At 42.7% G+C, this 72,089-nt stretch overlaps 1 protein-coding gene across 1 annotated transcript; it reads left to right on the top strand.

Moving 5' to 3' along the window:
• Positions 1 to 29,591: 29,591 nt before the first annotated feature.
• Positions 29,592 to 59,152, top strand: SLC30A8 (solute carrier family 30 member 8). The gene is made up of 8 exons (XM_054019850.1): positions 29,592 to 29,671; positions 39,613 to 39,809; positions 49,021 to 49,167; positions 50,358 to 50,511; positions 50,705 to 50,894; positions 51,336 to 51,441; positions 58,471 to 58,608; positions 59,007 to 59,152. Exons 1-8 carry the CDS (start codon positions 29,592 to 29,594, stop codon positions 59,150 to 59,152), a joined length of 1,158 nt encoding a protein of 385 aa, XP_053875825.1.
• Positions 59,153 to 72,089: the final 12,937 nt, after the last annotated feature.

Raw genomic sequence — 72,089 nt, 5'->3', positions numbered from 1 at the left:
ATGCTACCTATACCTGCCTAATCAATTTTGGGAAACAATTCCAAAGGCACAAAGGGCAGTTAAGCATCTAGGTTTCATTGGAAGCTGTTGAGAGTTGGGTGTTTAACTCCTACTTGAATATCTCCCCCTCTACTTCTAAAGCGCCAGTCACTTCAGTATCTCCTCACTGCTGGCCACGCTCTCATAAGAAAAGGTTTATATTTGTTACGATGAAGGTGGACGTTAAAGATGTTGTGCCAAACAAGACCTGTTAGATCATACGGGCTGGAATGAGCATCCTATCCGCATTCTCTTTTTAAATCCCAGGAGATCCTTCACAATTAAGCTGAAATGGTATGCAAAGCAGCATTCATGGAGAAACCCACAATTAGAGACTCAACATCCCCTTGCCACTCAGGTGGGAGGAAGGAAAGCAGCAGCTCAGATTCTAATCTTGTGTGACACACTGTTAAGATACTCCAAAAGTCTTGGCAAAGTCCCCTCCCAGAAGGAAAGAGGTAAAGACCTACCACTCTTGATTTTGCAATTATAACTTACTGAGTAGCAATGAAAGGCAAAACCAAGCATGATGATGTTTTTACTTTGCCTATAACTCAAGCTTATATGGGTAATTGGGCATTGGCCAAACATAGTGAAGGGATGTCTGATATTTTTTCCTAATGCATTTATCCCATCTAAGCAGATCTGGGGTATAGCTTCTGGTGGGATATAACTACTGCTGCAAAAGTTTATTTCAAAAAAGCTATTTTAATGAAAGGCAATGGAAAATGGTAAAAATCATTCTTAATGCACAGTTCTCCCTTTTGTTCTATTATGCATTGATGAGGGAAGTTGCATGATCATTAGGGATGTTTGAAATTTGGAATCTTTTTAATGAATTTTACATTTCCATCAATTAATGGGAGAAATGACAGTAGACTCCTCTTGTACCCAATTTCTGCCATCTGTGTAACTTTTTTCCTGGAGGGTTTCTAAGAATTAAGTCAAGAGGGGTTCCTACACAGTGCCCAGGAAACAATCTGAATGTGCAGGGAAATTAAGATTTAGCCCACTTCCCACATGGTCGGTTACCTTGCCTTTCTTCCTCCATTTGCTTTCTCGCTTCTCATTTTGCAAATTGCCTGCGTCTCTAGCAGCTTAATTGCCCTTCCTTCATATTCCTTTCTTCTTTTTGTCCCTTGCTTACTAAAATATCTTTCATCTTCTTTCATAGCTTTCCTAGCAATATGGCTGAGAGAAATTATGGCCTGGGTCAGCGGTTCAGAATATTACCAACCCTTCTAGGGCTTCTGTTTCTTCTGAGGCCCCACTAAAAACAAGTTTTTTATTATGTTCATAGGTTAATAGCCTTTAAGGCCACACAAGACCTTCTAGTCCGACCTCTTGGATAGTCCAGATCATAGTTTCATCGTGATTCCTGAATCCAGCCCAACAACTTGTGGCTGAACTAGAGCAAATCTTTTACAAAGATATCCAGTCTTGACTAAAAAACTAAATGATAGAGAATTTATCATATCTCTTGGTAGTCTGTTCCAGTTAGGAAGCCTGGCCAGAAAATGTTTTTTTCCCCATGGAAAAGTCAACTTTTTGGTTAAAAAATTGAAATGCAAGATATTTTGGCTGAAAAATGAAATAGTTTGATTCAGAGATGTTGCTGTGAGGCCTTATGGGGGTTGTAGTTCAGGCGCCTCATTTTCCAATTCTTTTCTATAGGCTGGGTTACCTAGTCAGCCTACATCTCCCACGATGCATCAGTCTCCCATCTGCTGAGAGGTGATGCATCATAGGAGCCCCTGGCCATGGTGCATCTGTGGAAATAGGAGTGTGGCTGCATAGCCTGGCCCATAGAGGACCATGAGGACATAAGGCAACTAAATTAGAGCTACCATGAGGAGCTGCAGTAGTAGCATATCTGAACTGTAATACTTCTTGGGTTTGGGATGTTCATTTGTTTGATGAAAACTTGATAACTTCCATGGAAAACAAACATTTTTTTGAAAACATTTTGTGTATTCAAAAACCCATTTTTTGGTCAAAATACAGTAGCATGGAAAACTTTTGACCAGACCCAGTTCCAATGGTTGATTCACCTCTCTGTTAAAAAATTTGCATCTTATTTGCAGTTTGAACTTGGCTTTCAGTAAACTTCCAGCTGTTGGATATTATTCTGCAATTGTCTGGTATTAAATTAAAGGTTGAAAAGCTCTCTGGTATCAGAAATCTTCTCTTGTAGATCACAGTTAATAGTTTCTTTGGCTTTCGTCAGCTACATACATTGGGACTCCTTAGTTTCTCATTATTGGGTGTGGCCTCTAGACCACAAATCCCTTTTAAAATGTTTTATATTTTAAAAATGTTCATCTGTCTTTCATACACATTTCTCAAGTGCCTTTCACTCTAGTATCTAGGTGCTGTGTGAGGCATGTAGATGCCACTGATAGATGCAACTGACTGTTTACCTAAGTTTCAGTAGACTGAGTAGACACTGGACCCAGGATCAATTTTTCACTTAATTGCTTATTTAAAAAATACATTTCAAATGAATTAAATAACTGAGATATGGGACCCTATGTTTGACTATGCTATGGCCACTTTCAGCTGCTCCACCAGACAAAAGCAGATGTAAAGCTACCACAGCTGGCTATGGGAGTATCACTCTGGTGTGGGAGGATCCCTCCATTGTCATGGAGCTCAGGAATTGGTATAACAGCTCCTACTCAATCCCCTCAAGTCGGAGGTATGGCTATGGCTTATCCTATGCTGTGGTGATCCCCAGTTGCTATACTGGCCCTTTGAGGTTACTGGCAGCTGTCACATGTTAGAGCAGCCTTCAGGCTCCTTTAACAACTTGTGCTGGGGACACAGCCCAGTGCATTGTCAGCTAGGATTGCATGAGTGCGAATGTCACGAAAGCCATCCTGTCTATCCTAGGTACTTGTATGTCCCCAACTATCATCGCATCGGAGCACTTTGCAGTCTTAATGTGTTTACCTGAACAACATCCCAGGGAGGTAGGGCAGTGCGATTATCCCCATTTTACACATAAGGAACTGAGTCACAGATAGACTAAGTGACTTGCCCAAGGTCACACAGGAAGTCTGTGTTGGAGCAGAGACTTGAACCCAGGTCTCTGGCTAGCACCCTAACCACTAGGCCACCCTAGCACCCTCTCCTGAATTGCCCTATGTGCTTCTATGCTGCAGCCATGTTTTAGGGCCATCAGCTCTTAAGCTTGCAAGACAAAATTCCCTTTCAATAACTTTATTCCATGTGCTCCTCTGTGCAAAAATGGGTGGAGGGGAAGAAATGCATGCAAAAGTTTTACTGCACCAATGGAGACTGCACATTCTGGGCCCGAATCTGCAGGGCAGGAGAGCAGACTAGGCAGGGATGGGGCTTGAGAAAATGGGAGTCCGGAATCTATGGGAATCCTGGCCGCTAACCCTATGGCCCTGAGGGAGCTGTGTGGAGGGATTACCATCCATACAGCTGCTGTCTCCCTACCACACATGGCAGCACAGCAAGACTAATAGCCATGTTGCCATTGCCTGTTGTCCCCCAGCTTGCATTCTGCTTCTGCCAGAGTGTGCAATGGGAGATAACTGCATTGACTCTCTGTGAATGTTACCTCGGATCTGCCACACTCTTCAGGGGAAACTTGCCACTAAGAGTTGGTCTACACTGCAAACCAAGATGTGATTGCAGCACATGTAAACGTCCCTGAGCTAGCTATAATCTAGCAGTAGCAGTGAAGCCATGGCAGCACAGGCTGAAGCAGCCCATGTTGCCTTGGCTTAATGGCTATTGGTACCTGAGATTGCTAGATGAATTCCTGTGGATAAACATGTACATACAGTGTTTAGATTTTGATCAGTCACTTGACATCTTCACTAGGCTCACTCTAAAAGGCCTTTATTTACTACGAATAAAGATGCATTTTTTACATTAGCTAATGTGTTAAAATCCTTGTGCGGGCAACGTAAATTGTAGATTTAACACATTAGATGATTAAAGGGAACCCAAGGCTCCTACCAGTTAACATGTTAAAACTACAACTTGTTCTGCCTTCACTAGAGTTTAAAATAAGCTAGCTAGCACAATTAAAAAAAACACCCACATTCTTTTTATCCTAGTGGGGACAAGGCTTAGGAATAATGGTGTATTTTTAAAGCAAGATGTTTCAATATCTTTCTGACATGTGTTAAAATCCTACCCTACAGGGCGGATTGTATTGTAAATCATTGTTCACCAGCCAAGGTGAATCCTAGTGGGGAGTCTCTACTACAACAAAACCAGCTAGCACATATTAAAGTCCAACTTGTCTCAAACCATGTTAAAATACATCATTATTCCTTGTGTGGACAGACCCTTGTAGTGTTTGTGTTCTTTGCTCTAGTCCAAATATTGATGGCCTGGAAAAAATGGTTGAAGAGTGCCCCCCCACTAGCCTTCACAGATGTGTTAACTACCTCAAGTTAATTGACAATCAATTAATTCAGAAGTTAAAAAGTCTAGTGTTCAACTCTAGAGACCTGGATTCTATTCCTGGCTCTGGCCCTGGCCTGCTGGGTGATCTTGGGAACATCCCTTCACATCTGTGTGCCTCAGAGATAATTATCTCTTATTTATAAAGCATGTTGAGACCTACCGATGAAAAGTGCTATGTGAGAACTAAGTACACCTCTACCCCGATATAACGCGACCTGATATAACATGAATTCTGATATAACGGGGTAAAGCAGTGCTCGGGGGGGTGGGGGGGGGAGTTTCAACACTCCGGCGGATCAAAGCAAGTTCAATATAACGCGGTTTCACCTATAACATGGTAAAATTTTTTGGCTCCCAAGGACAGCGTTATCAGAGATCTGTCTGAAACTGTTTCACCCAATGTCTAGCTTACAACACTCCTGCTAATATATCCCAGAATGATGCTTGCTTTTTTTTTTTTTTGCATCAGTATTGTCTTATTGACTGATATTTCCAGTCCTCCATGAGTTTGGTCCTACTTACTACCTGAATGGAAGGTATTCTTCTGTCGCTGTAGTAAATCCACCTTTCCCAGAGTTGGTAGGTAGGTCAATGGAAGACTTGTTACATTGCGCTAGCAGCGTCTACGCTGGGGCTTAGACTGGTTTAATTACATTGCACGGGGAGGTGAACATTTTCACTGCCCTGAGCAATGTAGTTAAGCTGACCTAACTTTATAGCGTAGACCAGCCCTAGGTCAGTAACCTCACCAGGAACAGATTTAGCTATGGCTGACTCAATTCTGCCCTCACTTACACCCATGCAACACCCGTACAGGCAGGGAAACTGCACAGACGTAACTGAAGGTGTAAGCGGTTATGACACTGGGTCACAGTTTGGTAAGGTGCCTTTTTATAAAGGATTAATAAATAATTAATAGATGTTATAAGCATATTACAGACATGAGTGGCATTTGCTAGTGGTGATGATCCGTAAATCAACGGAAGGTGTTATAGATGGCTGTTGCTTATTACTAAAGTTTACCTGTTGGACTTGACAACAATCTAGAACAATTGGTTAATCCCTTATAACACATCTACTGACTTCATTAACCCTTTATAAACTATTTATGCAAAACAGTGCTTCACTTTCCACTGTGTAAGATGGGGCAGAAGATATTGCCCTGGCCTGATGTTCATCTCTAAAGATGATACAGGCACACTGATACCCACATTGCCGCTTGTCCTTGGTGACTTCCTGAACAACCAGCACAGACCAGTTCTGACCCAAATAAGCATTTTAATCCCAGTTCCCTGCTCACACCTGCCACCATGCTAGAACTTCAAAAAAAGCAGAGTGGTCCAATTTCACTATGACTGTAGAGAATACAATCTCCTGCATTCCCCCAATGCTGAAGGCTTTTGACTGTTTTCCTGAACTCTTAATCTCCACTGCAAAGAATAACATCCCCCGGGGACAGAGGTCATTGTACACACACTGCTGTAATGCAGAGAGCCAAGAGCTCCTCCACAAATATGACAAATGTAGAGACCCAGAAATTGGAAAAGCCCTCGTGGAGGCACTGGATGCAGCAAAGCAGAAAAGGTGGCTTGAATGCATAGAAGATCTAAACTTCACACACTCAAGCAGATGCACCTGGAACCTGCTGAGACACCTGGGAGCTGCAAACCCCACACATGAGGCTGCAGGTGAAAGCCAATGCCATTGCTTTTAAACTTTTGTGGACATCAAAACAGCCAGAGGATAAAGTATTGGAGATAAGTCCGGCATCAACGCTGGTAGGTGATGTCCTCATGTGTGCCATCATCCCAATGGTCTGGACCATTTGCAAGTCAGAAGATCATTGCAGCTACAAAACTGGGAAAAGCAGCAGGGAAAAATGGCACCAATCCTGAGTTCCTATATAACCTGGGTCCACTGGCATGGAAGTGGATGATGCAGCTTTTCACCAACACCCTGGAGACCCTGCATGTGGAGAGAAGCCAAGGTCATTGCACTCCTAAAACCTGGAAAACCAGCAGATGACCCTTCTAGCTATAGCTCAAGCTCCCTCCCGAGTACCACCTATCAGGTGATAGGGGAATGTCTGATTCTGAACCAAAACTGGGCCCGCTGTGGATGCTAGGCTACCTAAGGAGCAAGCTGGTTCCTGAGTGTACAGAAGTTGCTGCGACCAGGTCCTGGCCCTCACTATAAACATTGAGGCCGGATTCCAATGAAAACTCAAGATCGGTATTGCTTTTATCAATCTGTCAGTGGCATATGACAACTTGGAAGGATGGGCTGCTACTGAAACTGGCAAAAGTGATTCCCCTGCATGTGGATTCCCCAGCTGCTAAACACCATGCTTAGCAACCTCATCCACCATTCCAAAGAAGTCCATTATCACTGGGACAACAAGTTACCCTCCAAGTTTCGACCTGACTTGGGACGCACTGAGCTACATCTGAACGAACCATGGAAGATGAGCCTACCGGTTTATCTCATGCAGTAAACTGTATATGTATATTATGGAAGTGAAAGCTTATTGGAAAATTATCTCTCCTGTTTGTACTCTGGCATTTTACATTTGAATTTGCTATATATTTGTCAATCCCATTGATTTCAATGAAAGTTAGGCACCTAGGTGCTTTTGAAAATCCTACTCGCTGTCTGTCTGCACCTTTCATGCACCTAAAAAAAATCTGACCCTAGCGCTTGATTCAGGGTCAGTTGTAAGTCAGTTAATAGAGTTGTACTGATGTAAAACTGTTATAAAATAAAATTAGAATCTGTCCCCAAGTAAGAATATATTTCACGTACAGCTGTATGTGTGAGACCTATATGGAAGTGACTTCTAAAAGGAAAAAAAACCCTATTGATATAAAAAGACATAGCAGTAATTAGGACAAAATAAAATGGACACCTTGGGATTTAAGATAACGATAAGTAACAAATATAAAACAAACATGTTGTATAATGTAAAACAAAGATATTACCTCACCCAGTTTGTCTCGATAAACAACAAGGCAGAAGATATGCATAATTGTAAAAACGAAGGTAGTGTAAAAGAGACATTGGAAATCCATAGGTCAGTACGCTGATGTGGTCAGCTTGAGTACAGGTAATAAAAATCAGTAAAATGTGGAAAAGCTCTCTCTGAGCAGTACATAACTCCTCTGAAAGCAATTAAAGCTGTCTAGTCTGTAAGTTAATCACTGATAATAACTTTTCTTTCCCAAGTTTCTTTAAGGTCTTCAATGACTCCATCATAGAAGGAGTGGAGATAGACAGAGCCAAATTCTTCTCTCACATCTGTGCAACCCCAGTGATTTCAGTCAAGTTGAACTTTTGTAAGCGAGATTATAATATGGTCCATAATGTGGAAGCAGTGCGTAGAGAGAGCTCCACTCAACATTATACAGCACAGCAACTAACAGTATTTCTGCAGTAAATGTTTCATAAAGACAAGCAGGTGGAAGCTGCAGGGGAGCAGCGCAGACTGTTATGTTGAAATAAGCCTTATAAGGAGTTTGAATCACCTCCCAATAGGACCCATTGGAAATGGAGCAAGATGACTCAGAAATTCAACCTGATACTACTGGTCAATTGCTTGTACTATGGAAAAGAACATGTTTTTCATAGGTGAAGTAGTTATAATCCTCCTTAAATCTGGAAACTACGATATTAGCTCAAAAGCTTGTCTCTTTCACCAACAGAAGTTGGTCCAATAAAAGATATTACCTCACCCACTTTATCTCTCTAATATCCTGGGACCAACATGGCTACAACAACTCTGCAAGCACCAGTGACTTTTTCGGTCAGGTAAATATTAACACTATTGTTTTTACCCTTATCCTTACAAAATTATAACCCTTTTTTTGTGTGTGTGCACAAAAGATGCTGGATTCACCACCCTGGAGCCTAATATACTCTGAGCCACAAAAGAGACAGTAGAATGTTTATCCATATGAATCAGCAGGGACCACCTTGTGTGTTTCAGTCTCCATGCCCATTCAATCCTCCGTCTCTCTGCTGAGACTGCCAGTTATAATGATGGCTTTGGAATCTGGAAGCCTGCCTGTTGACTAGGCACTTCTCTATGGCCATCAACCTATTTCATACAGACTACTGACATCAGATTATCAGTAGTTACCAAAACTCATTGCTGTCTTATTGGAACTTTATGCACTTACTAAGTCCCAGAGGCCATGCAGTATCACTGTAGTATTACAATATTACTGTAGTGAGATGGCAATATTATGGAGTAAGGGCCCAAAACAGTTTCTGCTCTTTCTTTGTGCATTTTATGTCTCTAATATATTCTTAAAAAGTGCTGAGTAAAACTGGGCAAATTTTTTTGGACAAATAGATTTTTTTTTTTAAAATTAAAAACGCAGTTTTAGTCGACCTGAAACTGTTTGTGAATTTGACACTAATAGTTTTGGCTATTTTAAAAAAAAATGGGTAGAGGGAGAGAGAAGGAGGAGGAGGAGGGTGGTGGTAGTAGAGGAGTCAGTGAAAAAGTAGATGCTGCTGTCTCCCCACCCCCAACCTCCCCGGGTAAACTTTAGCTCACTCTCAGGAACATGAGAGACCCCGATTCAACATCCCTCCCCAGCCCCGGAACAGACCCAGAATAGACTCTCAATTCTTTGGTCACCCAAAATTCTAAATTTTCAAGTTCAATCTGAATCGATGTGTTTTCAATTTTTTTGGAATTGCCACCCAACCAAAAAAAGCAGTTATTCACCCACCTCTATTGCTGAACACCATCAGCTTCCATTGTTTTCCATGATTAAATAAGAGGTCCTAATACTGCAACAGCTGAAGAAGATTCGCTTTTAGTTCAAATGGCCTCTGTTGTTGAGGCAGATCCAAACCTCACTGAAGTCATTGGAAAGACTCAGGACACAAGCTCTGTCCCTGCTGTTGCTGTTGCCATGATGTCTTGAATGGACATAGTTTGCAGGATGGTAACACATGGGAAGTTCTTTGTAGTCATGCAGCTACAGACTAAATTCTCGATTCAGGTACCATGATGTTGAGTACAGCATGAATACCTTGATAGCTAAATAGTAGAGCTATTTAGGAAAAGTGGAAAAATAACAAAAGATATTGCACAAAATTTATCCTGTGTTTTTAATTTACAAACATTTTGAAATTTGAACTTTTTCAACCAGCTATTATAAGTAGTCAGATGACAGTCAATGAGTAGATATTTAGATAGATTGACAAATAGGCGTTGCCAATCTGTACCATACTAAGTTTCCTGTATTTTTTTTAATAATAAAGTAATAAATAATAATATAATATCTGGCTGTTATAGCATTTTTCATCAGCAGATTCTGAGCACTTTAGAAAGGAGGGAACAGATGGGGAAACAAAATCTTTCAAAGCTTTATTACAGATATTTTCTCCTGACCAATAAAATTTAAATTTGAAAAGAGTTCTCGGTCCTCACACCCCTGTCTCATTAAGTTTCCAACAAGCAGGATCTAAAATAAGACTACTTGAGGAATTTTGTCATTCCAGATGAGCAGTTGCTGATAGCCATAGGATATGAGTTGTCAGGTAAACAGATTACATGTATTCATTGAGTTGGTTCACACTAGGGCCAATGGGCGTTTCATCAATGTAAGTGAAATCAGAACGCCCTCCAGTAAAGTTAATGTTTTTTAGTTTGGTCTCTGGTTAGGAAATGTGAGTGAGAAGACTGGCACCAGTCTATTCTCCTTTCAAAGCGTAGCATTGCCTAGATCTCTGATTCTTAACCTTTTACACATTGCAACCCCCTTTTTCATACTTAGACCTCCCCTCCCATCTCGCCAGGACCCTCCTTCCATTCAGAAATGTGGAAGGGCAGAATGGGCAGGATGTCCTGAAACTTTTTACATCCCCCAATGTTGAGACCCCTTGGCATAGACATTAGCCTCACCTAGTTACATAGATAAAGATAAAAGGTAGAATTGAAGGTCTTCTAAAGGCTGGTGGAAGGGGATATAAAGTAGGATCCAAAAATATTGTGAACACCATATGTTTTTCCATTAAATGTAACATTAAATATGCTAATAGGTCTTGGAGAAAGTCTTGAGAGACCATCAGCAGCATGAATAGCATCCTCAGAGGTGGTGGGGGAGATATACGATCTGTCCTAGGAGTCTGAGAGTTGCATATAAAAGAATTATTAGTAAAATACAGACAGGCCTTTATATTTGCAATAACCAGCACTCTACTTAGGTTAGGAAGTTTAGTTTACATCCTTGTGTGAGATGAGCAGCCCTTTATCTCCCAGCCCTGAAATACTCATTTTAAACTAGAACATCTCTATTACTGTCTGGTGCAGGCATGCTATAATTAAGTGGGAAAATTGCTATCTCATCAGGCTTATATGCTTCTTAGTTTTGTCTAGCAAGCTAAGCCCTTAACAAAGAGCCTCAGTTCCATGATGACAAATACTGAAAGCACAAAGGAATTCTTGGGAGGAAGAAATTTAATAGTAAAAGCACCATCACAAAAACTAATAAGAGAAATAGACTCATAGTCAGCTCTTTTGAGGCTCCATTTTGTAAGTATAGGTGTGTGGTTTGGATCACCCCAGAATCGGGTACAATGCATCTGGGAGCACTAAGAGAATATGCACGGTAGCAGCCACTGATAAACCCTCTAACAAAGTAAAATCTCTGGTTCCCCCTGCCCAGGATCAGCTCTTCTGTTTAATGCAAAAGGGGAACAAAGCCCTGGGCTCATCAATGTTCCCCTTTGCAATTCCTTTGGGGTTTCTAGTGCCAGCAGCATTCTAGCCTCTCCCTGTTCTTGGATGTTCCAAGCATCAAGAGTAGGATTGTGATTGGCCTTGGTACAGGGTACAAAGAAGAGAATGATCTTTGTAGCCTTTCCCCCCATGTATATTCGCATAGGGTAATCCAGCATCTAACCCTCAGAATCCAAGACAAGTATTACACACACTCCTTACTCAGGCAAAACTCCCAGTATCATGCAAAAGAAAAAGCACTGGAGAGAAAGCTACACGCAGTGAGCCAAGTTCTGTTGTCGTGCACACCCACACAATCCCAAGAGGGGAGAATTCTCCTCTGACACCCAGTGTGTCAGGGGGATCTCACAGGGGCAAATGAAAGCAGAGTTTGGTCCCATATGCTCAAAGGCCAGGCTGACAGGAAAGCCCTGTACAGGATAGTACCAGGAATGCCAGTATGCAATTGCACTCACAGTTCTTTTGCAAAATGTCACCTTTTCCACTGAGCACAACATATGTGGCTGGAATGACATAATGGAAACTGAGTGACTCCAGATATATTGTTGTCTGAGAATGCAGTTTATCTTTACACCTTCATGTGGGCAATCTGCACATTCACTTCAAACCTGGGACTGTCCATTTCCAAGCTAATAACATGGATGGGTGAAATTCTGCTCTGTTACCCTTGAGTAACTCCAATGAAGTTAGTGGAATTATTCCAGAGTAACACTGCAGTAATTAAGAGCAGAAATTGATTTCTCTTTATATCTTTGTTTTATCATTGCTAAACTCTTTAGTGGCAATTGAACACTTCTCCTTCTTTGGCAGATTCAAGAAAGGAATCATTCAGGAATTTTTCAGTCAGGGTGGTTTTGGATTCTCATTTCCTCCTGGAATTACACATAGCAGTGGTAGTGGTAAGTTCCTTTAAGTTTATCTCTCTCTGCTGAGACATCTGTAGCCTTTCCTCTTGGACATCATGCTACTATTATCCACGTTTTTGTAGCTTCTGCATTGGATCAATGTAATATGCTCCACATAGGGACACACTTGAAAATGAGATGAAAGTTACAGCTGGTGCAGAATGTGTCTGCCTGACTGCATAGCACTGTTCACAGTTTAAGTGACATATTGGGCCTATTCTGTGACAGCTGCTCTGGTTTTCTATTTGCTTCCAGGTGCAATTCAAGTGTCGACTTTGAAGTATGTTATAATTGGTTTGGACCCTAGCTGTGTGAGTATCATCTCCCTGTGAATAGCATGGCAGCTGAGTTCAGCTGGGATTAGTGTTCCCTTGATTTTCATCATTGTGGGCCTGGTAGCCAAAGGTTCTCAGTGGAGATCTCTTGAATTTGGAATTCACTGCCTCTGCTAGTCCAACAACTCCTGAGTTGTTTGAACATTGGAACTGCCATGCTGGATCAGCCATCATATCCATCTAGTCCAGTATCCTGTCTCTGACAGTACAGATGCTGCAGAGGGAAGGTGTAAGAACCCCATAATAGGCAGATGTGGGATAATCTGCCCTCCCCCACCTAGTGTTAGATTTCATTCTGGTTTCCAATTGGCTTATGCCCAGAAGCATGTGATTTAATAACTCTTCCAAAAGGTTTCTTATAATTAATTATGATAATTCTGGATATTCTTGGTATTCACAGGAATGTCCAAACCTTTTTTGACTCTTGCAAAGTTCTTGGCCTCAATGACTTCCTATGGCAGTGAGTTCCACAGTCCTTCACTGTGTGAAGGAATTTCTTTTATCAGTTTTGAATTTTCCCACCTTTTAATTTTATTGAATGCCCCCTTAGTCTTGTGTTCAGGGAAACCAGAAGTTCTGATCTCCTTTACTGTGGCTATTCCTTATATTATATATTTTACTCCAGTATGATTAGTCCACTTCCATAGATCAACAATTACCCTAAAGCAGATTAATTATACTGAGATGAAGTCACATTTATGCTAGAATAGAGTGTTGACATGGGGTATTTTATCAGTTTAGCTTTAGTGGTATAATTATTCTGCTATAGCTATGCCAGTCAGTCCTTAGGCACTTGCTCATATGTCTTAAAAATGATTTAGGCTCATCAATGTTTATGAACATTTTACCGTAGAGGTCTCGCTCCGTTTATCTTTGTGACATGGAAGCTTGTGCCCTTTGTTGATATAATGTAATAATCTATATGATTTTATGGACATTTCACTTACACGTTAGACTGATCATTTACTTTTACTGTTTTTAATAATAATTGGAGGTAGGGAGGAAAGAAAGTTCCTCATTTTCCTTTTCTTACAGCATTTGGTCAGCTACTGTGTAGCCTTTTGCTGCTACCTCTGAAGAGGGCAAAGGAAGCTATAAAGGACCTTTCCAGCAAGAACGTAACAAATATGTTCAATTTAAAATGAAGAACTGTGCAATAGGCAGGTAGGAGTTTAGAACTGATCTGTGGGCAGGAAATTGACTGCCATAGCTACTTTGCTGTTCAGATTTTTAACAATAAAACTAATTACTCAAGATTAATTTTTTTCCACTAAACCTCCCCACATCTTTGACAAAACCTAGAGTTTCAGCTCTTCCAATCATTTATCCTCTGGAGATTCAGCAACAGCTCTTTCTTTGAATATATCTGGCTCACAATGTTAAGCCAGGATAGCAAAGATGATGTTAACATACCAGGCTGTGGAGTCTAAAGAAACCCATGGTAAATTCAGTGCAAATCCTCCCATGTTAATTCATTGTTAACGTGGTAAATGAAACATACAAAAGAGAAGAGATCTGGAATTCAAGCTCCTGTTCTGTTCTTACTTGTTCTGGTGTAAATCCGGAGTAACTCTACTGAAGTCTGTTCCTCAGCTGGTATAAATCAGTTGTACCAGCTGAAGATGTGGCCCATAATGCCAAAACTGGTGTGAGTGAGAAGAGAATCAGGACCAAAGCACCTACGGCAACTGTACTCCTCCGCCTTTTATGGGATGCATTACTTTTGCATAGGGTTTTCATGACAGTCACATAACATGGGAATGTGACATGGCATATGGATGATGTTGAAGAGGTCATGTTCAGTAGTGTCCCCCACCAGGCCAGGACCCTGTTGTGGTAGGCACTGTACAGATATAGATAGATAGATAGTCCTTGCCCCAAGTAGCTATTTAGACTGTAAGTTAATAGCTGCAGTAGGCTGCCATCTGCATAGAAGGATTTAGTTGGTTGGATCTATGAAGTCACAGATCCACTGACCACACCACTTCCTCTCCTCTACTCCCCCCACAAAACCCCTGCTCTTCTGGTGCAAATGCAGTCCCTACAGAACACAGCTCCATGAACTATGAGGTTGCATGGTCCTCCTCTGGTTCCCTCTCAGATCCCAGCCTCCACTTGTGCACACCAGAACTCCGCTGGTTCTGCTATCTTTTGTGCTTGCTCACCAAGGGCTAACAGGAGACAGGATTTATTCCTTCATGCTTAGTTAACCACAGCTATAGACAAACATCTTGTACCAGTAGGAAGATTTGGGGTCCTTCAGTTTGTAAATGTTTATCACTGCATGCTACTGACAGAAAAAATGTTCTGTCTTCTAACTTTACTGTGCATCTTTGATGCAACATTCCAAACTACGATCGTTCAAAGCTACCATTACAATTTGATTCTGAGCTCTTCAGAAGTATTGGGAGCATAAGCTTTCGTGGGTAAGAACCTCACTTCTTCAGATGCAAGTGATGGAAATCTCCAGAGGCAGGTATAAATCAGTATGGAGATAACGAGGTTAGTTCAATCAGGGAGGGTGAGGTGCTCTGCTAGCAGCTGAGGTGTGAACACCAAGGGAGGAGAAACTGCTTCTGTAGTTGGATAGAGTTAACACCACCCTCTACCGAAAACCCACCGACCGCTACGCCTACCTTCATGCCTCCAGCTTCCACCCCGGTCACACCACACGATCCATCGTCTACAGCCAAGCACTGAGGTACAATCACATATGCTCCAACCCCTCAGACAGAGACCAACACCTACAAGATCTTCACCAAGCATTCTCAAAACTACGATACCCACACAAGGAAATAAAGAAACAAATCAACAGAGCCAGACGTGTACCCAGAAGCCTCCTGCTACAAGACAGGCCCAAAAGAGAAACCAACAGAACTCCACTGGCCATCACCTACAGTCCTCTGCTTAAACCTCTCCAGCGCATCATCAGTGATCTACAACCCATCCTGGACAATGATCCCTCACTTTCACAGACCTTGGGAGGCAGGCCAGTCCTCTCCCACAGACAACCTGCCAACCTTAAGCATATCCTCATCAGCAACCACACACCGCACCGTAACAACTCTAACTCAGGAACCAACCCATGCAACAAACCTCGATGCTAACTCTGCCCACATATCTACACCAGCAACACCATCACAGGACCTAACCAGATCAGCTACAACAACACCGGCTTATTCACCTGCACGTCCACCAATGTTATATATGCCATCATATGCCAGCAATGCCCCTCTGCTATGTACATTGGCCAAACTGGACAGTCACTACGCAAGAGGATAAATGGACACAAGTCAGATATCAGGAATGGCAATATACAAAAACCTGTAGGAGAACACTTCAACCTCCCTGGCCACACAATAGCAGATGTAAAGGTAGCCATCTTACAGCAAAAAAACTTCAGGACCAGACTCCAAAAGAGAAACTGCTGAGCTCCAGTTCATTTGCAAATTTGACACCATCAGATCAGGATTAAACAAAGACTGTGAATGGCTATCCAACTCCAGAAGCAGTTTCTCCTCCCTTGGTGTTCACACCTCAACTGCTAGCAGAGCACCTCACCCTCCCTGATTGAACTAACCTCGTTATCTCCATACTAATTTATACCTGCCTCTGGAGATTTCCATTACTTGCATCTGAAGAAGTGAGGTTCTTACCCACGAAAGCTTATGCTCCCAGTACTTCTGTTAGTCTTAAAGGTGCCACAGGACCCTCTGTTGCTTTTTACAGATTCAGACTAACACGGCTACCCCTCTGATACTTGAGCTCTTCAGACTCTCTTCTATTATGTGTCTGTGTTAGGATTGGACCCCATTGTAGTGTTCCTATCTGGTATCTCTGGGTGCTACTATAATACAAATAATAAATAAAAATAGTTGTTAAATACTTGCCTGAATTATTTGTGAAAGCCCTGCCCAGCAAAAATATGGGACTTCGGCTACTACTACAGTTAGTTATTGCTGGCAAAGGTGGCTGGCTTTTTTTTTAAACTCCCTTATAAGTCATTCAAAATATGAGCTCTGCAGAGTGTTTTAGTTCATTACGCTTTTAAGTGAGCTAACCTAAATTAGAATCTCCTGAAATCAATAGTTCATTTTTATCACCGAATTTTCTAACTGTCTCATATAGATCATATAAATTATCTCTCACGGCACTTAAAAGTTTATAACAACATAAAACTACTGCAAATTTGGTGTTAGGAAAATCGATATTTTATGGCTGTTCCTTATATAACTGCCATATTAAAGGACAACAACTATTCCAATTGCAGGTTTAGTCGTAGAATTCACTATATGCTGCCCTTTAATATAGCAGGCTTGAACCATTATTATTTGCAATGTCACAGGATGAAATGGTGCACTGCTTAGCCATACTGACATTATTACAACAAAAAATAAAGATAAATTCTTTGTGATGCAGAACAATGCAGACTACGAAATTCAAAGTGGAAGTTAAAAGCACTGTCCTGGTCTATTGTATTTGACATAAGAACATTTTGCTTTCCAAAAATTGCTACTGTCTGAGTTTGATACTGCTTCAGTTCCCATCTTAAACTAAATGTTTCTGTGGCTGTTCCAAAGCTGTCACACCAGAGGTGATTACATTTCATTGGTGGATGATGTAATCAGAACAGGATGCAATTTTTTCATCAAAACATTGATTTTCCAATGAAAAATGGCTTCTTGTCCACAACAAAACTTTTCACAGAAAATTTTCATTTTAGTTATAATTTTCCATTTTTTTGACCAACACTGGAAAATGAAAGCTTTTTGGGAAAACAAAAAACAATTCCTGGGTTTGGGTTTCATGAATGTCAAAAAATTAAAAAAGAATTACAGGACATGATTAATTTATTTTTAATTTCCCATGAAAAATAATTGGAATCTTTTGACCTTTTACAGATATGTCCTTTGGCATCAGATAAATCCCTCTGCAGGAAAACCCCACAGAGGGGATTGGGAACTCTGTGATGGCATATATGGAATTCACCTCCCACTCGAAATGCGGAAAGGGTAAGGTTTCAGAAGGCAATTGGATGGAAGCATTCTGAAAATTCTCCCATGTTTTCATACATAGATGTGGAGGAAAAAGCTGAGGGCTACTTCCTGCATGTCTTCCCTTATACCAATCAGAATATGGCTCCCTGAGGAAAAGTAGTCTCATGGGACCCTACCTGCAACTGCCTTTAGCCTGTGAGAGGAGCTGGGGGTTAATTGGTAGAGGGAATTTCCAAAGTTTTTCACCTGCTAGGCACTTAAATCTGTACTTTGGCACCTACTTCAACTGGGTAGCATTAAGTGGAAGGCCAGCCTAAGGGTCATGCAGCATTTAAAGCCCTACTTCTAGTGTTTAAGTGGATTTATGTGGTGCACAGGCTCTGGGCTGCAGGGTGCATCTGACTATTGTAATAACACATGTGTTGCTACCCTGAGACCTTTCTGCCCAATGTCAGCATGCAATGACTTTTTTTAAATCTAGGTTTGAAAACTCCTGGGTGTGGTGGGGAGTTATTTTTATCATGGAGACTGTAGGAGTGTGTGGCCATCCTTCCCTGTCAATCTAGGATGGAGGCCATGCCCCCTTGCTGTCCCGTTCCTAGAAAGGCAATCTGAAAAGGGGGAAATTAGCTGTCTCTGGCATCCAGGGCCTCTGAGCTGGGCTGGGCGGTAATCAGGCTCTTAGGCTCAAGCCCTCAGGCAGTGTGAACCCCCAGACTGTCTAGGGATCTGGCCCTCAAGCAGGGCAGAGCAGTAAATAGTTTAGGAGCCAAGCCCTCAGGCAGCGGAACACCAACAGTCTAGGGGGCTCTGACCCTCAGGCAGGGCAGAGCAGTAATTTGTCTACGGGCCCAGGCTCTCAGGTAGGGTGGGGTGCCAAACAGTCTAGGGGGCAATGGCCCTCTGGCAGGGCCAAGCAGTAAAAAGTCTAATGTACTAGCTCTGGCAGACTGTAGACCAACACAGGCCTCCTGGCCTTAGGTGGTATAGCCTATAGAGCTAGTTTGCTTGCTTGCTTCCATATAGATCTTTTCTTATGAGTTTAATCATTTGTTACATTATAGGTTTGTTGTTTATTATAATAGGTTTATCAATTTGTATTAGAATATTTTAGCTATAATGCAAAGAACCTACAAGCAACATCCAGTATGTTAAGCTAAGGCAAGTTAACATATATCTGTTTGAGACCTTTATCTTAGATAGGTTGCGATGAGCTAAAACATACAGTGTATATATGTTTCTGAATTTCAATAGATAAGTGTGCAGGTTAAAGCAAGTTGGTAGGTAAGACCACCCAAGTTCATGGCCTTTTTCAGACTTAACAGGTACACCACAAAGAAAATGGAAATAACCGGTTAGGACAGAAATAACAGAAGTGAGGATGAGCTGATGGTTTCTAATAGTTACGAATATGTCATTAATATGCATGACCATGACAGCCTATAGAGTAAGTGTACCCTAACATTTTGTGAGTGAGGAAGTTAAGATTGGACATGGAAGAAGGGCACTTAGAGCTCAGACCCTATCATAGGGCAACCCACCATGTTGGGCAGGTTCAGCTTGTTTATTGTTAGTTCGTCATTGTTAGTTCTTAATTGTTAGTTTTAAGTAAATTCTAAGTTAGCATTTCTAGTCTTTCTATAGCTTTTAGCTCTAGCTTCTTCTAAGGTCTTCACCTCCCACTCAAGACTTGAAGAACCTTGACCATCAAACTCACTTGACATGCCAGAGACAAGGCTAGTCCTTTGTCGCTTATCAAGGAAGGGTGCAAGTATATTAATCGAGAATCTTTTATAGCATATAATACTACATGTACTGCTAGAACAATATCATTGCTTTTGTAATTGGTTGATTATTTGATTACTAGTCCATTACTATTCTATTTATCTCAATAAAAGGCTTAGAGCTGCCTTTTCTTCTCAGTGTAAGTTTCCTTGTCATACATCCCAAGGGTCTCTGCAAATTCTTTTATCAGATTAATTGGCGAGCCTATAACCCATATTATCTAAACAATATTATTAATCTCCCATAAAATCAGGCAACCGTGAGGAGGCTGCCACCTCAGGGGTGGGGCTGGCAGCAGAGGGTAAGGCCCAGGGCCCTGACGGGGGCAGAGGGTTCCACCATTGTGTCAGTGGGGAATCCAGCTGCAACATGATGACCTGGATTCAGGCAGCAATGCAGCCGGACTAGAATCATTTGTCCCTGGGCTACTTCCTCCCTCCCCTCATGGTGTACCTGGATCCTGGGGTACATCTCCCTCGGGTACACCCCCAGTGACAGTCCCAGTAGCTCCTCGGTGTCTGGCAGCTCTCGTAGGTCTGGTGAGTCCTCGGTGCAGCAGAGGTCCTCTTTGGGTTCCCATTCCAGCAGCAGGTGGGGACATCTGTCTCCCTTGGCAGCTCCAGCCCAACTAAGCTGCACAGCCTTCCTTTTGTACTTCCTGTCCCACCCTTGCGCTTCCCGTGTGGCAGGCCTTGCCTTCCTGGTTTCACCCACCAGGGGGCTGGTGGTGGTGCCTCCCTGTCAATATCAGAGGGAGGCCACAAACCCTTGCTATAGAGACACTAACTCTTATTTTACTATATCCACTCAAATGATAATGCTATAACGATAAGTCCAGAACCTTAATACATTGAAAACAGGAAGCTGGTGCCAAATTTATCAACAGACTTTTAATAGACTCTTCAAATGTCATATTAAATAGAAAAATATCAGTATTTACCAGTTTCATACTATCCATGGTATCATCAGATAGCTGAGGGACTTGATTACAGTCATCATGACAATGCTATAATAAAGGATTATGAATTGTTTGTTGCTGGCTTGGGACCAATCTTAAAAGATTGTATCGTAAGACCAGAATTCAGTCTCTTTTAACTTTATTGTATTAAAAAGTTACAAAAACTCACTGTATGATTTTTACTATGCCCCAGCCATGAGAGACCCATTATTTAATTCTTCGTTTATTTTCCAGATGCTGTATATGCACAATGTAAAGGGTGCCCAGAGAATGCAAGCAGGAAACAGGCATATGGTAGGCATCTATAACTTATATGCATGTGGAAAACGCCATTAAAATTAGAACTTGTACTGTGTGTGTGTGGTGGCCTCTCCAAACTAGAATTCATTAACCATTGTCACAACCGGATAGCTCCAGTTTACAGTGCACCATTTCTTTCATGCTGGCAGGGTACCAAGGAATCTCACTATCTACCATGGGCCTCCAGAACCAGCCACAGCAGCAGCAAGAAAGGCAGGGTGATCTAGGCCTATTGCTTGTAGTGTGCAACATATCATGGAGGTGTCCTCCTGGACTGCTCCTTGATGATAGACACCCAATAGCAGCAGCAAAATTCACCACTGTTCCTTTGTCTGGCTAGGAGATTGCAGCCCATCCTATGGAATGCAGACCTAGCTACATCAGTGCATGCATGTGTTGCCAATTCTCATGATATTTGGTGGTTTTCATAAAGCCCCAGCTCCTGAAGTCATCTGAACATGTGAGACCCTCAGCTTTCATTTAAACACCCTTCCTCTACATTTCTAGCCCTCATGGTTGCAGAGAAAAGCTTGTGAATGTGACCCAAGCGCTCTGTGAAAGGTTTAGAAATCAGAAACCAAAAAGAAACCAAAAATGTATTTTATAAAACTTCCTGATTTTAAACAAATATCATGATTATTGAATGCTTGGGGTTGGCAATGCTGTATCCATGACTTCCAAGCTTTGATTATTAAAACACCCTACACCTGGAGGTGAATCCATAGTCATCAAAATTCCATCTGGTACAGAACAAGCACATTATTTCAGTTCTGCCATCATTGCACGGTTACCTATTGAATCTTGGAGCAAGTGTAAAATTCTCCTCTTGCTTTTCAGTGCTCTCCACCCTGCCTGAGACCACCTCTCCCACTGCTAGCAAGACTTCCCGATGAAGTGATGACCTTTCAGGGGTAATGACATTCCCAGATGATAGGTTAGAATAGTAAGCCGGAAACCCAGCCTGTTTGGCTGCTGGCCTATGGCTAAGGGTCCCCACCAATCATAAAATCATAAAGTATCAGGGTTAGAAGGGACCTCAGGAGGTCATCTAGTCCAACCCCCTACTCAAAGCAGGACCAATTCCTAACTTTATCAAGAGGATCATCAGAAAACCTGACCAGGGCACAATACAACACCCCCATCTCCTGTAGCTTGTCTTCCCATAACACTGATGAGAATGACATCATAGTCTTACTCTGCCTGCCGTCAGGATAGGGCCAGAACATAACTAGGAACAAAAGATTAGTGAGGTGCATATGTGAAGACATGCACAGGCAATCTTTAAGGGACTATATTGAGAGGGCGCCTCTCTCATTCAGTGCACAAAGTGTGCACTCAGTGACGCAAGGCTCTGTTTGTATGACAGCCTAACCCAAAGCTCATTGGAGTCCATCTGGAACACATGGAGGTCAGTGAGCGCTGGATCAGGACCAGTATGTGCATTTCATGTAGGGCAGAGCGTTCTAGTGCTGTCTGGCAAATAGTTCCACAGAATGAAATTTATTTTGTCTATTAGTTTCCTTTTTGAAAAACCTAAGAAATTCCCTTTGAAAAAACTGATAAAAGCATGTTAATTTTGGAAAGTGAAGCACTCAAAAATCAGAAAAGGCCAAGGTGAAAGTTGCCTCTTTAGGCACGACTCTGCCCCCTTGTGCAGATGCATTATAGTCTTTCATTGTGTAAACTTATGCTGTTATTGCTATGGGACCACTGCTTCACTCACTTTAGCTTGTAGCTGTTTTGTTGGAATTTTATAGCATTTGCTGATGAAATCATTAGAGGAAGAGGCAAGTGAAGGTAGCCACCCTGAGGAGGGTGAAACCACCAATGCCTAAAGCTAGCATGGAGTAGTCTCTCTGAGCCCCAGCGCAATTTAGGCTGGCTCCTTTAGTTTTGCTTCCGGCCAGTCATAATCTGGCTCTAACTTCCCCAGTGAATCTTGGGCCATTCAAGTATATGTATTAGGAGCCGAATTCTGCTCTGTTATGCTATAGCAAATGTCATTGATTTCAATGGAGATACTCCTCAACTTACACTGGTTTTAACCAAGAGCAGTCTTGGGCCCTAGGCATTAGGTGTTACTGAAAAGGGAAGTTTACAAGTTTAATGTGAATAGAAACATGCTTTGGAAAATGGATAGTGTGAATGGTATGGACAAGTGTGAAATGGACACAGTTTAAACATCAACAGCAGCCTGACTGGCTTGAGGAACCCTGGTTGCTGAGAAGCCTTAAAGTACAATGCCACCTGTGTAGGCTTTTGCCAGGTTGCCGTGTCCTTTCCTAATTCAAATTGCAACTATAAGGATGATAAAATGGAAAATAAATATTTGTGCAATGGCTGGGAAAAGCCAATTAGTTTTGCACCAGTGAGAAATAATGCACAGCTCCCTGTGTCTTTAACAAGCTGGCTCTCAACATCTAGTGTAAAATATATCTTCACTACCCAAATGTACTTACAAATTTAAGTAGCATGAGAACAAAATGTATTCTGCAAGTGGTAATAAAAGAAATAATGCAATAAAGTTTCCGTATTTTATTGGAAGAAGAAAACAATTAAAACAAGATCCAGGTAATAACTTATCTACCAAATGTCATAATTATCTCTTTTGCAGCCAAAACATGTATATTCTTTTCCTAACAGTCCCTTTCCCCAAGGAAAAATAAATGTATCTAAGAAATACTTGTTAGCAATGCAATTACAGACTTAATTCCCCAATCAACTCCACACACAATAAAAACAAAAACAAGCAAAAAAACCCCCATTGCAATAACAATGCAAAGTGAAGGGGGAGAGGGAAAGAGAGCAAGGGGGAGAGAGAGACTGACTGATTAAGTGTTTAGAAAAAAATATATTTTTAATAAGAAATGCTGACACACACTATTGCAATAGCATTTGAAAGAACCATTATCATTTACTTTTCAGCCACACCTCTGTCCCTTTCTTCTAGCCAACAGGTTGGAATACATGGCTGGGGGTGACAACACCCCTGTGTACTGACCAGATCTTCAAAACTGCTCAGCTTCCATTTAGGCACTAAAAGAACTGGCCAGATTGTCAAAAGAGCTGAGCACATTGAAGCTAATCTGGGTGTCAGCATCACAGTGAGAACAGCTGGTGTTGAGCACTTCTGAAAATCTGGTGTTTATTTAGCTGCCTAAATGGAAGCTGATCTCTGGAAAATCTGGGGACAATGGTGGGTGTTGAGACCCTGGATGCCTGGCTCTGAGGCACTTTGAAAATTTGACCCTAAGTGTCCAGCTCAATATGCTAAACCACTTCCCTTCAGCAATCCTGAAAAACACAGCTGATGTCCACTAGAGCTGGAAGCAGGTGTCTGAGGTCACTCCCAAATGCAAGTCTCCAGCATCTGTGTATGGGATTGTATCTCCTGATATTCACTGGCCCCATCAGGCATAAGAGCCTGCTACTTACAAACTGCCAGCAAAGTTGCTTCTTTAGGAGCATGTGCTCTTGCTGCTTAAGGTGTCAGGTCACTGACTACCATGATATCTAAATGTGGCCATAGTTTGTTTTGGTAACATACCATCCTGGTGCCAGATTGTGGTTACAAAGAAGAATGCCATGTTCTCAGCCCACAATCTGAAAGGTAAAAGAGTGCTGTTCGCTATAACTAATCTGTAGAACCTGAAATCCAGCCATGGCTTTGGTATGTGTCCCAACTTTGTGCTTCAAGCTGATCTCTAGTTTTAATTAAAATAGGTACTTCATAGCTTGCTGCTGATGGCAGTCACCTTTGTGGAAGTGAGGGGTCATTGGTGGCCCTGGCAATGCGGGAGCTCAGTGGAAGAGTCTGTCAAAAGTTTTCATCCTCTGAGCACTGACTACAAAAAAAAAAAAAAAAAATCAGAAGAAAAATGTTAATGTTTAAAAATTCAGTACTTTAAAATATTAAACATTAGCATCCTATTAATGATTTTTAAATTGGCACTAAGTCAGGATGGAGACATTCTCTCTGCTAGTCTCATACTTTGGGCCCCTATATTTTCAATGCCACACAAAAATGTCACCCCTATTTCTACTGATTTGTCCTAAGACCCCAGTCCTAAATGACACCTACATGGAGAGACAGGTGAAGTCACTAGAGCTCCACATAGGTTAACAGGTAGTTCCATACTTACAGTAGGTGAAGAGAATCACAGTAATCAAGCTGGAAAATGCCTGGATCACCACATTAAAGGGAATCCTGAATAGAGCCATATGAATTGCTGATACACAATGGCAAAGAAAAACTTGCAGATGATCTGTAAGATGTCTCATGTCGAGTAAAATTGACTGACTTTCCTGGCATTTTCTATTAATAGATGCACTAAATTTCGCACTGTACATTTAAGCTGTCAATATCTCCCCGCATCATGACAGGATGAAAGTTTTGTATTTTAAAGCATGCTTGATTGGAGTTGAAATCGGATCAAGAATATGCTTCTTTTACTGGCTGAGATTTTGGATGATAATAATGATAAGGGACTTTCATTTGCGAAAGCCAATGTGATGTCTCACTTATCTCCGTTGGATGCAAATTTGGAGAAATGTCCTTGACTTGGGTCATTAGAATTGCTATGATTGGATTTGCGACACTTTTAATATAGACTCAGAAAAACAAAATGCATTATTACTGAAAGAGGGAGATGAATTTATTGAGATGGTCTGAATAATTTCTCTGAAGCAGAAATTCCACAGGCAGCTGTCTGTGTCTTGATGAGCTTTGGATTCTGTATAAAGAGGAACACCCCTGCCTTTGTGAAAAAAATCTGAAAAGATTTCTTTATAACATGCTTCTCAACCCACTTCCTAAGAGGTATGACCATCAGCACAAACAACAGTAGACATAAAACAAAGGTCTAGATTAAATAGAGTGAATAATCTATGGCTGTTTTCCTAGCATCCAGCTGAGGCCTGAGACCCCTTTGCAAAATGATGGAAACAAAAGTTACAGGCGCCCAGTGCTTTTAAACAGAAATGGGCATGAGTTGTAGCACTGCAAAATGGATTTTAAATTTGCTTTAATTGTAGGGTCTTGATCTGACATTTTGATTCAGCCCTTTACAGATATAAGGGATGGTTGTGGGGTCCAGATCCAGACTTATATGCCCAACACCCCTGATCTTTGAGGGTATTTTGCTCTGTGGTCCTTTCTACTTAAAGGAAAACATACTTATGAGAAGCAGACAATAGCATAGCAACAGCTGGACACCTTCAAATGTCACCCTTCCATCTAGGAGACAATAAACTCTTCCTTTCATATGCTTTAGACCCGTCCTAGCTCAGCTATGAGGATAAAACTGGTATTTCACTGTCATTCCCGGGTGGTGAGAAACTTGGCATTTTCATTTTGTAGGACTCCTGCAGAGATGCCTGATTCGTAGCCTCTAGCGGCGCCCACCACCTGTAACGGCATGTGAGCTCTCATTGCACATGGTGGTCATGAAATAAAATGTCACACACAGCCAGCTGCATTGATCCAGTTATCGCAGGACATTATTCTAATAGTGTCTTCTTCTAATAATAATAATAATAATTAATAATTTTCTTTTAAAATATTTAAATTAAATGCGACTCTCCGCTCTTGGTGTTATCAAGGGCTAGGCCTAGTGTGGAGGAAGCACACCAAGTTCAGAATGAAAGACTTGTGTGTTTCTCTTGATGTGATTACGCACTGACCAGTGAATTACACAAGCACTTAGCTTTCATGCTTGATCTGATCCAGGGAAGAGCTAAATGGGGGCACTGAAAGGTGCAAGGTTCCAAGAGGAACGTTTTCCCATAGATAAGAAGATGTAGTTTAGAAGATTTATCATCTGAAGGACCAAATAAAGAGGGGAAAACACTGATCGCTCGCGGCATCTGGTTTGTGATATATGTGGGGTAGATTAAGACCATATCCTTAACATCTGGGGATGGCTGCTTGAGGCGGTAGGGTGACCAGATGAGAATTCCAAAATATTGGGACCGCCGCAGGGGTAGCGCCTTTTCAATTGTTACACTCACGCGTCCGAGTCTTCGGCGGCACTTCAGCGGCAGGTAATAAACCTTGCCACCAAAGAAGGAAGTACCCGCTGCCGAAATGCGGCCGAGACCCGGACGTGCCAGGTGAGTGTAACAATTGAAAAGGCGCTACCCTGCCTGTCACCGCCGCCTAAAATGTCCAAAACAAAATATTGGGACAAATGGCGTCCCGACCGTAATTCGGTCGGGACGCGGGACAAACTGCTCGATATCGGGACAGTCCCAATTTTATTGGGATGTCTGGTCACCCTATGAGAAGGCCACAGCAGTCAATCAGCATCGAAAGTCTCTGTGTGTGTGTGTGTGTGTAGTGTTGGAGTGGACCACACAGTGAGAGTTTGTCTGGGGAAAGGGACTTAGAGGAAGAGTACATTTGCAGATGGGAGCTGGCATGGTGCATTGTTCACTTATTCACTCTATTTGCCAGCAGGTGTAAAGAAACATGGCCAAGCCATTATTAACGAGATCTCCTTGTTCTCAGGCTCAAGTGCTGTCTTATTTATTGGGGATACACGGGGACAGCTGACAGTACAATATATTTGTAGGTAATTTGTGGATCTCTGGCTCTGTAAAAATCAATTGAGGCTTGTAGAGCATGCACGACACCACCATCCCACAGAGCGTGTGCTGGGTTCTGGGGGAAATCCCAGTGTGAGGCATGACAGTTAGGCTGGAAATGATGAGTTGTGCTGCTCTTTATCTGAAAGAGCATCTGGCAGGCGCTCGTTTTCTCTCTCTAGATGTTGTGTGGGATTTGAGTGCATGGGTAAAAATGTAGACTGCCAACCCCAGAGGCAAAGTTTCTTCCTTTCTCTGCCGAACAGTGGCGCAAACGTTCCCACTCTCCACCAATGTGCATCAGCCCTGACCTGTGGGTATCACTAGGGCCCTACCAAATTCACAGTCATGAAAAATGCATCACGGACCGTGAAATCTGGTCTCCCACCGTGAAATCTGGTCTTTTGCGTGCTTTTACCCTATCCTATACAGTTTTCATGGGGGAGACCAGCATTTCTCAAATTGGGGGTTCTGATGCAAAAGGGAGTTGCAGGGGGTCACAAGGTTATTTTAGGGGGGCTGCAGTTGCCACCTTTACTTCTGCACTGCCTTGAGAGCTGAGTGGTTGAAGAGCGGCGGCTGCTGATTGAGGGCCCAGCTCTGCAGGCAGCAGCACAGAAGTAAGGGTGGCAATACCATACCATGCCATCCTTACCTCTGCAATGTTGCTGGTGGCAACTCTGACTTCAGAGCTGGGGTCCCGGCCAGCAGCCACCACTCTCCAGATGTCCAGCTCTTAAGGCACTGCCAGCAGCAGTGCAGAAGTAAGGGTAGCAATATCACAACCCCCCCTACAATAACCTTTGCGACCCCTGCCCAACTCACTTTTGAGTCAGGACCCCGACAATTACAACACCATGAAATTTCAGATTTTTAACAGCTGAAATCATGAAATTTATGATTTTTTAAAATCCTATGACCGTGAAATTGACTAAAATGGACCGTGAATTTGGTAAGATCCTAGGTATCACTTTTAGGTTGAGGATATAAGTGATCCCCCTTCAGGTCAGCAGCCCGCATGCTGAATAATGCACCAATCCTGTGGGGATAATAACCAGAGATTTTATAAATGAAAAGTAGGACGTAATACATATGCATGAGAGGCAGAGTGAAGGTTGCCCCTTTCTTGCTTCTGAGTGCTTCACTTTGCATCCTTCATGTACTTTTTTGATTGATTTAATATTTATTATCATGATGTCTCCACCCATTTAATTGTACTGGGGGGAAAAACACATTTGTTAACAGCGATGAATGATGGGAGAGTGATAGTGAAGCTGAAATACTTGTTATTTAGACTCTCAGTTCTTTGGGGCAGGGACTGTCTTTTTGTTTTGTGTTTGTACAGCATCTCGCACAAGGGGTCCTGTCCTTGATTTAAGTCTCCTAGGAGCTATGGTAATGCAAATAATAAATAATGATGATATTCATCTTCTGTCAATAGACAGCAATGATGCTAATGGAATGGGAAAAAATACCTCCTTAAAGGTTTATTGCTTTCCAGAACATTTTCTCCTGATCCGGGCACTGTTTTGCAGACACAGAAGGGGGAATTTATTATTGCTGAGTTTGTCTCATGACAGGCTGTGGGATCATATATCTATCTATCTATCTAAATTATAAAAATCTTGCCTATTTTTAAAGGAAAATCTTCTGTGACTGGATATGCTGACTCTTGATGATACCTAAATACAGCATTGATAGCTGCATTCTAGCTATGGAAGCTAAGGAAAGAGGCAATGTTTTAGGGGTAGAGGACTGTGTACAGTGTCTAGTAAAAGGGGCCCCAGTCCCTGGTTGAGGCCTGTTGGCACTACTGAAATAGAAATGATAAATCCTAAGGAGAAAGGGAATGCAGCTGTGTCCTATTCACATACAGATCTCAGTAACCTGTTTCAGGTTGTTAACTGCAATAATGAATCGTTCTTCTTGTCCCCTAATTTTTTTTAAACATTTGTAGAGAAATTCCAGTGGTGGAGAAGGAGGGGAGAAAGGGATCTTTACAGCAATCACTTAGATTAAGGAGGCTTGCGCCAACCTGGGCAAAAGGAGGGTTTTTTTTTTTCTTTCAAGGCTGAGCAGGCAGGGTGGGAAACAGTGCTTTGACTGTTGCAGGCAAATCAGGCTGTTTTAATCACTTTTCTTCTGTGCGTGTGTGTGTTTGCGTGCTCCAGGCTGAGTCAGCAATCTGGGGCAAAGTAGTAGGCTTCTCATCATGTGTGCAACAAGGATTGCATCATATCATCAGGGGGGAAAAAAGTGCCACAAAACCTCCAATATCAGAAACCCAGCAAGTCACTGTTGGGTGAATTGGTGACGCCACTAGCCGTAAGACAGCAGCTCCCCTTGTAGTGGATTTATTGACAAGATTATTCAAACGTGTTGTTTTTAAACCTTTGGCGGAGATTTCTCCTTCATTGTGAGAGCATTTTTACCCCTGTCTGCTTCCAAAAAGGGAAGGAGCATTTGAGGAAAAAAGTTTTCATCATGGCCACCGCAAAGGGTCTTGAAAGAACTTGTCTTGTGGCTGACAGAGGCACCAAGAAGTACTCCTTAGCTCTAGACAGGTAACACAGCTGTCTGTGTCTATTTCACTTTATATTGCTTTGCCCTTGAAAGTACAATGAGCCAGTTAATCTGCAGACATTACTACTGAATTTGAAGCACTCACTTCTCTGAGTCTCGGACTCTATATAGGGATGCACATTGCACTATGGTATTGTTTGGGGTTTGGTGGGGGGTTTTCCCCTTCCAAACTTTCTTATTAAATGTTGGTTTAAGATACTAGAGATTAGTCTAATGCATCTGTGATGGATTGACCCAATCTACCGTTGAAGCCAATATCTCCTACAATGTATTTTATATGCTTAGTAGATTTATGGTAGTATGCAAAAATCCCACTGATTATAATGTGCTTTTAGGCTGAATCATAATAGTGCTATTGACATTGTGTTTGAGTCCAGGCTCCTTCATGCCTGGATGTCTAAATAATCTATTAGGTGTTAAAGAAATGTGATGGCATTAAGGGCTTGATCCTGCAAAACCTTACTCACATGACTAGCCAACTGGACTTGAAGTCAATGCATGTACTCAGGTGATTGAGGATTACTCATGGGAGTAAGGGTTTATGTGAGCAAGCCTTTACTTGGTAATCCTTGTAAATGGATTTAGGGCCACATCCTGTATTCCCTGCCTTCCTCAAGCTCTGATGGGCAAGGAATGAAGGACTGGGCTATATATTAGTTGAGAATTGAAGGGTATTTATTCTTAAATGTATTTGATTGTGTGAATTAAATGGTAATATTTTTTTGTTTGGAATTTTAAAAAAATGAGTACAAATGTCTAGTAGGAAATACCTTTATCTTGAAATGTATTTTCATTCTTCCTCATGCTTAGGAGCAGCAAATATTTTAAATAAAATAGCAGCACTACTACAGTTTAGCACCTCTTGACATTTTCATTATCTCACTGCTTTTCAGGTTATTTGTTGCTTGGCTCTCTTAAAATGTGTGGGGCAGAAACTTGGTAGGAAACCTGTCCACTCTAATGAAAATCTAGCTCTGTGTTTTTCCACTGTGCCCACCACCACAGTATCTTAGTGCTTTAAATATTTGATTATTGCTTTAATATTATTTACCTGGCTGCATAAATATAAATGACGCTGTCCAAAAGAACATATACCTTAGCAATAATATTTCTATTAAATCACACTCCCCACATGTTATGGGACTCATTATCAGTTACCAAGGAATCTCAGTGGTGGTTTACAATTCAGCTGAAACAGCTTGGGGGAAGATCTTCACCCTCCCTCTGGCTGCTTTGCATTGGGGCTCTAAAATTGATTGAGGGAATAGTTTTCTGGCAAAGGAACTGCTGAAGACAGCCATAATGCTGCTTTCTGATCACCCTCTCTCAAGCCCTGGTGTTAGGGGGTGTGCCAGGACAGGGCTGGGGGATGGATGGGGGTGGGATTAAAGCACATGGTCTTGGGAGATTGACGTAGGTCCTCAGGGCTGTTTAAATTGTGCTACAGTTGCAGAACAGCCCAGGATTAGGACAACATAGAGGTGGTTTAAAGCAAAGCTCCCCTCTCTGGGCTGCAAATTCTGTGCTGCGCCTGTTTTTTAATCTGTAAAATTCTTCATGGACAAGTGGTTATTACTTATATTACAGCAGTAACTAGAAACCTCCACCAGCTTGGGACCCCATTGTGTTAGACACTGTATTAACCCATAAGAACAGCCATACCGAGTCAGACCAACAGTCCATCTAGCCCAGTATCCTTACTCTGAGGGTAGCCAGTACCAGATGCTTTAGAGGGAATGAACAGAACACGGCAATTTTGAGTGATCCATCCCATGTCATCTAGTCCCAGATTCTGGCAGTTGGAGGTTTAGAGATACCCATCCTCTGGGTATCCATGACCACCTTGGCTAATAGCCATTGATAGACCTATTCTCCCTGAATTTATCAAATTCTTTTTTGAACCCAGTTATACTTTTGGCCTTCACAACATCACATGGCAACGAGTTCCACAGGTTGACTGTGAATTGTGTGAAGTACTTCCTTATATTTGTTTTAAACCTGCGGCCTATTAATTTTGTTGGGTGACCCCTAACTCTTGTGTGATGTGAAGGGGTAAATAACACTTCCCTATTCACTTTTGCCACACTCTTCATGATTAGATAGACTGCTATCAGATCTCCCCTTAGTCACCCCTTTTCTAAGATGAACAGTCTCAGTCTTTCTAATCTCTCCTTGTATGGAAGCTGTTCAATGCCCCTAATAATCTTTGTTATCCTTTTAGGTACCTTTTTCAATTATAATATTTTTTTTTGTGATGGGGCAACCAGAACTGCACACAGTATTCGAGGCGTGGGCATACCTTGGATTTTACAGTGGCATTATGATATTTTCTGTCTTAGTATCTATCACTTTCCTAAAGGTTCCTAACATTTTTTTAGCTTTTTTAACTGCTGCTGCACATTGAGCAGATGTTTGCAGAGAACTATCCACAATGACTCCCAGGTCTGCTGTGAAAGGCAGTGTAGCCTATTGGATATAGTAGTGTACTGTGACTCAGAAGATGTGGGTTCTATTCCTAGCTTTGTCACTAACCTGCTGAGTGACCCTGGACAAGTCACTTAATTGCTCCGTGCCTCAGTTTCCCTGTGTATAAAATGGGGATAATGATGCCAGTCTCCTTTGAGATCAACTGCTGAATAGCTCTATATACAAACCTAGTTGTTGTTATTATAGTGGGGGGAAAATCCATACCCTTAAGAGTTTATAATCTTTGACCCTAATCCTGTAAAGTACTGAAATCAGTGGGGCTCAGCAGAGGCACAGGGGGCTGTCTACACTGAGCTCTGTCTACTATTGGGATCTGTGACAACATACAATGGTTGGAGGAAAGAAACAAATGTAGGTGCAGGGAGGATGGGGTAACAATATTATGAGCATATATTTGCATAGACTGGCTGTGTGCATGGTTTCTAGGTGTAATAAACTGATTAGTAGTATCAGAGGGGTAGCCATGTTAGTCTGAATCTGTAAAAAGCAACAGAGGGTCCTGTGGCACCTTTAAGACTAACAGATGTTGGCGCATAAGCTTTCGTGGGTGAATGCCCGCATCTGATGAAGTGGGCATTGACCCACGAAAGCTTATGCTCCAATACTTCTGATTAGTAGTAGTAATCTCAGTTTAGTCCTGGGGATAAATTACTGTATTTTTCAATTCTTTGTGTGTTTGTTTAGCAGAAACAACCCTGCTGTATTGCTTTCAAAAGCATTTATTTTGCAGACAAATTGGCTACTTCTTTACAACACTTTTTTTTTTTTTAGTAAGCACCTTTTTTAAAAAAAAAAATATGGACATATACCTATCTCATAGAACTGGAAGGGACCTTGAAAGGTCATTGAGTCTAGTCCCCTGCCTTCACAGCAGGACCAAATACTGTCCCTGACAGGTTTTTGCCCCAGATCCCTAAATGGCCCTCTCAAGGATTAAACTCAAAACCCTGGGTTTGGCAGGCCAATGCGCAAACTACTGAGCTATCCCTCCCCCCCCCCCCCCCCCCGTCATTATTATTATATTATTCTGATGACAAAATCCTAGTCATCATACTCATGTTACTAGGAAGTCTGGCTTCCTGAACCTCTCTCTCCACAATGTTTTGGAGAGAACGTATTGCTATAGGCCAGTGGATCTCAACCTATTTATCATTGGGGGCCACATATGCGGCCCAAAATGTGTTACCTGGACCGCAGGTTGAGAACCGCAGCGTGTCCCCCCAACTCCTCCCACAGACCCCTATGCCTCCCTCCTAGAGACCCTTTTACAGAGTGGGGCCAGGAACAGAACCCTGGGCAGGGGACTGGGCATCAGGGATCCTGGACCCTGCCGTGTGGGGCTGGATGGCAGTCCCGACCCTGGACCCTGCCGTGTGGGGTCATGTGGTAGGGCAGCTGGGTGGCAGCCTGGACCCCAACCCCGCGGGATTGAACGGCAGCCCAGACCCCCGCTACGTGGGGCCAGGCATTTGGGAATCTGGACCCCACCACGCAGTCCAGCGGCCTTTAGCACACAGCTGGGCCACAGCTGTGTGCTAATTGGGCCGCATGTGGCCTGCGGGCCCCAGGTTGAGAACCACTTCTATAGGCTCAGGTTTTCAACAGACACTAGTGATCCCAGGTTTTGTTTGCCCAACTTGAGACACTTTAAAGGAAGCTGTTTTTCACAAAGTGCTGAGCATCCACCCTGTTCATGAGTACCCATGAACAATTTGATATCCTTTACTCGTTAATACTGTCATTTGTGCAGGAGTGTAACAGTTACACTCGTTATATCAATGACTTGTTGACCCAATCCAGTGCTGATGAATGTGTTTCCTGTTATGTATTTTATATGCTTATTAGAGTTATTGCACTGTGCAAAATCCTATTGATTACAATGGGATTTCGGATGGCTTTCTAGCCGTTTGACTCAAGGCTTCATCAATCTAGTTTCTTACTATTGTTAAAATACAAAGAACAGTAAATCAAGAGACAACATTAAAGTAAGTTTTGATTGCCCTGAGAAAGTCTGAAATTTAGAGTTGCAAGAGCAAATCCACCCCTAAGGGGTAGACTAATACTCGATGTGTGTGATGGACGGTAAGTTTTAAGATTCTCTGTGGAAATGCAGAATTCTTCTGCTGAGTTGCCCTGATATCAGGTGCTAGAACTTTGCATAGAGCTGCAGAGTTGCTTTTGCGGACTCATCTTGCTGTCAGGACAACTGAATCTTATCAATGCCAACCCAAGGAATATAAAAGGGTTTAAGTGGCTCTCAGAGGCAGGGGAAACCAGAAGCAGTGACAAGAGGGACAACCCTAAGAACAGGTGATCTGAGAAGAAAGCTTAGGGTTTCTTGACAGTTGAAAGTTGTTTTGGATTAATATGGGGTGTGAATTTAAAGTGCTATAGCTGTTCCTGAATAACACCATATGTAGACAAGGCCTTAGGCTTGTAACTGATTCCTGCCCACCCTGCTCACACCGCTGTGCAAAGGTCTGGCCTAAGGACTCTGAGGAGAGTTAGAGAGATGACTCTTTTAGACATGGACTCATTTTAAATAACAAAGATGTGGGGTATGTTTAGTTCCTCCTATTCTAGCTTTCTGCTGGTGGAGAGAGTGGGCCAGGGTTCCTGTACCCACTCAGCGAGGATGTTACAACACCTAGAGTGTTCACCGAGGTGGAAGATCAGCTGGAAAAGGCCTTGACAGTTTGAGTGCTCAGCCCCCAGTAAAATCTCTGCACCAAAAGGGAGAACTGGAAACCTTTGGGATGGAGGCAGTGAAGGACCAGGCTCTGCTTTTCAAAAGGGAGACACCCTGCCAAAGACCTGCCTAACCACTAGGCAGCACTGTTGGTGATTGTGCATCTTCTACAGGAGCCCTTGAACATGGAACTCATTCCCTCTTTGGGCCAAAATCAGATATCAGGGACTACTTCAGAGCCCATCTCTTTTCCTTGGCTTTGGGGAGGGGAAAGTTTGAGGAGTTTATCTTTTTATTAGTGGGTATAAAGTCTATGATTATAATCTTGGCAGTTAATTTATTATAATTATTATTATTATTTGTATTGTGGCCCCATTGTGCATATGCACCGTGCAGACATATAATGAAAAGACAGCCTCTGTTCCAAAGAATTTACTATCCAAGTACACAACAAGAGACAACAGGGGGCTACAGCAACCAGAAAGGGCGAACACAAGTTCATCTGTCTGTCTGTATCCACCTGTTGTCTCTTTGTTGACACTTAGATTGTAAGGTTGTGGGGGGCAAAAATAGTCTCTTTTTTCTGTCTTTGTACAGCGCCTAGCACAATAGGATCCTGGTCCATGACTAGGTGGATTTTATGAGCTGAGTTAAGTTTCATATGTGGCCAGCCCACAAAACTTAACTAAACAAAATAATTGCAGGCATAATGACTGTCAATTAGATGTCTAGTACAGATGCTAGCCAGCTGGTTTATATCTAGCTTGCAAATATTTACCTGCTTTGTTTTGCACCTACACGACTGAGGAAGCAAGAAGAGACCTGTGGATAGGCAGGCTGAAAATATGACCCCAAATGACTTAAAAACATCCAAGGTTGTATGCAGTGTAGTTGTAGCCATGTTGGGCCTAGGATATTAGAGAGACAAGATGTTACCTCACCCACCTCATTTCTTTAAAACCATCCAAGTTTAGAATGACATCAGTTAAGATCAGCATGGTACCTACATAAAGGAGATGAATATAGTTTTGATGTATTATTTCTAAAGGTAGTTTCATTATTATTTCAGACACAGATAAAGCGTGATTTTCTTTTGTGGGGGAGGTGTTCCTTCTCTGGGAAGTTTGGTGGTTCTGGTTTCGTTCCCCGCATTGGAGTTCTAATACAGCCCTGAGAGGAAGGCAGCTGTACCCGTCAGCTTGTAGAGCAAGTCACTGCACACATCACATGAAAACAAAGACAAGGAAGCCGTAATCACACTTGTTAATGATTTGTAGTGGTTCTGCGCTATGTATTAATGTATTCTTATTTACTCTTTCCTGGTGTAACTCAGTAGGTGCCCCTCCATGACATGTACCCTTATTGCCTTTCCTACAAAGAAAAAAGAATTTGAAATGGAAAAAAGATTGTTTTAATTTAGGACTCTGTTTGCAATGTGTCAGTGCAGGGAGCAAAAGCTCGAAGGTTGTGTCTCACTCTAGCACATATAGGAGGTTTATGGTTTGCCTGCACTGATCTGTGCACTGTTAGCTCTTGTGCTCTACATCTAAAAATTTGTCTGTTAGATTATTTTAATTAGCAGGGAGCTGCTACTGAGGAATCTGTTACTTGCTGCAGTTGGCAGGGGTCTTCCTAATACATTTGGCCAGATTATGTTCTCTCTTACTCTGGCTGACTTCCGTGGGAATGGTGGATGCTCAGTGCCTCTCAAAACCAGGCCATTAATTTAGGGGTCTAATTGAAGACACATAAATGTGACAATGTTTGGCTTTACTCTCAGTTTACCGATCTGTTCAACGAGCTCTACAACACAGTGCCTACCAACCTCATAGTGTCCGAGGTTGTGTTAGCTGATGTTTTGTAAAGTGCTTTGAAGATTTAAAAGAAAAAAAAAGGCACAAAGAGTGACCCAGTTCCTGACAGCATAAGAAGGGTTTGGTGGCTGAGAAACGTGCAGAGGTAATTTTGGCACCTCCATTCTAGCAGACTCGCAAGCAAATTGCGACTCAAGTCCTCAAGATATTTTTAACTTTCACTGCCAGCCAATGAAAATCAGGTTAAGGGGAAATTAATTTTTTTCCACACAAAATACAGAAGAGTGCTGGGATTTAATTCCAGAGAGAGAGAGAAACTTGCATGCTGTGAGCTCTAGGGGAAAGTGAGTAAACTGTTTAACTCAGCCATCTGGAATTAATCAATTTTGTGGTACCTTCTGGGTCTAATTCATCAGCAAAACACTGTTTCGAGTGACACAGTTGAACATGAGAAAGCAGATGAATATAAACACAAAATAATGGCAGATTCTTGTAGAGGGCTGGCCCTCAGGGTGCTGGCTGGCAGGGCAACACATCACCAGATGTGAGTCCTGTTCCCAGATGGCTCACCCGCAATTTATTTGCTGTTCTGGGGAAATAGAGAAGAGGAGAAGAAAACAAGGAAAAAGCATCTCCACTCAGTGGGCAATAAATCTGACCATTTGCTCTGCCAAATAATCTCTGTGGAAACATGTACAGGGAATAGGTTGTCTAGGCTAGGCAAGCAAAGAGACTGATGGACCTGGTATGTGCTCACCTCAGAAAGCCCTGCTAGGAAAAAAACCTGACTTTGGGGAGCATAGAATATTTAGAAAATCAAACCCATGCTGATAATTACTGGACTTAGAGAGCAAGGAAAATTCCTGCCACTTTCCTGGTAAATGGGCTGACAGTCTACACCAGAGTCTCCCCTTCTTTGCCTAAATCCACTTGGTGAAGGCAGCGGAGGGGGAAGTTGTCAGTGTTACAGCTCCTTAACTTTCAAGGTATCCCAGCCCTGATGTAAGATAGGGCAGCCTAGGGGCTGCAGTAACTTACAGCTAGTTTGTTCCCTAGGGGACCAGATGCCAGCTGTGACTTGAAAGAACTGTGCTATACTATGCACTGCTTTCCCGTTTCACTTCACACCCTGACCTGCCCACTATGGTAGGCAGGCAGTGAGCATAGGTTCCACTCGGTTTACACCAGTTGATTTCCTCCCACTGAGAAGTTCTCTCTTGGGTAGGTATGGCCAGTTTCCAGCCCCTGTGCACCACTCAGCCAACACAAAGGGGGAAGAACCAGGGCAAAGAATCTGTCCCTCTGCCTTGATCACTTGTTACTGGAAAAGTTATTTGATCAAATAATCCATATGATGAGTACAATTAGTTTCAGGGTTTTTGTCCTGAACAGCAGGCTTACTGTTTCATAAACAGCACATGAAAAGCTGTATAAAGTCAGGAAGATCTATGTACCTCCTGAAGTTAGGGGCCCTTTAACTCAATCTACAAGACACATATTAATCCCAGTGACAAATCCTTCAGTGCAGGGAATGTGAAAACAATCTGTTATTACCAGACTGCCGTTAAACCCAGGTCTGCATCACATCTCTGAGCTAATTTCAGACTCCAAACAATAGGGCAGTTCATTGCATTTCAAGACTTTCATTACATTACATTCCAAGACGGTAATGTGGCACATCAACATTCATAGACTGTAGATGGGTAGAGCGAATGATTTTATAAACTTTATATATGTAGCATTGGGAAGAAATAGTTGGTTATCATACTGCACTCCTACAATAGCAATTCAGGAAGTATGGCAGGGGAGTTTTATTGTTGAATTTATTACACCAGAAGCAGCTGCTGCAGCAGTAAATACTGTAGTTGAAGTTACATAGTGGATTCTATTCTAACCCCCTTGGGCCAGTGTCTATTCCATCCAACCTTTGCTCAGTGTAGGAATAAAGGAGTAGAGAACAAAGGCACTTACAAAACCATCTTGGAGCCACCTGGCCCCTACCATAAATTAGAGCAGTCTCAGGGTTGCTCTAGAATATGCTTGGCACAAGGGCCACAGGGGCCATTCAGCAGCTGAGGACAGCTGCAGTACAGTGGACCCTAACCATACCCCTTTCCTTCCATCCCCTGGTATCCCCTATGTTGGAGATTTTGAGAGGGGACAGGATTGAGGTGTTCTGGCAGCTCTAAATTTACTAGGAAGCCATCGTATATTGGGGGGATTCTCTAGCAGCAAGTTCTGCTCAATGTTTGCTCCTTTTATGCCACTTGAGTAGCATAGATGGGGACCAGGCTACCATGCATCCCCTGCTTATAGCGACTCATGCTTTTTCATCTTTTGGGCTGGCAATTTCCATGCTTAGTCTCTGCCTGAAGCTGGATTTTTTTGGGTGTGCACACATGGAAGGTTTGAGAAACAGTTCAGCCATTTTTGAGTATGAGGAGGGTGGGATAAGTGAAGTTTTTCAATTATAAAAAAAGGAATTGTGGCCCCTTCTAAAATAATAAATTGCTGGGAGTAGAACATTGAAATTTTCTATGGAACTAGCCCTTGTCGAGAAGTGCCTTTAAATGTTCCATTGAATTTGATTTGGATTTGCCTGAGTTCTGACTTTCTGCAAGTCATGCTGTACATTTGCATGGAGCTTTTTGTTTTGTTTCTGCTCAGCTCATAATGTGCACATCTTAGGAAGGCTGCACTGTGCATGACTAACTTAGGTGTGTAATGAAAAGAGCACTGAAGCGGGGCATAAGAACAAACTGAAGATCCACGCATACCCTTAGTCATGTGAGTAAACCTCTCATTTGAGTAGTCCAACTGAGGTTCAATGGGGCTTTTGACTTCAGTGATTAGGCACAGAGGTGTGGGATTTCAGGAGTGTACTCCTGAATAGAAATAGCTTTGAAATCTTCTGGTTCTTCCAATCTCCTAGGATGGGACTGCAGCAGAATAATTTAAACAAAGAAGAATGCCAGGAGGAATCAGAGGATGCTGAAGATAATCCACTTTACCACTGCCATAGCCACTCAATGGCCTATGAGAGCAGAAAAATAGAACAATGTCAAGCTAAGCGGAAGCTCTATGCAGCATCAATAATTTGTCTCATCTTCATGACTGCTGAAATTATAGGTGAGTACAGCTCTGTGTTTTGCCATCAAGGAAATTTCATATTGTTCTCAAGGTCAGTGATGTTTGAATCCTTTTGCTGTCACTCTCTCTCCACTTATTGTGATCTTCATTACAGAGGGGCGAACCAGCTGGGATAAAATAACTAATCCCAATCTTTTCCAATTAAAAAAAAAACTGTAAACTTTTTTAGTGAATTTCTCAAAACTTTTGTGTGACTGTCATTTAAGGATTAAGGCTGGATCCGGAATGGAGGGAATAATCCATATAATAGACTGGCCTGACAACTTAAGCCTGGTTCAAATTAGGAAGCTCTGGAATTCTTACGAGACAGCCTCCTTTCCTATTTCCAGACCTTATTAACTTTAGATAAGATTCAGAGATTTGATATGTTTATCCAAGTCTGGCAGGTCTGCAAACATTTGAGGGTCACCCATCAGTAGGATCTGATATAAAATGAGTGTAATACAACAGTCTTAAAGCATTTTGAGTAAATTCCAGGGTCATATTCATCATCTGTGTCTTTCCATTGAAGTCAATGGAGTTACATCATGGTGGATTTAAAAGCTTCAGATTTGACTGTTGGTTTGTCTTTGGAGAATTGGAGTGCTTTATGTTTGAGGCTATGAGATAGTTAACAGTTCCCAGACGCTCTTGGACCGTAAATGGCCCGTCCCACAATGCTTCCATCTTATGGGCCTGGAGCGCCTTCAAGACCATGACCTGGTCCCCTACTTTGAAGGAATGTTCTCTGGCATGTTTATCACAGGCCTTTTGCTCTTCCTGAGCATCTTTTAGATTTTCTTTAGCAAGGGCTGAAGAGTTTCGGAGGGTGTTTTGTAGGTTGTTTACAAAGTCCAGAATGTTAGTTCCTGGAGAAGGCGTAAACCCCACCCATTGCTGCTTCACCAATTGTAATGGCCCTTAACCTCGCAGCCATACACAAGTTCAAATGGTGAAAACCCCAAACTGGGATGTGGTACAACCCTGTAGGCAAAAAGCAACTGCTGCAACACTAGGTCCCAATCATTGGAGTGGATTGGAGGTGGCCAGAGGACAACAATTCCATTTTGTGAAAACTTTTGAAAGTTTTTAAATGTTGTTTTTGTTCTGCATTGGAAATGAAACAAACCCATTTGAAGGTTTTCATGAAAATGGAGTTAGATTTCGATCTGAATATGGACATTTCAACCTAAGCTGTTCAATTTGGTAAGGGGCATGTGTATTGCCTGGTTGCTAGAGCACGGGTCTGGCATGCGGGAGAGCCAGATTACTCCGAATCAGGCAAAGCAGAGAGTTGAACCTGGGTCTCCCACCTCCCACTAGCCCTAACCACCAGGCTATAGAGTGGGAGAGTTGATCTCTCTCCCTCTTCAGTGAAGACATTGTCTAAACTGGTATCTCTCCACCCAACATTTCAGTTTTGACGAAACAGCATTTTTTGGCAAAGTTTCATTTTGTCAAAAATGTTCCAACCAGCTCTAAAATGGATCCAGCTGGCAGTAAATTATTCCACAGTCTAGGAGGCCTTGTTCCTAGGACCTGTCTCCTGATAATCAGCCTAACTTTTCCTTTGCTCTTTCCCATAGCACTTATAGCCCCTGGAATCACTCTAAACAATGCCTCTCCCTCCTTGATATTTGTACTCCATTGATACTTGTGGGTAGTTATGTTTTCATCCTTCCTTCACCTCCTTCTATTTAGCTGTTTGTTTAGTGAAGTTATATATATATTTATTTCCTTAAATCTTTGCTCAGAAATCTGTCCTTCCAGCTCTTAAATAGTTTTATGATTCTGCTTTGAATTTTCTCCTGTAAAACAAATCCCCTATCTTTCTCCATACCATATAGATGTACCTCACAGCAATGGATGCAAATATTTTTTCTAAATCCTGGGAAAGCTTCATCTCCTATGTCAGTGAGAGATTTTGGAGATGTGGTGTTGTGCATGAGAGATGTAGCGTGTAGTTTGGCACAACACCATACATGCTACATCAGCCTTGTCTTGTGGTAGCGTGAGGAAGCATGGAGGGAGACCTGTGCACCTGAAAGGGATTTTTCCACACCAGCCCCACATAGTATTGTAGAGGACAGCCAGGGAGGGACTATGGGATCCATGCTTATGTAGACCTAGTACCCCTTAAACCCCATGCAAGTACAGAGCTTGTCTGCTTCTCTAGCCCTCTTGCCTATAGGCTGAAGCCAATGGTTTAGTGGTTAAAAAAAAATATGTAAACTAACCGAAACCACACTCTATATTCCCCAAGTGAGAAGTTGGTAACTCTGTTTACCTCTGACTACACTACTAGCTGGAGCTGTGGTCAGTGAGAGACTGCACTGCTGTCTTCTACCTTTGTTGTCCATTAGAGGGAGAATTTTCCTCCCCAACTTCATCACCTCCCCACACACACAATTTCCCTGCATAAATTGCTTGTGGGTCAGGTGAATTTCACTGGGTGAAATTTGGTGCATGCTATTTATCTCCATACAGTAATTTCCAGTGACAGAAGTAATGTTTTATTAACAAAGCTATGTAATCAGCAGGCTTAAATTTGGTGAATACAGCATTGCTAGAGGATAATTGGAAGGACAGATGATATGTTAACAAAATGTTTCTTTTTGCTTAATGAATCATTCAGATTTTTGCAGTGACAGCTAAGTAACAGGCTTGAAAACCATTTTGTTTCAGACCATTAAACTCTGACAAACCAGTTATTAACTGCAGTTACAGACAGTCTATGGGGATTATTGCAATTATGAACCATATATTTAATTTTTTTAATCATTAGGCTAGACAGCATGTGCTAGATGATTGACCATTGAGTGACTGACAATTTCTATTGCTTTGTAGTATACAAAGCAATAAACAACCACTGTGAGTAATAATCAGTCACAAAGCCATTTGTTGGGAATATTGCTACAAAGAAATAAACCTTATAGCTATAATACAAGCCTTACTCTTGAAAGTAGAGAACATTTTATCCTCCCATCCCCTTTTAAAGGGCAAAATACTCCTGTAGGCAAAGCTGAGATAAGCAGCTGAAATGAGGATTACTCCTGAGGGAATTCTGCACCACTGCACAATGCAGAGTTTGCACAGAAATTAATGTTCTGTGCAGAATTTTCTTTTCCCCCACAGTAATGGGCTGCAAAACTGCTGGTCGCCACTAGGGGCTGCTGGACCCAGGGGTATGGGCATCTGGCCAGGTTCTGCGGGGGGAGGGGACAGAGAAACTGGAACTGGGTTGTCTATTCTGGGAAGCCATGGCTCTGAAAAAGATTTGGGGATCATAGTGGACAATCAGCTGAACAGGAGCTCCCAATGTGATGCTGTCACCAAAAGATCACTAATGTGATCCTGGGATGCATAAACAGGGGAATCTTGAGTAGTAATAGAGAGGTTATTTTACCTCGGCATTTGGCACTGGAGTGACTGCTGCTAAAATACTGTGTCCAGTTCTGGTGCCCACAATTCAAGAAGGGTGTTGATAAACTGGAGAGAGTTCAGAGAAGAGCCAGAAGAATGATTAAAGGATTAGAAAACATGCATTATAGTGATAAGCTAAATAGATTGAGTCCCTTGAATCTAACAAAGAGATGGTTAAGGGGTGACTTGATTGCAGTCTATAAGTAGTCTATAAGAAATGGGTGTCACGGGGCAGGGGGAGAGGGAAGGGATGTTACAGCCCCACATCTGAATCCAAGAAACTGCCCTTAGCCTCTGGGCAGTATGGCCTAATGTCTAGAGTCAGTAAGATGGCCCAGTAGTCAGAGTCAATACGGTGGCCCTCCTTTGCAAAGCTGCATGGCCCAGTGGCTGGAGTCAATATGGCAGCCCTCCTATGAAGGGCTGCATGGCCTAGTGGCCGGGGGGAAGTGGGCTGCAGCCAGGGTAGGAGGAGGGCCCTGTCAGCAGTGACTGTATTCACCACTAGGTCAGCAGGGATCCATCCGAAACATGCTGACTTTGCCCCAGTTCTACAACCGGAAAAAGTCTAATTCCCCTGGGCTACTTCCTACCCTGTTTTCCCGTGCAGTTGTCCACCAGTCTTCTAGGGTCATCAGCTGGTGAAGCTCCCGATGACTCCATCCACTCTTTGGCTTCCATGGGCAGCCAGCTATCTGCCTGGGTCTCAATGCACCTGGCCTTCATGGTTTGGGGCTCCACCACTCCTGAGAGTGAGACTGCAATGTGTGTCCTTTCCCCTTAGTGATCAGCCTAGACTGAGCTGGGCTGCTTTTATACTGAGGCTTCAGCCGGAGCATGCCCAGCAGTGGTGACAGGGTGTGGCTTCCTCAGCCCACAATATGGGGTTAACTTGTCCAGTGCAAGGCAGGTATACCCCCAGGACAACGTAGAACATATATTTCAAATGGGCTCTTCAATCTAGCAGAGAAAGGTATTAACATAATCCAATGGCTTGAAGTTGTAGCTAAACAAATTTAAAATGGAAACAAGGCATATATTTTTAAGAATGAGAGTAATTAACAATCGGAACAATTTACCAAGGGTCATGATAGATTCTCCATCACTGACAATTTTAAAATCAAGATTGGATGTTTTTCTAAAAGTTATGTTCTAGGAATTATTTGGGGGAAGCATCAACTTGGGCAATATGTCCAATAGTCCTTTGGATCATCTTTCAGAATTTCAAGCTGAGCAGAGTGGGCATCTTGTAATTCTGTATGAAAAAAACACAACAGAATGGAAGTAAAGTATCCAAAATGTAAACGGATGTTGCAGCATTTTGTGGTCTTTATGCCAAGTTAAGAGAAAAACATCTCGTATTCCAGCTTCTTATGGTTGCAACATGTTGTATATCACTGTGTTAAATAGATATCTACCTAGAAAATATCTATAGTACAGCTGTAGGTGATGTATCACAACTGAAAAGTTGGTGTGTTACATGCTTTTTGCTTCAGCCTTATACATACATCAAAATGCTGCAGAGTAAAACTGATCAAATATTTTCATCATAACAGTTTTTGGTCAGAAAATGCTGTTTAGATTACACCTAATTTTTTGTGCAGTAATATCCATTTGACAAAATGTTGTTTAGGGGAAAAAATGGAAAAACATTTTGAAAATATTGAAACATCTCGACATGGAAAAGTTTCATTTTGAAATTTACTTTATCTAAAAATAAATAGTCAGATTCAAAACATTTCATTCTGGTTTTATCAAATCAAAATATTTTGATTGACTGAAAGGAATGTGGGGTTTTTTTGCTTTGTTTTTTGTGGAATTTTGTTTTGTGGCAAACTTCAGATTCTGGCTTCTTGTTCCTATTCAGGATTGTTCTGTTTCTTAAAAAAAAAAAAAAAAATACACACACACCACCCCTCTTTTTTGGTGTTTTTGCCAGATGGAAAAATCTATTTGCGGGCCAGCTGTCATAGAATCATAGAATATCAGCCTCACTAGGTAACCCATTCCAGTGCTTCACCTCCCTCCTAGTGAAAAAGTTTTTCCTAATATACAACCTAAACCTCCCCCACTGCAACTTGAGACCATTACTCCTTGTTCTGTCATCTGGTACCATTGAGAACAGTCTAGATCCATCCTCTTTGGAACCCCCTTTCAGGTAGTTGAAAGCAGCTATCAAATCCCCGCTCATTTTTCTCTTCTGCAGACTAAACAATCCCAGTTTCCTCAGCCTCTCCTCATGAGTCATGTGCTCCATCCCCCTAATCATTTTTGTTGCCTTCCATTGGACTCTTTCCAAATTTTCCACATCCTTCTTGTCCCAAAACTGGACACAGTACTCCAGATGAGGCCTCACCAATGTCGAATAGAGGGGAATGATCATGTCCCTCAATCTGCTGGCAATGCCCCTACTTATACAGCCCAAAATGCTGTTAGCCTTCTTGGCCCTGCAGAGCCCCCTCACATTTTGGATAATGTCTGGTCTGTTGTTTTTTCATTTCACTGCAATGAATCCATGGTGCTCCATTTTGGGAAGTAACCTATAGGCAGCAGTAAATGGCACTTATAAGGAATAGAAGAATGTTCTCTGTCCTATATGTGTGACTTACAGTATAATTATTTGGGAAGGATCTTGTTGGAGAAAACACTGTTTGCCAGATGAAACGTATCACTTTGTATCAGTCTAACCTAGCCACGCCTGCAGGGCAACAGAGACTTAAGTCTAGCACCACCTGTGGAGCAAGCTATTTTCTGAACAGTAACTATGTTGTCGAGCCACATAGCACTTGAAATTTTGGCCATGCATTCAGATCAACAAGATTCACCTGCCACGTGGAGAGGAATTTGAACCGCTATCTGCCACTTTCTGGGTATAAAGAGATCCACAGACAATTAGGAGATATACTTAGGGATCAGATTTCCTCATAAGGTCTGAAAGTGGTATGTTGCTTTTTGTAATGTTTTCCAGAATTTTTACTGGTATTCATATCAGGGTGTGGTTAAGATCAATAGGTGAGTTGGGCATGGCTGAATTAATCAGTTGATTCAGAAAGAGTTAAAAAAAAGTGTGATGTGACTGAAGTAATAGGCACTGAGTCTTAGCAGCACTATGGCCACCCCACTGTGTTTTATGCCACACACAGCTCTATGCCACTAAGACATCAGTTTCAGAGCTGACATAATGGTTCCTTCTCCGTGATCCCTGGTTGCCATATTGGCCCCATGTGACCATTGGCAGCTGGTGTAATTTACAGCAACCTTTAGTTTCTCTGGCATAATTTAGATCAGCCTATAGTCCATAGTGTGACTAGCTTAAAGCATGTCCTATATATAAAAAATGATAAGTTTAATATGGCAAATGTAACGCTCCCTTCCCCTACCCAAAATACTATACTGTATATCACGTAAATAGGGCACAGAACATACTATCTTTCTATTGGATTCTTCCTTAAATCCCATTTACTGTTGTTCACTGTCTTTAGGTAAGGGGACTCTTGTCCCCTTACTAAAACCCAGTGGGGGTGTTTTGGTTGGCTAGCTCCCAGTACCAAAAGAAAGGGGAGGGGTCGATGGGAAATCAGGACTCTGAGCCTGACAATCCCCAGGGACAATGGAGAGAGGCCAATGCTCCAGGTCAGCCTGATTGAAGGGTGAGCAGGCCAATCAGGAGGCCAGGGGGTCCTGAGCTGGAATTACCTGGGTCAGACAGAGTGGGGCCGAGCTAAGGAGAAAGCAGGGGCCCGAGCTGAGCTGGGGAGCAGAGCTGTGCCAGCCGAACTGTGCCAGCCAGAGGGGCCAGAAAAGCAGCCCAGGAAGCAAGTCAGTGCTGGGAGCAGAGTCACAGAAGCAGCCCACAGAGCAGACCTGTCCTGGGGGCAGAGCTGTAACAACCAGAGCCAGAAGGGCCAGAGAAGCAGCCCAGGGAGCTGAAGGCAGAGCAGCAGCTGGAGCTGAGACAGAGTGGAGCTGGAGCTGGCACTGGAGCAGTCCGGAGCCAGGTGCGGTGAGCAGCAGGGGAGAGCGAGGGGGACCCTAGGCAGTGGGCCCAGCACAGGGAGACACCCCCAGCCAAGGGGCCCTGCAGGCCAGACTTGGAGGGGGATCATAACTCCGACGGGGCAGAGACGACACAGGGAAGAAGGGTCCTGCCACCTAGAGCCGAGAGTGTGTGGTCACTGCCAGAGCAAGTGTCCAACCCGCAGCATCCTGCAGCACAGCCAAGGCCTGAGAAGGAGGCCTGGGACTTGTGAGGAACAGACTGAACTTCCCTGACATTCCAGAGGCGCTGGTTGTGGTGCCTCTGTGCCACAGAGCGGGGCGATGTGTTTTCCTTTAACCTTTCCCATTTTTTCCTTATTTTTTAAAATGGATTGCTGCTTAATAAATTGTATTTGCTTTGAACTGTATTTAACGATTAGGATCAGGGAAGCATCCAGTGCAGAGAGCACCCTGGAGTGGGATCACCCTAGCCCCTGCCCTAAGCGACAATGACAAGGTTGGGGGTTGAGCCCCCTAGGAATCCTGGGCCCAGCCTTGTTGGGGTTATGAGGACTCTGCCACACAGAGTGGAAGGGGAGCCCTTGAGGTCAGACAGGCTTCTGGTAAAGGAAGTGGGAGTGAGGACTCAGATCCTTTCGGTAGCTCACTTCACCGGGATAGTGCATAAGCCAGGAAAGTTCCCCACAATAACGGGACCATTTAGGTTGCTCTAAATCAAGAGTGGGCAAACTACAGCCTGTCAGGGCTTTGGATCCGGCCCGCGGGATTGCCACCCAGGAACGGGGAACCGCGGCCAATGGGAGCTTTGGGGGAGGTACCCGCAGGTGAGGGCAGCACACGGAGCCCTGTGCCCCCCTGTCCTCCAGGGGCTGCAGGGACGTAGTGCTGGCCACTTCCGGGAGTGGCGCAGGGCCAGGGCAGGCAGGGAGCCTGCCTCAGCCTCACTGTGCACCACTGCCACCCCAGAGCCACTCCAGGTAAGTAGCACCAGGCCGGAGCCCACACGCTCAACCCCGCCTGCCCCCTGCCCTCTAACCCCTGCCACACCCCGCACTCCTCCCTGCACCCCTGCCCTGAGCCCCACTGCACTCTGGACCCCCTCCTGCACCCCAACCCCCTGCCCTGAGCTCACTCCTGCACTCCGCATCCCTCCTACGGCCCAACCCCTTGCCCTGAGCACCTTCCTGCACACCGCACCCCCTCCCACACCCCGCATTCCCTCCTGCACCCTAGCCCCCTGCCCCAGCCCTACGTTCATGGTCCTGCATACAATTTCCCCACCCAGATGTGGCCCTTGGGCCAAAAAGTTTGCCCACCCTTGCTCTAAATTATGCCAGAGAACCACCCATCCCGGGGTCAGGAAACAAACAAAGCCATCTTTACCCATTTTTGTGTCATGAGTGTTGCTTAGTTTGATTGGGGTCATATTGTGTTGACAAAAATGTCAGTGATTTGTGAGGAGAGATTAGGGGTATAATGGGATTGTAATTCAGGATGTTTGAGACTGTAATTGTTCTCCCACTTTAAAATAGCAATTAAACCACATTTCTAATGAGTTACAACATGTTTAAGATTTACCAGCCACTGGATGCTTTAGTAAAACTAAGATGCAACTTTTTTCAGGACTAGGAATATTTGACTGCATGAATGGGATAAAAACATCTTCTAGTCTGTAAAGAGTTTAAAGTTATGCCATACATTATCATTGTAAATGAAGTTTTCTTTAGTTTTATAACAAATAAGGTCTTGGATACATGTCCTATTATATGCATGTATTTGTTTTACACAGGTGGACAAATTTCAGGAAGTCTTGCTGTGATAACTGATGCAGCACACATCTTGGTTGACTTGACAAGTTTCCTGATTAGCCTTTGCTCACTGTGGTTATCAACTAAACCTTCCACTAAAAGGTTAACTTTTGGATGGCACAGAGCAGGTACCAAATGTACTGTCATATGACCATGTGAAATAGAAAAGGCAATTCATCATAGCATGTACTCAGGAAAGTATTCTGAGATCAGGCACAGGTCTGTGGGTTTGTGAGGCTAATCTATTAATGTTCTCAAAGCTCCCAGGTTACATCAGAAACTGGAAAACAGCAAGTCCTGGAACCTCAAAGAAGAAAAGAATATAATACTGGAGAACGTTACAGCCAAAGTTATTAGACCAGTGGTTCTCAACCTATTTACCATTGTGGGTATATGCAGCTCTAAGTGTGAGCTGCATCCATGCAATATATACACCAACCTGTATCCCAACCATTGAGCCATGGGGAACCATAGCTGGGAAGCTACCCACAGGGCAAATTTGCCCCCCACACCAGTTCTCCCCCCCAGAGATGGGCCTTACAGGGCAGCCTCCTGTTTTGGCTGAGAGCTCCAGGTCTGGATATGGCCAGCAGGGGTCTGGACATGGTCACAGAGCACAAGCCAATGAACAGGCAGGCAGGCGCTGTCTGCTGCAGGCAGTTCTGGGCACGCTGCAGCCTGGAGCATGCTTATCCTCCCCAGAGGCGACACGTAGCTGTAGCTAGTGGGGGGGGGGAACGCATGCCCCCCCATTTCTCTGGACACCTCTGGCATGGACACCCAGAAGTAAGGAGCTGGCACTTAGTCATCCCCATCCCTTCCCCCTGCCCTATCCCATCCCTCTTCCTTCCCCACTGTCTCGCCCTGCCCTAGGCACTCACCATTGTACAGAAACAGGACTTGCATTCATGTACAGTCTACTAAACATTTGTGCAATTGTGTGCTCCATTTGGATATCTGCAGACATCTTGAGGCTTCAATTCTACAATGCATTTCAGTTTCACATGGTGTTTTCTTAGGCACAATTGGGCACAAATCCCAAGGTGCATGTCACCTTCCTGTTTCGTGAACCAGCAAACACTCTGCCAGCCCATGGGAACATGTATGAATCCATCATTCCCAAACCATGCCCATAAGTCTGCAACAAACGTCAACCCTGGGGAAACCAGATTTATTTGATCCCAACATGATTTGAATATTAGGATCTGCAAACACATAAGAACGGCTTTCTAATGGGGAAGTGTTAGTGCTAATCCATTAGCCAATTCCTTGCATTTTATTTAAAATGCCCCTAAAATCCAATTGTTTTAACCCCTAGAAATTCTGGGTGCTTTGATGTCGCTGCTAATCATTTGGGTGGTGACTGGCGTGTTGACATATTTAGCGAGCATGAGACTGCTGCAACCAAATTATGAGATTGAAGCTACAGTGATGCTCATTACTTCTGGTTGTGCAGTGGTGGCCAATGTCATGTAAGTTGTCTTTTTTTGTATATAAAATACTTAATCATTTTGAGATTTCCTGGAGTGGACAATATCTACATATATTTACACATATGCTTGCTATTGCTTATCTTTTGCTTTAAGGAGTGCGATACTGAGGTGTTTGTTGTTGTTCTTAGACAGTATGATCTCACTGATATTTGCAGCATTGTATCTCTTTCAGATTAAGTCTGACTCTGCACCAGACAGGGCCTGGACATAGTCACAGAGGACAAGCCACTGAACATATATCAGCTCTTCAACAGAAGCCAGCTTTGGCCAATGCCAGTGTGAGGGCAGCTTTTGTACATGCCATTGGAGATCTATTTCAGAGCATTAGTGTGCTAATTAGTGCACTTATAATATTCTTTAAGGTCAGTTTTACTGGGTTTACTCACCTTCATAGCAATTAATGATGCAGTTATTTTCATAACACCATCATTAGATGCTATGTACATATTTTCTCTGTCTTAATGATATATATTGTAATTTAGTCATGGACAGTTATGTTCATTTCTGGGAATAAAATGGTTGTTGAGAACACAACAATTTTTTCCTCGGGGTTTAAGCCATATGGAATCTATTGTTATGTGTCTCTCTCCTTTATCTTTAGTGGCTTGAAGTCTTAAAGAATAATGCAATCAGAAAATTGTCTGTTAACTTGGCTGTACTGGGACTGTACTGGTCAAGAATATCAGCAATGGTAACTGTGTTAGATAAATGGATTATATTGGTTTTTGATTAGCTCGTTAAAAACGTCAGCCAGAAACGGAAAGTGATGGATTTAATCAAGTGATGTGCTTATATTTTTTTAGCCAGAATACAAAATAGCTGACCCAGTCTGCACATTTGTGTTCTCTATCTTTGTGCTGGCAACAACCATCACCATTTTAAGGGACATTTTACTTGTATTGATGGAAGGTAAGAACTTCTGTATGTACAGTAGCTATTTCTGGAATCAATATTATTCTGTTCTCTCTGTCTCTCTATAGAATACTTACCAACACTGGCCAGGGGGTTAAAAATGGGTGCCTCAAGTTAGGCTCTTAAATCTGTGTTTTGTCCCCTAAGTACCTGCCCTGATCTTCAGAAGTGTTGGACAGAGAATGTCTCTCATTGATTTCAGCCAGGTGCCTAAATATGAATTTAGGAGACTAACTATAGGAATTTATTATTTAAGAAAATCTTCACCACTCTTCATGGAAGAAATACATTCGTTCTACATGTACATTGTGTAGAAATCTCAAAAATGTTAGTTGTTGAAATTGTATGCCTGACTCTTTGAAAAATCACTCTAAATTATAATCTTGCAGGAAGTTACTACAGTTGTGTGCAGAAATTGGGTATACACATGTTCAAAATAGCCATTTACACATTAACTGGCCATCTGGGTGCTCAAATAGCCAATCAGTACATGCATTCATGGCAACTGCACGCAAATTAGAAGTGCAAATGGACATCGATTTTTTTCAAAAAAAAAGTCAGGACCCTTAGTGTATTAGATGTTGTACAAGAAAAATCTTAATTGAACTCAAAGTATTTTAAAATAAACAGTTAGAGCACTTCAATTGGATACTAGATGGTATATTATACTCCAGCAAAGGAAAAAGCATGTCTGTGAAAATACCTAGAAAATAATTTGCCAAATTCTGTTCTTCATGTGACCCTCTTCAGTTTCTCAGATATTTACATACAATTCTGCAGTGGGAGTTATGTGAACATATTGGAGAACATAATTTGGCCTCTAGCTTTCAGGACTAGAATATTTTGATGCTAGTATAATTCTTAGGGTAACATATATAATCAGATGTGGGCTACCATCGGCAGCTGCAGTCAGAAACACAGAAATGCTTTAACACTTCATCTGATCTTGCATAACTCCCTTAGCGTGCTTCTAGTTCTTTTGTGATCCAAAATCCCTTGCACTGTGCCTCCTTAAAGCATACCATCATAGCTGGACCTTGCCCTTTATTAACACAGCAGCATAATATCCACCACAAGCTAAATAACAAACAGTAGCTTGTCAAAACATAGCAGTGCCCTGATGTCATTTTCAGTATTTTCATAATTCTAAGCATATGCTGATCATAATTCTAGTTAGAACTATTTTAGATAATATAATGACAGAGTTATGTATATTCCAGATTTCCATTGAATCTTCTCCAAGAATCTGTGTGTTGCTGTTTTGTTAGTGAAACCATGATGAATTCCTACAACTCTGGGTCCTGTGGCACCTTTAAGACTAACAGAAGTATTGGGAGCATAAGCTTTCGTGGGTAAGAACCTCACTTCTTCAGATGCCATCAGAAGAAGTGAGGTTCTTACCCACGAAAGCTTATGCTCCCAATACTTCTGTTAGTCTTAAAGGTGCCACAGAACCCTCTGTTGCTTTTTACAGATTCAGACTAACACGGCTACCCCTCTGATACGCCTACAACTCTGTTTTTCACATGCATGCCATTGCTTCCCATAACCCCTATGGCATTTGTGAATTCTTTGTTTTGTACATTGTGTATTTCCATTATGAATCATGGATTTCATATTTCCATTATTTCCAATCATGAATCAAGCTTGTGCCAAAAATAAATCATAAAAATTGTGCTGCAGGTTTGACATTTTATCAAGCAGCAGAGGTATAAAACACTGCTAAGGTTTTGGTTACATTGATCTGAAAGAGCAAACCCAAGCAGCTTTCAAAGTCAGGTTAGAGTTCAAGGTAAAATGGACAGTTCTGAGCACCTTTTCATTAAGGTAATGAGACTGCCTAGATGTGTCAGCTGAGGGCCTGATGTTTGATTTGCCAAGGCTGAAAGTCAGAGTAGCAGTCACAGATACACCTCTAGCCCGATATAACGTGACCCGATATAACACGTATTCGCATATAATGTGGTAAAGCAGCGCTCCGGGGGGTGGGGAGGGGGAGGGGGGCAGGGCTGCGCACTCCGGCAGATCAAAGCAAATTCGATATAACGCAGTTTCACCTATAATGCAGTAAGCTTTTTTGGCTCCCGAGGACAGCGTTATATTGGGGTAAAGGTGTACAAGTTTTTGCTTTCTGGGGGCTAAGCGATATGACGCAGCTATTGCCTCAATTACAGAAGATATAGGCCTTAAAGGGATGAGGAACCGTTACGTAGCTTTTTGGCTTGCTGTGGTTTAACCAACCTGACTCTCTGCATAGCCTATTGCTTCATGTGTCTTTATTGGCTCTTCCTTTTTGTATACGTTTTTGTTTCAGTAAAGAAGTTTATCAGTATAGTCATTATAAAACTTTCCCAGAGGTTGCCTCTGTGTTCACCTGTCATGGGGCAGAAATCTAGAGTGAGAGTCACAAAAATGTAGGCATGGTAATTGCAAAGCCTAAATTTTAGGCTCCTAGAAAATCAGTGGGTTTTACAAAGCCTGAATTCAGTGCCTAGGCTCCCTATATAATGAATGGAAGGAGATAGGTGCCTGCCTAAACTAGCCAATGGGAGATGCCAAAGCAAGGGTATGTCTTAATCCCCACTCTCAGTGAATTTGGTGCCTAAATCCAGGCTGGAGGAAGGCGCCTCCCTCTGGGATACTTAGCTGCAAACCTTCTCTTGGGGTTAGGCACCCATGCCATTTTTTGCAAGGGGAAAGAAAAGGACCTCCCGCCCAGGGGTTAAGGTGAATAAATAGTGAAAGAATCAATGGGCCAGAGAGCATGGACAAGAAACTGATTCTGTAGCCTGGTTTTATAGGGACAGTCCCGATTTTTGGGTCTTTTTCTTATGTAGGCTCCTATTAGCCTCCACCCCCAATTTTTCATATTTGCTGTCTGGTCACCCTAGATGGTTAGGACATTTGCACGGGAGCAGGGCCAGCTCCAGGCACCAGCGCAGCAAGCAGGTGCTTGGGGCGGCACATCCAGCTCTTCGGCTGAAATTCGGTGGCAGACCCCTCAGTCTCTCTCGGACGGAAGGACCTGCCGCCAAATTGCCGCCAAAGAATGAATCGGCGGCGGTAGAGCTGCCGCCGAAGTGCCGCCGATCATGGCTTTTTTTTCCCCCTGCCGCTTGGGGCGGCAAAAACGCTGGAGCTGGCCCTGCATGGGAGACCCATTATTCAGTCCCCCTGCCCCAATGCTTTTTAAAATTATCAACCCACAGTGGAACAGCTTCTACAGGAGTGGGTGAGGGAGGCCCACATCAGAATATCCCACAACCCAGCAGTTAGTGCACTCACCTGAGAGATGGCAAAGCCCTGTTCAAATCCCATCTCCCTCTCAGGCAAAGGATCTCCCACATCCCAGGTGAGTACCCCAACCACTGTACTAAAGGTTATGTTATGAAGGGGGAGCTCCTCCTCCATTTTGTGTGAGCTCACCTCGAGAGGCGTGATATGGCAGGCGAGCTCTGAGCACACATACCAGATTAGGCCCCACAGGTGAGTTAGGTGGAGCAACACCTATCTTTCTCTGATTCCTCTAAGGCTTAGGCGTCCAAATATCTAGAGTGAGGCTGCAGTGCACATGCACATAGGCAGAAACATAGGCGCCTAAGGAAATGATACTGCGAAAACGTGGGTGCCAACTGAGTTTAGGTGCCTACAGGCTTCAGTAGCAACTGAGTGGGGCCAGATTTGGGGATTTAGGTGCCTAAAGTGTCAAATGTGTCTAGCCAGAATACTGCACCTGGCAGGTCATCTCTCTTACATTAGGTAATGAAAGTGGAGGACGCCTGGTCTGTTGGTTATCAGAAAGGCCTGGGAGTTAGAACTTTGGGTTTCATTTCTGGCTCTGCTGCGCTCTCAGTATGTGACATTAGGCAAGTCTTAACCTCTGTTTAACCCATTCCATCTCATGTATTTCTGCTAAGAACTTTGGGCTAAATTCTTTGGAGGTTAATTCCACTCAAGTCAGTGGGTTCCACTGGGAATAAATTTGGCCCATTGTTCTTACTCACATCCTGATCAACGCAATACAGATGTGCCAGCCGATGGACTGCTTTTTCCCCAGACCATTCAGACCGATGATACTTTGCTGCGTACTGTTCTGAGTTACTCTTCGACTATCTTAGGTGAACCCCTGAGGATAATAGTTCCTTTGGGTCTGCTCAGCCTGGTGGGCTGAAGGGGAGCCAGGAAGCCCTGGGATTGTCACCCCTGAGCTGGTGCTCCCAGGGTTTCTGGGTTCTTGGCTTCCCATCAGCCGGCCAGGTGGACTGCTGAGGAACTGGGTTGGCCAGCTGGCAGATAGGGTTCCATCAGACCACTGCCTGCATTCCATTGGACCTTCATTGAAATTGAACAGTCTCTGTGGAACGTTACTATTCCAACAAATCTGCATTCTCCCCACAGGAAACAATTCCTTCAGAGAGTTTGTGATTAGCTCTCATGAAGACCTTTCCTCTCAGCACCATACTGTGCTGAGTCTGTGCTCCCTACAGTGTAGTATTCTTGTGATAAACTGACAGAACAAAACACGAGACACTGAGGTTCTTGTGTAATCACAAATAACTGGCATTAGAGCTATTGTAAGAAAGGCACAACTGAGTTGAATTGGCCATATCATTATTATACATGATGACACAGCTTTTATAAAGGGTGTCAGCAAGCCTGTGGACAAGGGTGGTATAATTGATATAGTGTACTTGACTTTCAGAAAGCCTTTGACAATGTTCCTCACCAAAGACTCTTAAGTAAAGCAGGCAGCCCTGGGAAAAGAGGGAAGGTCCTGTCATGGACCAGTAACTGTTCAAAAGATAGGAAACAGAGTAGGAATAAATCGTCAGTTTTCTCAATGGAAAGCAGTAAAAAAATTACTTGAGAGTTAAGTCCAAATCCAATAGTGAGTTACAAAAGGATCTCACTGGGTGACTGGGCAACAAAATGACAGATGAAATTCAGTGTCAAGTGCAAAGTAATGCACATTGGAAAAATAATCCCAACTTTACATACAAAATGATGGGCTCTTTTTTGACAATGGAGCCTACAAATTTGCCTGAATTGTGAGCTCAACAGTAAAACTTATGTAAATGTTCCAAAGTGTTAAAATAAACTATAACAACAAGTGTTGATGGGGGAAAGGAATGAAAGGGAGACAGAATAATTGGATTAGTCTAAACAAAAAGACTAAATTGTTATGATTCAAGGACTGTGTTGAAATTATACTTGTTAAAAACAAGAGAGGTGGAGCTGGAAGTTAATGAGCCAAAATTTGATATATCAGATATTAGTGCTAATTGGTGGACAAAATAATGAGCGAATAGGCTAGTCCACCTATCACTCCCTTTTTGAGCCCTTATAAGAAAGAGATTTCTGTGTGGAAAGTTGAAAACAACAACAACAACAGAAATCAAACACTCAGAAAGAACAGATAGACTACTTGTAGAGAGGCGGATTCACCCCTGCGGCGCCTCCTGCTGGTTTCTCCGGGAATTAGCTCTGTCCAGCCTCCGGAGCGCCCTCTGCAGGCTGGTGATCCGCCTTGTGCATTCTGGCCCCCATGTCCCTCCCTGGACCCCAGTGCCCTTTTACCTGGGGTGCTGCCCCCTGGCAGTAACCCCACAGTCTTAGGGTCTCCCCTCCCTGGGGAACCCCCACCCACTATCCCTACCTCGCCTCAGAATAAGGCCACTGCCAGTCACCAACTAGCCCCCACTCCCTGGGGCAGACTGCAGTATAGGGCACTCATCACAGGCAAGGTTGGGTTTGGACCTGCTGCCTTGGCCTACCCATGGACTGCCCTCTGCAACCCCCAGTACTTCTTGGCCCAATACTAGGCCACAGCTGTTACCACTCAAGAAAGGTCTTGGAGTCATCCTGGATAGTTCTCAATGAAATTAATAGACAGCAGGTTTAAAACAAATATAAGGAAGTATCTGTTCATACAACATACAATCAACCTGTGGAACTCATTGCTGGAGGATGTTATGAAGCCCAAAAGTATAACTGGGTTCCAAAAACAATTAGATAAATTCAGTTCGATAACATCCATCAATAGCTATTAGCCAAGATGGTCAGAGACGCAACCCCATGTTCTGGGTGTCCCTAAACCTCTGACTGCCAGAAATGAGGACTGGAGGACAGGGGATGGATCACTGGATAATTGAGCTGGTCTGTTCATTCCCTCTGAAGCATCTGGCACTGGCCAGTGTCAGATGACAGGATACTGGGCTAGATGAACCATTGGTCTGACATAGTCTTATGACATAGTACCTAAAATAATTCTTTGCAGTTTACAGAGCAGGTTAGATGCAACAGAGATAGAGGATCAAGTGGAGAATCATATAAACCCTATTCAGAGCCCTGGAATCAAAAACACTTGGCTCTGGGGAAGTTTGGGTTCTGGTTTGGACTCTGAAGTTCAGACCCACATCTAATTCCAATAGAATTGTCCTCACTCCTGCACTCTGACCCAAAAGTAAGCTTTGACCTTCATGTTAGACAAGAAGAGTGGTCTAGTGAAGAGGGTACTTGAGTGGGATTTAGGAAATTTGGGTTCAATCTAATCTCAGATTTCCTGTGTGACCTTGGGCATGTCACTTAATCCGTTCTGTATCTTCTTATCTGTAAAATGGGGATAATACTTCCCTACCTCACAGGGTTATTGAAGATAAAAAGCCACCAATGCTTGTGAGGTGCTCAGATACTATGGTATAAATACCCCTGAAGATGTCAAAGCAGATTAATGGAATATTAATAAACCGCCTACTCCCATAAATAAAAGCAGACTTTCATAAGCCTAACTCTAAAATCTATTTGCATTTAATTGCTCCATTGAGTTACACAGTAATTCACTGGGGTGTAACTGGGGACAGAATTTAACTTCACAGTAAACAGAAAAATAGAGCTGTACACTATGGCACATGTTGTTTTTATAAGAAAACCCAAACCTAATTCAGTAAAGATTCAGGGGTCTCTCTGTGTGTTCTTTAATTGAATATAGTTCTTATTTAATCAAAAGGCATATTTCCTCCTCTACAGGAACACCCAAGGGATTTAATTATGATGCAGTGAGAGAGAGAATTCTAGCAGTCAACAAAGTGGAGTCTATCCACAACCTTCATCTCTGGTCTCTAACAATGAATCAAATTATTCTATCCGCTCACGTTGTTGTCACAGGTCAGTAAATATCTGTAAACAGAAAAATAATAATTCATCTGAAGCCTAGTAAAGTCAATTTCTCCTGATTGGGATACAACTGTTTGTCTGTATCTGGTGCTTATTAAAACAAATGGAGTAATTTTTGTTAAAAAAACAAATAAAAGCAACAACTTCCTCCCAATATTTTTGTAGAACATTATTGTTAAAAAAATTGGAAATTTTTGATCAGCTACAACAACAAAGGGTACAAGCTTGCTGAGCAAGACTGAACAGATAGTTGCAATATAGTTATTAAACTGTAACTTGGAAACAGAAGTAAATCACCCCAAATGTTTGCAAATAGTTTCAGCAGTCACTCATGTTTCTTAGAAGTATTACATTTCTGCAATGTGATAATTTTTGTTCACCATCTACAGAAGACACAGTGGACAATCACCAGATCCTGAAGGAAGTTACTCAAGTTCTCTTTGACACTTACACCTTCCACTCAGTCACCATTCAGATTGAACCACAAGCAAATCAGAAGCCCGACTGTGTCTTCTGTCAAGATCCAAAGGATTGAAGCAGCCAGTGCATCTTGTTGACCTATTATTACATATTTAACAAGTCAAAGGGCACTGTGTGCTGCTTGCACATACTCAGCTAGGCAACAAACCATAATTAATTGAACTGACAAGGTTTGTTACAGAGTGCAGTGTGCACTTTCACCATTGTTCATTGGTGCCATTTACCACGAAGAGATGGAGCATTAGGGCCATTTGTCAACTGGATTATATGTGAGTCAATGGTTACATTCAATTACAAGAACATGTATCTAAATTTTTCTCGACAAGAGACAACTGGTTGGAGTGAAAGTAATATTTAAGAGTATCTCTTTGTAATCACAGGTAACAAAAAAATTAATCAGCCTTCAAATTATCCACAGACTAATTACCCCTAAATGACTAGTTGAAATCTGACTAATGTCATAGCAAAACTCAGCACCACTGCTCAGGATAAAGGAGAAACAGCAAGTGATCATAAAGAATACTGATAAAAGGGAAGATCAGTGCATAATGGATATCCTGCATGTTGCATTCAAAGAAAAGTAACAGATATAGCATATTCTGTAATAGGAACCACAAGATGACTCATTTTGTATATATTTGGTGGATTTTTCTATATGTCAGTTATCCAACAGCAACTAAAGTATTTTTCTGTGGGATTAGGAGAGTATCCTCCATAGCAGTTGTATGGAAATAGTGAGTAATAATCAAGGGGCAGGGTTTGAGCCACCATGCATAACTGACCTGTGGAACTCATTGCCACAAGGTATCATTGAGGTCATGAAAAAAATAGATTGGTTGTTTATACAGATAAGAAGAACATCCATTGTTTCACAGATTAAGGCCAGAAGGGACTATTAGAATCACCTAGTCTGACCTCCTGCATAACACATGCCGTATTATTTCACCCAGTGATTTCTACAGCAAACCCATGACTCCTGACTGAGTTATCATGAATTTTAGAAAGACATCGAATCTCAGTTTAAAGTTATGTTAGGGCACATAAAATATAGCTTCAGTGTTCAACCCAACTGTGGATATGCAGCACGCCCTACTGGTCTCGGGTAGTTCTGCAGCACCTGTCCTCAGTTTCCATTCTCTGCTGACTCCGCAATACATGACCAATGCTTGAGTTATTTAATAGCACCCCTTTTGGGGGCTACTTTATGAGCATACAATAATTTAAAATGTCTCTTTCCTCTCAGTCTCTCGCTGGGGGAGCACAGCTTCTTCCTTGCTGAGGTCTGGCTGCTTTACAGTCTTTCGCCCAGTCTTCCACCAGGCACACCTCCTTTCTTCCGTTGTCCCCAGCTGTGACTGTTTGCAGGGTACCAGCACTGTGATTCGCCTTGCCACCAGCAAGAGGGAATCTTGGTTGTGCTTGGTTGGGTGTCAGCTCTTTACCAGCCTGATTGCCACTCAAGCACTCTCCTCTGGGCAATCCCATCCTTTACTTTGCCTTGCAAGGTAATAGCTGCATCCAGTTCCAGAATCCCTTTGAAGCATTTCTCTGTGATATCCAGCCCTTGTCACTGGCTACACACCAAATTACCAAGTCCGTTGTTCCCAAAGGAATAGCACACACCGGCTTGTATGATTCAGCTCAAGATCAGCGTCTTGTTTAATATCACAGAACTGAGATATTTATAGTGAAATCAAGAGTAAGTTAATTATGGAAGCCTGGAGATAGTGAGTACGGGTATTGGAAACAAATGGTTACATATGTCTAAGCAGGGTCTGAATGAGTGCTCCCCTGACAGCTAGCTGGGAGGGGGAGAGACTTTGTGTGTGTGTTTATGTAAATACAGTTTGCTCCTGCTCTGCTTAGATATTCAGCATCTAGAGCGGTGTCAAAGTAATCAATTTTGGCTGGTGTTGGGTACAAATCACCTTAGTACTGAATGCAGAAGTAGTGAAATGCTGTTACCAAAATGTTATAATTATTGTAGGAATACAGGGAAGCAGGACTGTGCTTAACCTGTCCCAAGTGAGGGGGGTCACTTTCAGCTGAAAGGACCTTGTTAAGCCAGGGGCTCAAATGCCAGAGCCCTGTGAAAGTAAGATGGGTGGGGACAGATGTCCCTGGCAGGAGGTGTGTGGACTCTCCCTAGGAATCTCCAGTCTGGTTTGACCTGTTCCTCCCCCCTGTTCAAAGAATAGAGCTAAATAGGCTTCATTAGAAGCCTCTTTGTTGTTTTAAATGGTCAATCAGAGCTAAAAATCAGTTGTGGTGGGACTGTATTTCTGCCCAGAGCTGAAAATCACTAAGAGCTGAAATCACTTGAGATGGGGCAGTGTTTCTGCCCAGTCTATAAAGAACTGAAAAAATCACTAAGAGACCAATGTGCAGGGGTCACAGCAGAGAGAGGCAGGTGATAGAAGAAGGTGACTGATAGTCAGCTGACAAAGAAGTGGCTGGTGAGGCGGTGAGCAGAGCGAGCAACCAGCAGGGCAGCTGGTGGAAAGGTGCAGCGAGTAAGGTGCCTCCTTACCTCCACCAAGGGTGAGAGGTGAACTCTGCAGATTCACCTTTGATCTCTGGGTCTGCATTGACCGAGGACAGAAACTGTGAGTGGGGTGCAGAGAAGGGACGGGCACGCTAAAGGGACTTTTGGGATGTTGGACTTAAGAACCTGAGGGGAAAAGGACACTGCCCAACTTACTTGGGGATGGGTCTTTTGCTCATGATTTATGTTTATGAACCCTGTTTGCAGTGTTTTCCCAAATTAATGCCGAGTTAGTTCTCTCCTTTTAATAAAAGTTTCTTTTCTACACTCAGACTCTGTGCTTGCAGTGGGGAAGTATTGCCTCTCAGAGGCACCCAGGGGTGGTGTGTAATTTTCCCAGGTTACTGGGTGGGAGCTTGAGCTGGTTATGTGTTATATTGTTTAAAAGGAACCCTTACATCTTGAACTCTGGATTGAGAGGGCAATTAATTGGTGTGGGTTAGTGTTTGTGGGCATGGTAGAAGAAGTGTCTTTAAAAGTGATTTGAATGAGGTGAGGATGTGGGCCTGACCCATTAGGAATTGGGACCAGGGGCACTACAGAAAAGGTCTTGGCAATTGGAGTGGGAAAAAGAAACAAACAGGATGGGAAGTTAGGATGTAGCAAGAACAAGTTTGGAGATCTAGGCCAAGGTGGAGATTAGTAGGCCCATAGAAGTGAGGACAAAAAACTTAAGGCCAAAGGGGAGTTAGTGGTGGGGTTCGAACAGGCAAGTGGTGTGGTCTGCCAAGGAAGATTATTTTGGTAACAATATGCTGTAAGGAAGGAATGTGAGAATTAGAGAGGCTAAAGAAGAGGAGGTTACATCAACTAACCAATGGCATGACTAGGGTCTGAGCAAGTGTATTGGCAAGCAGGACCCCAAAGATGGAAGAGATTGTCACTATGTTTTGAAGGATGAAGCAATAAGATTTTGTGTCCACCAGGATATGTGGGAAGAGGAGGAAAGAGTTCAAGCTGACTCAAGATTATGAGCTTTGATGATAGGAAGGATAATAGCAGTGAAAAGAGAAGTGGAGAAACGTGGTGGCAACGAAGAGTTGAGAGGGAAAATAAGAAGCTGGGTGTCAGCCATATTCATTTTGAGCTGGCAATGCACCAGTGATTTAAAAAAAAAATTCATTTGCAGACCCCTAAAGAATTTCGAATGGAAGTGCAGACCCCTTTGGAAATCTTAGACATAGTCTGCAGACCCCACAGGTCCACAGAGCACAGGCTGAAAACCTCTGCAATAGACTATCCAGGATAGCCTCCTAGAGAGACAGTCAGTCAGATATGCAGTACTGGATAGTAGTAGGCAGGACAGGTGTGATGTGGAAGAGCTGAGGCCAGATTAGATTAATTTCTATCTACAGTAGAGCACTTATTTCCAGCCAGAAGAACTGACCACACATTTGCAGCAAAAGCTAAAACAGGAAGTTGATAGCAACTCAGTTTTGTGGAATTTCCCCAACATTCATTTGCAGAAGCAGATAAAAACCAATGGGAGTTTTGAGTAAGGTTTGAAGGATGAGATCCCATTTTCATTCAGATGTAAACTAATCTGTTCCTAGGAATATTGTAAGTGGTGATACAGTTGACAGTTTCACATTGTTCATGCACCGGTGTGAAACAGTAAGGTGTGGTTTATCCATGCCCTTTTTCATTCTGATATTTCCAGGATACTGACTTATTACATAGTTGTCTCCAGAATGTTTTTTGATTCGTTTGGGGTAAGATCCTCTACAGAAACACTACTCCACTATAAAGAGACCAGTGGAGGGAACTCCAGGACCAATTTCTAGCTCTCTCTGCTTATATTAACTTTGCATTCCTCTGGTCACCTCCAGAATGTTCTTTCACCGCTTTAATTTTGGACAGTGGCTTCAGGCAGCCCATATTCAATGTCTCCATTCCTGGGTGTATTGTGAAACAGAATGGTTTTTAACATCACAGTGGCCCGATTCTTAACCTAGCTAACTTTCTGTGAAGTTCAGTTTGTAACACTGAAGTTTATATACATCATTACACTCATCTTTCTCATTTTACAGCTCATATATTATACAGAGACTGTTTTGGGTGGCTCGCTTTCACTTATTATAGCAACTTCGGGTTTGAAACTTAACCCTCTCTGCAGGGCTTGAGGTTAAGGAGGCAAGGGGGGATCAAAGGAGTTTGCATTATGACCATAAATATTCGCACATCCAAAGCTAGACTCTTCCTCATGCCCCAGTGACAAAAAGAACCAGGTACTGGTATTTTGATGGAATTACATTTAAACAATGTAAAAAATATTTTTCAGGGATATAAACTGTCAAGCTTCAAGCATGAAGCTACATTAATGACTAAGGCCAGGAAGAAACTTAATGTGCAGATTAGTCCATACCTGTCCATTACGGGGAGGGAGGGGAGTTTCTTGATCTTCCTCTGAAGCATCTGGTGCTGGGCAACTATGTCTACACTGGCACTTTCCGCGCTAAAAATTTTGTTGCTCAGGGGTGTAACAAACACACTGGTGAGCAACAAAAGTTTTAGCACTGAAAAGCACCAGTGTAGATAGCGCTTTATCACTGGGAGCCGCCGCGCTCCCGGCAATAAAGCTACCACCTCCCGTTTGGGGTGATTTTGTTTGGTCACCGGGAGAGTTCTCTCCCGGCGATAAAGAGTGACCACAGCACTGCAAGGTGTGCTGTGTAGACATGAGACTGGACTAGGTGGAACATTAGTCTGATCCAGTGTGGCGGTTTCTATATTCCTAATCTCTGAGAACAGACCAAATCATAGGCCCTTTTCTCCAATGAAAGCAAGTGGTAGCCTAAATATTAAGCAATGTTTATGTCTAGGATACCATTTTCACTGACGTCATCAGGCTATGTCCTGTAGTTTTGACCCTGTATATTCTCTGTCCCCTGTGCTAATTGGCTGTTTGCCTCAAGCCTCACCCACTCTCTTCCTCACATTCTCTTCACCTCAGTCTCACTCCGCCATGCTCCCCTCTTCCTTTCCCCTCTCCTCTCCCCTGTGTTGTTGCCCCTTTCCCCAGTCCCCTCCCTTTGTCTTTCCATCTAGCTAATTTCCTCTCAACAAACCCCCACCCATTTTTTTTTATCATAGGCACTACTGACATTTGGCACTACGTTCTCATCAAAGGCCCTACTGTTTTTTCACCATATGCACTACTGACATTTGCCAGCCATCAGTCCTGCCTCTCAGCTATATCCCTTCCCCCTGACTTCGGGGCCTATTTAGATTGTGAGATCTTTAGGGAAGAGACTGTTTCCCCATCTGTCTGTACAATGCTCAGCACAATAGGGAGCTCAGCTGGCCGTGAGGCAATATCAGAGTAATAATAATGTGACTTTAGGATGGGTGATATGCCTTTCCAGCCATCACTTATTGGCCCACTTCAAACAAAGACTATACATTTAATTTGTATGTAAATTATTTAAAACCTTAGGAGGCTAAGAGAATGCTCAGAATTGCCTACTGAAGTGTTCTAGCAGGCAAGAATTGTTCAGTTTCAACAAAAGCAGCTGTTCAGTGCGCTAATGCCTGCTGATGTTTTCTTTCAGCTAAGAAAAATAACACCCTTTTCCCACCTCAGTAAGCAAAAAGGAATTGGAGGCACTCAGTTGCCTAACTGCCTCATCACCATTCTTGAGGGGTAAAGGGTTATTCAACACTACATTACTTCTCATTACCCAGAGGATCCTCTGTGTCAGTATTTAATGCTAAAAGAAAGGAGAGAAATATTAAAGGGCAGTTGACTCAGTAAATATGTGGATTCTAGCAAAATCCTGATTTTTGTTTGAAAGTTTATTATCCACTTTGTGTCAGAAGGGCAGCATCTAGCAAGAATGTATCACATGCAGGGAGGTATTTGGAGATCAACCGAATATCCTAGCAAGGGTGCAAGTAAAGCAGTATTCTTCTGGAACGGAAACCTAACACAGGTTTTACATAGATGCTTATGAGTACTCAGAAACCAATGTGAACTATGTTTTTGTAACACAGCTATGAATCCTGCCCTAATGAAATCTGCTCCAATATCCATAATCTGATTGGCGCAATCAGAAAAATAGATTGAATTTGAGATGAAAAAATAAAAAGCAAAGTGATTTTGAGTAAAAAGTGCATGCTCAAGAGGGGACAGCCAGACTCTTATTTAGTTTACACTGGTGTAAATCCAAAGTAAAGCCTTGGATTTCAGTGCCATTACTGTGAATGAAGATTAGAATCTGGCCCTCCATGGCATTCTTACATCTCAGTTTCTCCCATTTGATTCCCCATCTTTCGGCATCCCCACAAAATCTTTCCAACAACCCAGGTTCTGATCCCACATTGTCTTGCACCTTGCATAGTCCCTTACAGATGTGCAGAGACTGTTCAAAGTGGATGTAAATGTCACCAGTGTAAAGGAAGAATTCTGTTTTGGTAGCATTTTGATACTCACTAGTTTTCTATGGTAGTGCCAAGATTATGGCAGCCCACATATGGAATCTTTCAAACTTGGTCCAATTCCCATTTTCCCCCAACTGGGCTTTTAAAAGTAGGTCTGGTCAAAAAATTTCTGTCAGAACTGTTTTTCACTGGAAAACTGGGTATTTGACTAAACAGAATTTTCCATAAAAAGTATCTGCTTTTTGATATTTTTGTCAAAAAATGGAATGCCCTAAACCAGAAATATTTTGAGTCTGAAATATTACTGTAGCATCTCATGGGAATTGTTAATTGGTTGCCTCCTGCTTGCATTCTTCTCTATGGGCATGTCTCCCAGCTGGACTTCATCTCCTACTGCACACTTGCTGGGTTTCAGAGCCTGGGCTCCAGCCCCAGTGGGAACATTGTCCCTGCTATTTTTATCCCTGCAGCCTGAGCCCCATGAAACCAAGTAAATTGACCTAGGAGGCTCTGAGACTTGGCGCCATAGGATTTTCTTTGCAGTGTAGACATAACTGTAGGGGGCTCAGATACTGTGGTGATCATCATCATGGAAATGCCTAGAAATGAATTGAACAAGTATAATCTAACCCAAAGGAGGCTGTTCAAATATGCAAATGGATCATCCAATGGGAATTACTCTGGAGTGTCATGCTGAAAGAGAAATGAAAGTTAACAACTCCTCTTCTCCTATTAAACTACATTTACCAATTAAATACAGTATTGGAAATCATAAAATTTGTTCCATTAAAAAGAAAAAAGTTTGGGCTTTTTCTTTTCCTTTTCCTTACTGTAAGAGCTTTTAGAATTGATCCATCACACACATTTATGGAAGATATTATTTTAGCAGAAATCACCAGGTCACCCTTTAGTCACCTGCTGAGTTTAAACAGCAGGAGTCTGACAGAAAGTCAACACTGGCTGTGACAGATAACTCTTACTGGATCGGTTCTAGTGTTGAACTAAACTAGTGAGCCAATATGATCTTTAAATATTATTATTTGTATTATGTGGCAGCTTGAGGTTTGTGCTAGATACTGTACAAGCACACTCTGAGAGATGGTCCTTGTCTCACAGACTTACAATCTCCATAGACAAGACCAACAATGCATGGGAAAGGAAACACGGTACAGAGAGGTGACTTGACTTTCCTAAGGACCTAACGACAGAGCTGGGAATAGAAACAAGATCCCTTAACTCCTAAGCCAGCACCCTTCACACCAGCCCATCCTGCCTCAATTTTCCTGAGATCTCTTATCTGTGTAGTTTGTATTCAAAGGGCTGTTTTACTACTGGAAGAGGGAGAAATCCCCTGTTAATTTTTCATGGCTGATCTCAGAGGAACTATCTGAAACCTGACAACAAAAGGTCTGTCTCAAAGGTATTGTTTGGCATTTCTTAAGGGCCTTATTTCTAGAATTTCTGAGCACCCACAGATCCCATTGATTTGCATTGGAGTAGCAAGTACTCAGCACCTGTGAGTCAGACACAAAGCTTTTAAACTAGATAAGGAGGAATAAGGGAAGTCACGCTTCCTCTATGAGCAGAGCATACACTTGTGAGGATGGGTTTTGGAAGGTGATGTGATGTGTGTCTTGCTGGATCTGAAGGAGGTCTGGTGGGAAGGAAAAAGATGTTTGCTATGAGTTCTGTATCATGGTCAATAGTTTCTTCCATGATAGCTTAGTTCATGCAAGGACTTAGGGAGAGCCTGTGTCGTGAAACTAGGCAGCACAGTTAGTCTGGGAGATACAAGTAGCCAGAAGGGAATATAGGGTCTGTGTGAGGCCTACATAAAGAATCCTATTTATAGTCCTACAACCAAGTCCTTTCTCTCATCTGCCAATGACAAACCTGACCCTGTAAATGCTCCATGCATGGAATGGAGAGAAAGTTCTGCATGGATGGTGCACCTTCACAATCTGATTGCAAATAAGGAAAATGGAGCTCTATTGACAATACGCCAACATGGGACAGGAAACCATATTCGAGGGGAACAGAGAGACCCCTTGGGCTGAAAAAAAGATTCTTCCCTGCCATGTGGGATTTTTCAGGTATCTCCTAAATCCTCCTGTGTATCTTAAGTTCTAACACAGTGGTGTGTTATACAGCATTTGTCTATAGCATATTTTTTTATTTCATGGTTTACCCACTACTTCTGTAAATTTGCCAGTAAAAATCTCCTTTAATTGAACTTCTGAATTGAATCCTGGATTATTTTACTTGGGAACAGCTGCTGGCAGGCATCTCCGAGTGAAGCTGCACGACCGGTCTCAGGGGACAACAGAGCAAAGTGCAAGCCCAGCTTCCACACTGGATCAAGGGCATATTACAGGCTCTCTTCCCAACCATTGCTTGTGTGGCCCATACATACAGTGTGGCTCTCTGTTTCCTTCTAGTGTCTGCACCAGCTAGAGCTTTGAATCTGCTACTGGCTTTGAGTTAAGAGTTGGCTCTTTAAACTTAGGCAAGAGAGGTTCCTGCTTTGATATCCAAATGTCTTGTGTTCGATACCTGATGCTAATGACCCACTCGGGAATGTCACAATTCACTGACTTGAGGCTGGGGTCTAGGGAGAATTGTACAATCTGAAAGTTTCAAGAAGCAGTGATGCTGGCTGCTCTCATTTTCTCCTATGGCACCAGACTTCACCCTGAAAGAAGAGATAGGAAACTATTTCAGCATTAGCTGTGGAATGAGATTTCTGTTCCAGAGAAGACCATCTTCATGGTTCATAAGGATTTTCACTCCATGGATATGCTGGCTTGGATCAACCCGAGCAGTCAATCATATCCTGGATCTGCCACTGAATAACATATAGAAGCTAATTTATCGCATTTCCTTGCCAAAGCACTAACTGTTCAAATGAGCAATACAACACTGAACATTTTTTTAAAAAGTCAGCTGAGTTATTAAATACAGGGCAGCAAAACATGAGGGAGTTTCTTTGATTTTTCTCAGTTTATGTAACAGAACATTACTGAAAGAACATAATCAATGCGGAGTGGTATTATATTTAGCTGTACAACAGTTTATTGCTAGAAATAGATTAAAATGGCTGGAAAAGCCAATGCAGTCTTAAATTTGAAGTGGGAAAAGTCTTGGTCTTGGCTATGGTACTGAATAGTTTGACTCCATCAGAATTATTTTAAAGGTGACTTGCAAAAAGGGAAGAGATTGTGCTTGTTCACTTTTTCTTAATGATGTTTAAAGGTGGGTGAAATGTTGCTGGGCGGGCGGGGTGGTGGTGGTGGTTCTGCTTTTTTATTTTAACATTAGAAATTTCAGTCTTGTCTACCTCTATTTTTTTTTCTGGGAGAATTCATAGATTCATAGTTTCCAAGGCCAGTAAAGACCATTGTGATAATCTAGTCTGACCTCCTGTATAACACAGGCTATAGAAATTCCCCATAATAATTCCTAGAGAATAACTTTTGAAAAAAATATCTAGTCTTGATTTAAAATTTGCCAGTGATGGAGAATTCACCACCACCCTTGGTAAGTTGATCCAGTGGTTAATTACTCTCTCTGTTAAAAATGTACATCTTATTTCCAGTCTGAATTGATCTAGCTTCCACATCCAGCCAACAGATTGTATTATACCTTTCTTTTACAGGCTGAAGAGACCATTCTTTAATATTTATTCCTCGGGAAGGTATTTATAGATTGTGATCAAGTCACCCCTTAACCTTCTCTTTTAAGCTAAATATTGAGCTCTTTGAGTCTATCACTATAAGGCACATTTTCTAATCCTTTAATCATTCTTGTGGCTCTTCTCTGAACCCTTGCCAATTTATCAACATCCCTCTTGAATTGTGGGCACCAGAACTGGACACAATAGTCCAGCAGTGGTCACACCTGTGACAAATACAGAGGTAAATTAACCTCTCTGCTGCTACTCAAGAATCCCCTTTTTATGCATCCAAGGATTGCAATAGTCCTCTTAGCCACAGAGTCACATTGGGGAACTCAGGTTGAGCTGATTATCTACCACAACCACCAAATCTGCAGCATACAGGATAGAGTCTTCTATTGTGTAAGTATGGCCTACATTCTTTGTTCCTAGATGTACACATTGACATTTAGCTCTATTAAAATCTAAGTTCCCTCTAAGCTGCGTGGCTGCGCGGCCACGCAGCAGCCTATTAAGCACCACGCAGGCACTCAGGGCTACAGTGGGGAGCGATTCCTCTCCCCCAGCCCAAGACCCAATCCAGTCCATCCACGGATCTGCTATAGACACGGGAAGTGCGCCCCTCCCTTGGCCCCAACCCAGCCTGGCCCGGACCTGCCGCGGCTGGGGAAGACGCGCCCCTCCCCCGTCCCCAACCCAGCCTGGCCTGGACCTGCTGTGGCTGTGGAAGAGACACCGCTTCCGTGGCCCCAACCCAGCCCTAGCCTGGACCTGCTGCAGCGGGGAGAGGCACCCCTCCCTCTCAGCCCAGATGCTGCTGTGGGGAGAGAGAGTTGGGGGGAGTTCTCTCTCCCCATCACAGCCCTGGGGCAGCCTGCACCCCCAACCCCTCATCCCCAGCCTGACCCCAGAGCCCACACCCCCAGCCGGAGCCCTCATCCCCCCACACCCCAACCACCCGCCCCAGCCCTGAGCCCCTCATCCCTGCCCCACCCCAGAGCCTGCACCTCCAACTGGAGCTCACCCCCCCTGCACCCCATCTCTCTTCCCCAGCCCTGAGCCCCCTCCCACACTCCAAACCCCTCAGCCCCACTCCCGCCATGTGAATTTTGTTATGTGCACCAATATGGAGGTGATGTCTGACACATCACCTCCATATTGGTGCACATAACAAAATTAATGTTCCCACATGGGTGGGAAAAATTAGAGGGAACACTGATTAAAATTCATATTTACTTGTGCGCAGCTGACCAAGAGATCAAGATCATTCTGTATCAGTGACCTGTCATCTTCCTTATTTACCACTCCCCCAATTTTTCTGTCATCTGCAAACTTTATCAGTGATTTCTTCCAGGTCATTAATAAATTTATAAATTTAATAACATAGGGCCAAGAACCACTCCTTTTTGGGACCCCACTAGAAACCCACCCATTCAATGGTGATTCCCCATTTACAATTACAATTTTGAGACCTAACTATTAGCAGCTTTTGATCCATTTAATGTGTGCCCTGTTAACTTGATATCATTCTAATTTTGTAATCAGAATGTCATGCAGTACCGAGTCAAATGCCTTACAAAAGTCTAACTATATTATATCAACACTCTTACCTTTATCAACCAACCCTGTAATCTAATAAAAAAATATCAGGTTAGTGCAGGGTCTGTTTTCCATAAACCCATGTAAACTGTCATTAAATATGTTACCCTCTTTTCATTCTTTATTACTTGAGTCCCATATCAACAGCTCCATTATCTTGCCCAGGATTGATGTCAGGCTGACATGCCTATAATCACCCAGGTCATCCCAGGTACTCTTGTTAAATACTGGCAAAACATTAGCTTTCTTCCAGTCTTTATTTTCAAGACTTATTGAAAATAAACATTGATGATCCAGGAAACTATGGCCACTGGAGGACGAGTAGGATTATGACATCACAGATACTAGTGAAAAGACAATAGATCAACTGAGTGGGGAAATTATTTTTAGCTCTTTAAAAATTGTCAGGCTCTTTAAAATTGTGGTGTTTTTTTTTTGCCACTTATTGAACTGAAACATCTAGTAAGCAGTTTGGAGAAATATCTTCTAATGAAAAGATACAATAACTCTGCTTCTTCCTGGGGCTTCCAAGAGACCTAAATCAGAAGACAAGACTCGATTATTCCTGGTATTTCTCATACAAATCAAATACATCCTTGCGTTCTGCCACATACCTGGATGTTAAGAATAATGTCCTACAGGTGTATTAGGAAATCATTCTGTTTTATTATAAAATTCTTGTAAGTCTCATATTCTTACTAAATTAAAAAAATGAAAAATTCATTAAATTAGTGATTTTTTCTGATTTTTATTTAAATATTGACATTTTAAATTTTCATTGAAATTTCAACATTT

Source organism: Malaclemys terrapin, chromosome 2, assembly GCF_027887155.1.
Source record: "Malaclemys terrapin pileata isolate rMalTer1 chromosome 2, rMalTer1.hap1, whole genome shotgun sequence".
In the NCBI taxonomy this organism is placed as follows: Eukaryota; Metazoa; Chordata; order Testudines; family Emydidae; genus Malaclemys; species Malaclemys terrapin.
Note: the sequence above shows the minus strand (reverse complement) of the source record. Positions and strands in the feature narration are given on the sequence as shown.

Coding starts and splice junctions, on each gene's coding strand:
- SLC30A8 (XM_054019850.1), top strand. CDS start 29,592: ATGGCCACCGCAAAGGGTCTTGAAAGAACTTGTCTTGTGGCTGACAGA. Junction 49,168..50,357: donor TTTTGGATGGCACAGAGCAG/GTACCAAATGTA, acceptor TTTAACCCCTAG/AAATTCTGGGTGCTTTGATG. Junction 50,895..51,335: donor CACTTATAATATTCTTTAAG/GTCAGTTTTACT, acceptor ATATTTTTTTAG/CCAGAATACAAAATAGCTGA.